Below are 72,089 nucleotides of genomic sequence, written 5' to 3' on the forward strand. Positions count from 1 at the left end.
CTGGTCAATTGGACTCCATTTGATTTTCCTTTTCTTCGAAACCCTAAAACAGGGTAAAAAACAGAAACTGGCACTGGGCTCTGGGTTAATAGGTTAGTCCCAAAAATGATATAAAAGTGTATAATAAAGCCCATAAACATTCAAAACAGTAGATAATATAGCATGGAGCAATCAAAAATTATAGATACGTTTGAGACGTATCAGATACCCATGGTGATAGTGGGGTGTTCTATTGATTCACTTGATGTATGTTTTGGCACTCAACTCGTGGATTCCCAGGTGACATTGGGGTAATATATGCATAGGGGTTGATGCACGTTTTCGTCCTTGTTTCTCTGGTAGGAATCTTGGGGCACTCTTTGTGGTTCTTTGTGTTGGATTGAATACTATGAATCTGAAGTTGTTTGATGCATATCGTATAATTGACCCACTGATACTTGTGGTGACATTCGAGTATCTAGGTGACATTAGGGTTGATTGATGTGTGTCATATGGTGTTATTTTACTACGAACTCTAGGGTTGTTTGTGACACTTATAGGAATAGCTCAATGGATTGATCAGAAAGAATAACTTTGAGGTGGTTTCGTACCCTACAAGCAATTTCATCTTATGTTCTCCGCGATAGGAACTTTGGAGTGACTTTTTCAGATTACAAAAACCTTTATCTACTATCACTTGTATCACCATCTCTTCGCCGAACTAGTGCACCTATACAATTTACCATTGTATTGGGTGTGTTGGGAACACAAGAGACTCTTTGTTATTTGGTTGCGGGGTTGTTTGAGAGAGACCATCTTCATCCTACGCCTCCCATGGATTGATAAACCTCAGGTCATCCACTTGAGGGAAATTTGCTACTATCCTACAAAACTCTGCGCTTGGAGGCCCAACACGAGTCTACAAGAAGAAGGTTGTGTAGTAGACATCATTGCTATCATCATCTTTCAGCTTAGCTTTTTCTAGGAACACATTAAAATTCAAGGGAACAGAAGCATGGGCCATTAATCTACAACATAGATTTGCGAAAACTATTAGGACTAAGTTCATGATAAATTTTAGTTCTATTAATCAAATTACTAATGAACTCCCACTTAAATCAACATCCCTCAAGTTGTCTAAGTGATACATGATCCAAATCAACTAACCCATGTCCGATCATCACGTGAGATGATTAGTTTTCAATGGTGAACATCTCTATGTTGATCATATCTACTATATGACTCATGTTCGACCTTTCGGTCTCTAGTGTTCCGAGAGCATGTCTGTACATGCTAGGCTCGTCATGTTTAACCCAAGTATTCTGCATGTGCAAGACTGGCTTACACCCATTGTATGTGAACGTAGAATCTATCACACCCAATTATCACGAGATGCTTCAAAACGATGAACTTTGGCAATGGTGCGTACTTGAAGAAAACACTTTAATCTTGAAATTAAGTGAAGGGATCATCTTATAATGTTAACGTCGTTCTAAGCAAAATAAGATGCATAAAGGATAAACATCACATGCAATAAGAAATGTGATATGATATGGCCATCATCGTCTTGTGCTTTTGATCTCCATCTCCAAAGTAACGACATGATTTCCATCGTCATCGGCACGACACCTTGATCTCCATCATTGCGCCGGGGTCACCTCGTCAACTATTGCTTCTACAACTATTGCTAATGCATAGTGATAAAGTAAAGCAATTACATGGTGCTAACTGATTGACACACAGGTCATACAATAATTAAAGACAACCCTAAGGCTCATGTCTGTTGTTGTACTCATCGACATGCAAGTCGTGAACTTATTACAAAACATGCTCATCTCATACATCAACATATATCATATCACGTCTTGACCATATCACATCACAACATGCTCTGCAAAAACAAGTTAGACATCCTCTACTCTGTTGTTGCAAATTTTACGTGGCTGCTACAGGCAACTAGCAAGAACCGTTATTACCTACCAAAACCACAAGGTGATTAACAAGTTGCTTTTTAACCTTTTGCAAGGACCGTCGTAGTCAAATAAGACTCAACTAAATTGGGAGAGACAAACACCGCTAGCTACCTTTATGCAAAATAAGTTGCATGTTAGTCGGTGGAACCGGTCTAATGTGTGTGGACATGTAAGGTTGGTCCGAGCCACTTCATCCCATAATATCGCTGAATCAAAATAAGACATTGGAGGTAAGCAATATGAACATCATCGCCCACAACTCCTTTGTGTTCTACTCATGCATATCGTCTATGCATATACCTGGCTCTCATACCACTGATGGGAAATGTTGCATGGAAAACAAAAAAATCTATGCACACTCAAGATCTATCCATGGAGATGCATAGCTACGAGAGGGGGAGAGCATCTACATACCCTTGTAGATCACTAAGCGGAAGCTTTTATCAACGCGGTTGATGCAGTCGTACACCTTCACGATCCGTTCCAATCAAGCACCAAATGCACGACACCTTCGCTTTTAGCACACGTTCAGCTTGATGATGTCCTCGCCTTCTCGATCCAGCAAGAGGGGAGAAGTATTATATGAATTCCGGCAGCACGACGGCGTGGTGACGGCGGTGGTGAAACTTTTCCGCAGGGCTTCGCTAAGCACAACGGATTTGGACGAAGGACGAACTAGAGGGAGAGGGGGCGCCGCACATGGCTTGGGGATCCGTGGTATGTGTTGCCCCTCCCCTCCTCTCATATATATATATATATAGGTGGAGGGAGAGGAGGCAGGCCTAGGTGTGCCCCCCCTTCCTTCCTTTAGGCGTGAAGGAGAAGGCAGGAGGGGGGCCGACAGCTGCCCTGCCTCAGGCGCACCCCCTTCCATATTTGGTGCATGGGGGAGGAAGGAAAGGGGGCGGCTGCCCTAGGGCGCACCCTCCTTCCTTCAGTGCATGGGCAGGGGAAATGGAGCGCGCCCAGTCCCTTGTTGGCTGGTGCGCCTCCCTCCTTTGGCCCATGAGGCCCACCAAGTAGGTATAACTTACCGGTGGCCTCCTGGAGCCCCTTCTGGCACTCCGATGATAATCCGGTGCTTTCTAAAACTCTTCCGGAGACCAAATACTATCATCCTATATATCAATCTTTACCTTCAGACCATTCTGGAGCTCCTAGTAATGTATGTGATCTTATCCGGGACTCCGAACAACATTCGGTTACCAACATACATAATTCACATAGTACTATATCGTCAATGAACATTAAGCGTGCGGACCATACGGGTTCGAGAATGATGTAGACATGACCGAGACGCTTCTCCGGTCTATAACCAATAGCCGGACCTGGATGCCCATATTAGTTCCTACATATTCTACGAAAATCTTTATCGGTCGAACCTTTATGACAACATATGTAGTTCCCTTTGTCCGTCAGTATGTTACTTGCCCGAGATTCGATCGTTGGTATCTCCATATCTAGTTCAATCTCGTTACCGGTAAGTCTCTTTACTCGTTCGATAATACATCATCTTGTAACTAACTCCTTAGTCACTTTGCTTGCAAGCTTCTTGTGATGATGTATTACCGAGAGGGCCCATAGATACCTCTCCGTCATATGGAGTGACAAATCCTAATCTCGATTCACGCCAACTCAACAAACACATTCGGAGATACCTGTAGAGCACCTTTATGATCACCCAGTTACGAAGTGATGTTTGATAGCACACAAGGTATTCCTCCGGAGTCCGGGAGTTGCATGATCTCATGGTCGAAGGAATGTGTATTTGACATTAAGAAAGCAGTAGCAATAAACTGAATGATCATATGCTAAGCTAACGGATGGGTCTTGTCCATCACATCATTCTCCTAATGATGTGATCTCTTTATCAAATGACAATTCATGTCTATGGTGAGGAAACCTTAACCATCTTTTGATCAATGAGCTAGTCTAGTAGATGCTTACTAGGGACTTGGTATTTGTTTATGTATTCACACATGTATTTAAGTTTCCAATCAATACAATTATAGCATGAATAATAAACCTTTATCATGATTAAGGAAATATAATAATAACCACTTTATTATTGCCTCTAAGGCATATTTCCAACAATAGGGCGCGCCCTGGGGGGTGGGCACGCCCCCTGAGCTTGTGGCTCTTGGGTGGCCCCTCTGGTATATTCTTTCGCCAATATTTTTTATATACTCCATAAAAATTCTCCATAAATTTTCAAGTCAATCCGAGAACTTTGATTTTTGCACAAAAATAACACCATGGCAATTCTGCTGAAAACAGCGTCAGTCCGGGTTAGTTCCATTCAAATCATGCAAATTAGAGTCCAAAACAAGAGCAAAAGTGTTTGAAAAAGTAGATACGATGGAGACATATCAGGGTCTGCTTCCTCCAAAGCAAGTCCCAAAGCATTTCCTCTTTGGTGAAAGAAGATCAAGACGGATCGGTGAGCCAGGGCGGATGTCATCGCCGAGCCCACCGGCGCATCAGGACGACTACTTTACCAGGTTGAGACCGCCTTTAGTCAGGATAAGCCTGGGCGCGTGTCCCCCTTTGAATTTCCACCCTATGGCCACCCTTTCCCATTGATATTCTCGGGAAAGAGGACCAAGGCACTACAAAAGGGGTAGGGCCACCTCCATGTAAGGGGATTGAGCCATTCTCCCCAACCTCTTGTCTACATCGAGCCACATGCTCTCCATTACAGAGCAATCCAACACAGGAAGGAGTAGGGTATTACACCAGCATAGTGGCCCTAACCTAGGTAGCTCGCGTGTCCCCTTCGTGTCCGGTGAGAGCCAGCGTGCCCGTCGTGATTCCGTCGTAGTTGTCGTTGTGTCGTAGGTCGCCAAGCAAAGCTACCCAGAGTTCGAACCCTAGTTATTGGAGAAGTTTCTTGGACGCAGATCCGAGACTCTGACACATACATAAGACAATATTCATGCAAAAGGAATACTTGCATGAATTGTAAATAAGAGGAAAGCACACACATGCAAAAGGCTATTTGGTTTAGTTCATGAATTTGAAAGAAGAACTTGCAGATTCGATTAAAATTCACATTTGATTATTTTTGAGGATTTGAGAAAGTTCACAAAATTGAAAAAAGTTCCTAAATTTGAAAACATCCACAAATTTGAAAGAAGTTTAGGGATTTGGAAATGTTCACAAAATTTAAAAAGGCTCATGAATTCTAGAATTCTTTGTGCTTTTTAAAGACTTAATGAATTTGAAAAACACAAGTTCATACAAAATTTAAATGAAAAGTATCATTCAGTTGCACAAGCTAGTAAAAGACCATCAAGGTATCCGTTCCGGAAAAGAATGAATTCCCATTTTGCACAGGTTCAAAACGTTAACGAATTCAAAAAAAAAGTATTTGTGAAGTCAAAATAGATCGCAATTTGAAGATAAATATTTTTGAGTAGGAAAAACTGTTAGTGAATCCAAAATTTATTTGTGAATTAAAAAATGTTTGCATATTTCAAAAAAGTTCATGAATTAGAAAACAACTCGTGGATTTTAAAAAAGTTATGAATTTTAAAAAAATGTGGATTTGAAAATGTTTGTAAATTTGGAAAATGTTGATGAACTCCAATTTTTTAACAAGTTTGAAAAACGCTCAAGGATTTGAAAATTTTCATGAACATGGAAATTGTTCATGTACTCGAAACAAGTTCATAAATTAAAAAAAATATCGTATTTTAGAAAAGTTGTAAATTGAAAAAATTCAGAAATTAGGAAAATGTTCATGGTTTGAAAAAATCAGGTATTTGGAAGAATTTCACAAAACTGAAAAGGTACCCAAATTTGAAAGTAGTATTGTGATTTGGTAAATGTTCATGAAATTGAAAAAGGCTCATGATTTTAAAACTGTTTGTAGTTTTTTAAAACACTTTACAAATTTAAAAAAAAGTTCATGGAAAATTAAAGGAAAAAGGGAAAGGCAAATAAAAGGAAAGGAAAAAAAGGAAAAATAAAAGAAGAAGAACAAGAAAAGCAGAAGAAAAGACCAGACAATAACCAAAAGAAAATACAGAGAAAAAACCACAAAAGCTAGAACAAAACTCAGGAAAAAAATTCCAAAGAAACGGAACCTGAGTAATCAACGAGAATCTACTAGAACAATCCCAAAACTAGTGAGGGGAAAAAGAGAAACATGGGTTGGCTCAATAGAACCGACAAAGAGTTATGTGTTAGCCTTGCATACGAAAACAGCTATAATTGGTGCTATAGGCGGCGAATAATATTTCACTTTGTCAAGAACTACTAACCAATGTTTATGGCGCCAGCAAACGTGTTGGCGTTCGCGTGTCTCTATGGCCGGCCGCAGCGTAAATAGCACTCTGGTCGGTCGCTCAGTGGTTGGTTGGTTTGATTGCCATTTTTTACAGCATCTCCATCCTTTAGTTCCACAAGCTAGTAAAAAGACCAGCAAGCTATTGGTTCAAAAAACAAATCCAAATTTTAGTTTTCTATAGATTACAAAGTAATAAATTAATTTTTCCACATGTTTTAAAAAATTACATGAATTTGAAAAACAAATGTTGATGAACAAACATAAATTGCAAGTTTGGGAAAATATATTTGTGAATAAAAAAAATATTCGTGAATTAGGAGAAATATTCGCAAACAACAAAAAATGTTCTCCAATCGAAAAATGGTTCGTAAATTTGAAAAATGTTCACCGGTTTTAAAAGTGCACATATTTACAAAATTGTTCACAAATTTCAATCTACGTCATGGATTACAAAAAGTTCACAAATTTGAAAAAGAAAATCCTCGATATGATAATTTGCATGATCTGGAAAACATTCATGAACTCCAATTTCTTAATGAATTTGAAAAACATTCAGGGATTTGAAAAGTTGTGAATTTTGGAAAAATGCTCATGAACTAAAAAGATCATAAATTAAAAAACATGGATTTGGTAGAAATACCCCAAATAAAAAAAAGTTCATGAATTCGGAAAAAGTTGATGACCTTATAAAATATTCACAATTTGGAAGAAGAATCGAGGATTTGAAAAAGTTTACAAAGTTATGAAAAGTTTCCAAATTTGAGAAACATGCACAAAGTTGAAAGACGTTCGACGATTAGGAAAATGTTTACAAAATTAAAGTTTATGATTTTGAAAACAATCATGAAAAATTAAAATGAAAAAGAGAAGAAGGAAATGAAAGAGGAAAATTATAAAAAAAAGAAATAAATAGAAAAAATCAGAGAATAACCGAAAGAAAATACAAGGAAAAAGGGAGCAAAACAGTCAAAAAAACCCAAAAAACTGAACCCGAATGACCACATAGAAACTTTGTTTCTTTGAGGGAAACCACAAAGAATCTTCTAGAACAAGAACAAAACCCCTGAAGAAAAAAAAACTAAAAGCTGGGCTGGTCCATTAGAACTAACGAAGAGTCGTGTGTGGATGTTCAGAGAGCAACTAGTTGAGGAGCGCTCCTTCGGGAGCCTCCCAACGAGGGGGTGGACTGAGAGCATGCCACTTGGTGCGCTCTCAACCGCCGTCACATGTCGCATTCTGTGCGCTCTTTTCGAATTTTTCCTGCACGCGTTTTCGGCTATTTAGACGGGTTTTTTTGGTTTTTTTGGCATTTTGGTTTTCCACCGGTCTCTCATAGCTTTTGTACCAAAGAAATTCCTTTTTTTATATTTTTACGTGAAAAAACATGGTTTTGTTTTTTTCTTTCGTGAGAGGCGTGAAAAGAAACAAGTTTTCTTTTTTTTTTTTCCTTCTGCCAGAGGCACAATTTTGCTTTCGCGAGAGGCACGACCGTGCCTCTTGGAAACAAAAGAAAACATGTTTTCTCTTTTTTTCTTCTTCTATGAGTGGCACGATTCTGCTTCCGAGAGAGGCACTGTTGTGCCTCTCAGAAACGGAAAAAATGTGTGTTTTTTTGCTATCGTGAGAGGCATGACCGTGTCTTTCGGAAACGGAAAAAAGACGTGTTTTTTTTGTGAGAGGCACGGTTTTGCTTCCGCGAGAGGCACGGTTGTGCTTCTGCGCCGTGCCACTCGGAAACGAAAAAAGACGTCCTTTTTTCCTTTCGTGAGAAGCATGGTTTTGGTTCCGCGAGAGGCACGATCGTGCCTCTTGAAAATGAAAAAAAACATATTTTATGTTTTTTACCTTCCGTGAGAGGCGCGGCCGTGCCTATCGGAAAAAAACGTGTTCTTATTTTTTTCTTTCGTGAGAGGCATGGTTTTTTTGGAAAAAAAGTTCATCAAATCCAATCAACATGGCATCTAATTTTGAAGATCTCGGTACGGTTTGAGATTTGGACGCACGGTTTAGAAGACAAAACATTTTGAATAAACGGATCTACGGAAAAAGTTAAAATTCCCAAGTTGCGACAAGCAACATGCAGCATAACACTTGTCACAACATGAGAAAAATGAAAATGATTTTTGAAATGAGTACTTTTTAATTAGCGATTTCGGTACAAAAATGGCTATAACTGATGCTTTAAGCGGCAAATGATTTGCCATCTACCCAACAAAGCCTAAGGAGAAATGCCTTTAATGGGCTATAAACTTTCCAGTGTGTTTTTTTAAGCAAGAACCCGGGCTAGTAGGGCTTTGAATGGGTATTCTGATACGGGCCAAGGAACCAAGACGTGCTAACGGGCCATTTACCATATACTTCTCTTGTTTGTCTAAAAAAAACTGTTTCTCTTGTCTAAAAAAATGGTTTCTCAGTCGTGTCTGTTTCCCTAATAAAAAAATAAAAAAATCGCAGCGTGCTTCGTTCCCCAGTGCGTCTCGTTCATACCTCTCCTGTCGGCCCGTGCCTATCCATGTAGTACTTTATAGTAATCTAAATGCTTTTATATTTGTTTAAGAAGGGAATACATGAAAATGAACTGCGCGAGTGCACGTGATAGATATATGTCATCATCTTCATCACTGGTGACGTGAAATATACGTGTACGTACAGCATGTCAAAAAAGAAGATATGTGTACATGTAACGCGGCCGGTTCAGGGGTGCTGCAAAGGAAGACCCGGCGACGCACGCCACACGACCAACGCACGACAAGACGTTCACACTTGTGTTGTGTGACACCAAAGTTGGGAACGTAAAAAGAAAAGACACCAAAGCTGGGAGCGTTCAACACTGGCTCGAAGCCGAGTGGGCTAGTGTGGTGCATCGCAAGTGCGCGCGTCAGCGCGTGTGTGCACGCAGATCTGAACGAGGCGGCGGTTGCGCCCGCAGCTCCTCCCGAGTCGGTGCAGCGCTCAGCTCAGCCGATATGACCACGGGAGTACGCCGCGCGACGTACGCAACGACGGCGCCGCCGGCGACCCGGCTCTCTAACTCTCTCTCCGGCTCGCCAATCGCAACGTGCTCCGGCGTCCGGCCTGCGTGACAGCCACGGCCGGTAACATGTATGTGACGCGCTCGACGTGCGTGCGTGCGTCTGGCTGTCGCCCTCCCATCCATCCAGCCCCGCCGCGGGTGGGTGGATCGGTCAAGATGCTGGCTGGCTGGTGGTTGCGTTGCTTGCCGGGACGGTGCGCTCCCCTGGCGCCGTGCTGTGCCCGCACGGTTCTCCTCGCCTCGCCTCGCCTCGGCGCGCGACGTTGCGCGCCCACGCACCATGCATGCGTGCGCTCGGCGGGATCTTCTTCTCCGTACGTCTCGCGCCCGGACCCGGCCAAATACTCACCCCGTCTCACGGGCGGCATCCATGTCAGCGTCGCACTGTCGCGCCCGCGATCGCGCGCTTCACTTCCGCGATCTCCGAGATCCGCATAGGTCCCTTCAGTGACATCAGTGCTGCACAGGATCGAGTACCGCCGGCCGGTCGCTTTCGGAGCATGTCTCCTCGGACGCATGGAGAACAGTCAGTGCGGCACGTCTTGACCCCGGGCAACCGTCGCAGCGCTGTCCGGGGCCGCGTCGAGCCACTGTCGGCCGGCTCGCTGACGCCGACTCGCGCGCACCCAAACCCCTGCCGGCCGGTCAGCGGCGACGTGGTTGGCCGATCCACACCTCGACGGCCGGAAAAGCGAGCAGACTACTCTCGCGCTTTTGCGTCCGCCTCCTGTCACCGGCTCGCCATTGCCATCTGCCTATCTTGATCTCTCCCGGTGAGTGGACTGGTCCAAGGACTAGTTTGAAACGGCCACTATTGCTTGCTCCATTGGCCGGGTCGGTTGCAATGAGAGATCCTTTTCTCCCATTGGCGGTGCATGCATGGTCTAGCTTGTGGGACTCGGTCACCTACTATGTCCATGGATCGACCACCGTTCCCTCTTGCTCTCACCTTTCTGCATTCGGCTTTGACCAACCTCTTAGACCATAAGAGAACGTAAAGTGCATTGTGCAAAACATATCGCGACCGATGATTCCCGATGGAATGTAGGTGCGGTGCTCGTCTGCTCGACGTCTGACGACCGGTCAAATACCTGGAGCATGCTCAATAGGTTCGAGCTCTAGATCTGTCCGGTGTTTGTTACTATCCGATGATGACGAGTGTGCAATATTGACCATGCACATGCAGATCACAATGCCCGTTAGTTTTTGAACATTCACGGCACATCTAGTCGTGCAATACTGGTAAAGCTCCTTTTCACGCCATGCATGCGTGATTTACCAAAGTACATCCCTTGCTGAAGATTTCTTTCTGAGAAAACCCACACGTACGGGACACTAATCAATTTCCAAGCTAGTACTAGGCCCCAAACCAAATAGTATAGTACATCTATCTATTAGGCTATTGTACAGACAGGTCTCGGGCGGATCTGACTCAGACTCAACTTTGATCCATTCAGGAACTGGAACGAGTATATATATTAAGTCATGAGGTGCACAAAGAATCTTTATTGACACGCATAATACTTTACTTGCATTAGAAAAGTAGAGTATGATTAACAACACGCATAACAACTCAAAATCGATTGTTACATGCTGGGAAGCTTCAAAAAACTCATAATTAAACTGATCCTATAATCTTTTTTGCCCTGATAGCTTTGGGAACTTGAACCAACTTTGTTGCATGAATCTTATCGTGGCGACCGACTGTATCGTTGTGCCTCAGTCTTTCCCTCACTCCCACACGACAGGATATCATATTATTAAGGGTGCAATGATGGATTAGTACAAGATCTAGCTAGGCGCCCTACAATGCAGGTCCTTTAAGCTGTACTTTGCCCTAACAAAAAATGCACTACGTCAGATAATAAACACAAAAATTCTTCAAAGTAGGCTATTTCACTTTGTGTGTTACAATTTTCTGCACAGAAAATGGTGGGCGTGTCGCTCACTCATTACACAGGCAAGCATTTTCTTTTTTAGAAAAGGAGGCATAAACCCCAGCCTCTGCATCACATTGATGCACACAGCCATTTTATTAAAAATCAAAGAGGTCCAAAAGTCTCCTCAAGCATTATCAAAATATCATAAAGAAACCAATGTCACACGCGGCCAAAACAAAAAAGCCACAACCGGCTAAAATAGCTTAAGCTGCCTACACACCTAACCTATTACTGGACCGCCATCCATATCGGTTGTAAGTATCCCATGCAACCGTTTCCCATCGGTTGCACCCAATAGCCATGTGCGCCCTGTGGTCCGTATGGCTCAGCAAGGACCACGTACGGATCCATGTAGACGCTCTGAAGATGACCTGCAAAAAATTAGTACTACCTCCGTTTCAGTTTACAAGTCCTGCGCGTATATCCAGGTTGCCAATTTTATCACCCTAATATAAACTATATAACACAAAAATTATATCTTTTGAAAGTAGAAACTCCGAAGTTTATGTTGGTATATTTTTTGTAATATATGACTTGTATTAGGTTGGTCAAATTGACGATCTAGGAGTACGCGCACGCCCTGTAAACTGAGAGAGAGGTAGTAATGTGTTGTCTGTTAAAAGCCATGTCATTCCGACAATTCCATACTCCCTCCTTTCTGGTTTATAAGGCTCAATTCAAAATTCTCACCAACCAAGGTAGATGGTGAGTGGTGGAATACTTTTTATAGTTTGCAAAAGCACCCAATTAATGCTCTTGTTTTCCTCAAAAGAGTATGTTTACCAATGCATTAATTGCAATGCATGCATGCATAAATTACATGCATTGGTCAATTTTCTCTTGGTACTCCACTTGCATGCAATGATTTAATGCACCGTGGAATTTGAACATGTGATGGAAAACAATCAAATTGAGCCTTATGAAATGGAAAAACTAAAATTTTGAGATAAGCCCTATAAACCGGAAAGGAGGGAGTATAGCCCAAAGCAATGCACATGCTCTGACTCTGATTTGTGCTGTTGTCTGAGGTCTCACCCCGTTCAGCCAGTTATGAAAGAATTGTGATATTGAAGTTGGCGGATTGACATTAAAAGCCACATGAATAGTTCTCCAGAGTAACCTAGCAAGCGGACATTTGATAAACAAATGTTCAATTGTTTCGTTTTGATCACAAAAGCAACAACGGGAACTCCCTACCCAATTACGTTTGGCTAGGTTATCTTTGGTTAAAATGACACCTTTGTGAACAAACCACATAAACACTTTTATTTTCAACGGCACTTTAATCCTCCAAATATGGCCCGACCTTGGGATGTCTTCGGTATTGATTAAATCCGTATACATAGTTTTAACCGTGAAGACTCCTGACACCGTTAACTTCCAAACTATCGTGTCATTGGCATCCGACAGATTAATATCCATTAATCCACGCACGAGATGCAACCATGTATCCCAACGTGGACCTACAAGTGCTCATCTAAAATGAATATTGAGCGGACTGGACTATAACACTGAAGCAACCAAAACATCTTTCCGTTGTGCAATGTTATATAAACTTGGATACTGCAACGCTAATGGAGTGTCCCCTAACCAGGTATCCTCCCAGAATCTAGTTCATTGCCCATTCCCTACTCTAAATTTCACTCTGTTAAAGAAAGCAACTTTCGTCCTCATAAGTCCTTTCTAAAACGGTGAGTTGGTGGGTTGTGCCGTTACATGAGCCAAAGACTTCGCATATAAGTATTTGTTACGCAATAACTGCAGCCACACACCCTCTGTCTCTACTGAAAGACGATATAACCATTTGCTCAGCAAGCATCTGTTTTTTACCTCTAAATTCTCAACACCCAAGCAACCCTGGTCCTTCGGTCTACAAATTATATCCCACCTGGCAAGCCTATATTTAGCCTTGTTCTCATCAGCATGTTAGGGTTAAAATCTACTATCCCCTGTGCTTTTGTGTTTCAAAACTACTTCACAAACGATACAGGCTGGACGATTCAGGCACGTTAGTTAATCAACCGGCTTCGTTGCGCCAAGTCCAGCGTATGAATGGTCTGATTTGCACTATCGTCCAACAACTGTCCAACATGTATCGTGTACATAGCAGCACTCTTTGTGTTTCTTCCTCTTGCTTCTGAGTTCGGACAAGTGTTGGCTAGCTAGCTATTGTACCTGTCACCGTGTGTCGACAACATAAGATAATATGATCCGACCTTCACGTATGCACATTATAAGTTTGTAAGCATCCACTAAACTCTCACCCACTGTACGTCCGGGGGCTACATGCTAGACTTTCTCAGTGCCGTTACGAAATTTTCGATCTTTTCCATCATGGATCCCTTGGAACTCGAGGGTTTCCATTTAGGACAAAGCAACCGAAAGCTGGTGGATGCACACATGTTAAACAAAGCACGGACAGCCCAAAGAGCAAAGGCATCATCAACCTCCCAGCTCCTAGCACCCGATCACCAACAACTAGTACACGTCACTACCCCAGTTGCCAAAAACGGCAAAAAGTCCGGCGCATCGATGCCCTACACGACCAGCTCGAGCTTAGCTTAGCTTATCCCAATCACGGCACTGTTGGTCGGTCTGCTAGCTTAGCCGCGCCGGCCGGACTCGATCGCAAACTCCAAAGCGATCAAAAGCGAAGCTTAGAAAAATGGCGAAAGGAGCTACATGTCGCATGCAACGTTCCACCGTCCTTTTTATCCAAGCAACGGATATGTTTTTTCTGCACCGTTTTTCGGTGCCGCCACACGGACGGGTTGCCCGGATTCGTCAATGCATGGGTCCGGTCCGTCGCCCGCGCGTGCAAAACCCTTTTCCTCTTTGTTGAAACGCTGCGCCGCGTGCGACACTTGTCGGGATGATGGAGTGGGTTGTTGGGCACGTAGATCCTTTGTCCATATTGGTTGGAGCATTGGAGTCCATGAAAATGACCTGCATGCGTGTGTAGTGAGGGGCAGTGTTGTTGGTGTGTGAATCTGTGTCGACGACGAACCAGGCATGCGTGCATATCCAACAAAGTTTCAACTTCGAAATGGTCACGTGTAGTCGTGGCAAGAAATTAAAAGAAATGGTATCGTGCTCTGTTGTGCGACTCCGACGTGTCCAGTGCAGTGTGTTGCACGAGCGCCCAAGCATCTAGGAGCCAGAATAGCCGGGGCTTTTTCGGGACTTGACACACGTGCATGCATGAAATAACAAACATGCACGACACGGGAGTCTCCTGTCGAGCTGCATGGATGGAACAAGTAAGAGAGAGTCATGCTTATAAACTTTGTTTTTTGAGGTGCATGTTTGTAAACTTGAATGAAAGAATACCCGTAGTAATTTGTACATGATTTTGCAGGAAGTAGTAAGACATTTGAACCAATGGCGGAGGCAGGAATCGTAAGTTTATAATTTTGGGAGGGGCCCGATTAAGAAAACATAACAAAAAAAATACTGTTCAGGCCCAAAATACAAAGAAGTGACTAATGTTGGGGAAGGTCGGGGCCCCTGCCCCCCCCCCCCCCCCCCCCCCCCCCCCCCCCCCGGCCTCCGCCACTGATTTGAACACGAACAAATGGTAGTTAACAGAGGTGGGCTGTGAGCCCTATTGCCAGATGGAGCCCACTGGCCTCAAGGACTTGCATAACTGGTTTGGTTAGATGCATGCATGGAGCTGTGCAAAGTTTGTACTAACTGGCTAGCTAGCTCCCTAGCCTCTTGGAAAAAAGTGGGTTTATGTTTTTATGATTGGGCACTACTCAAGTGCAAAGAACATTTTGTGAAGGCCGCCTTCTCGTTACTGTGACTTTGTCACTAAGCTCACGAACACATGTAGTGCAGTGACGACCTGATCAAAGCCGTAGACCAACCCCTACGCACCACCCCTTCTCAACAAGGAACCAAACCAAAATTCCCTTGAATCTTGACCTAATGGGACACTGACCATCTTTTTCAAAATAAATAATGGATAATATGGGCATTGTTTGAGCTTTGATGTGCGTGCGTGCGTGCGTGTGTGTTGGGGGGTGGTGGTGGTGGGGGGGGGGGTGGAGATAAGGGGCAATCAGTAGCCTACCTAAAGCGCCAAGACATGACATTTGGTACAGAAGCGAGTTGAGATAAATGTTGTGTGCAACGCTCTTACTAGCAGCTACCCACAATACAACATTTGGTCAGGCCACTTTCTTCCCTGCTAGTGTTACCTTTGATTATCATAGTGCTATGATCATGTCCACTGGTCGAGCATTACATTTTTACAGTTTCTTTCCGTCCCTCCTTTGCCCCGACAAGCCCTGCTACGCCATCCTCTCTCACCAATGACAGCCCAGGGTTTTCCATCTGAAAGGGCTATTTTATTTGTCCCCTAAAAGGCAGGGGGTACTTTATAAACTTAATGCATGGTTGGTGCAGTGTCACACGTGGCGTTACCGTTGTCGTCCAAGGTATATATTATCATCTAATTATTTTATGGTCCTTTTCGAAAAAAGAAACTTTTATGGCTGTCTTAGTAAAAGTTCACATGTAGAGAGATAATTTAGCATGCTAGTTTTATGCATGAGCATGGCCGCCATGCAATGATGATGATCATGATACTTTCTATCACCTCGTTCGGTCATCCTACTCATCTTTTCAGCCACATGCTTTGTATTATTGCTGAATTAAGCTATGTACTCCCCGCAAGAAAATAAAATATAAAAGAATTAAGCTATGCACTGGCTTTGTTAACAGGATACCCAAGCTATGTGAGTGATATAGAAAACTATACCAGTGACTCGTAAACCTTACGGTCCCAAATAACACACTAATTCATGATGGTGCTTAAAGTGTCCTCCAGGATTAATAAAGGAACTGCCGCTCAGTGGTGTGGTCCTAATGGCATCGCACACATCTTGATGACATGGAAAGTTAATCTGCATTGTAATAGTCATGTTTACTTTTTATTTTTTATTTTTTTGCGAGAAAACTTCGGATATACTCATTAACTGTTAAGGTAGTACAAAGAAAACTAGAAGAAAAAATTACATCCAGGTCCGTAGACTACCTAGAAACGACTACAAGCACTAAAGCGAGACGAAGGCGTGCTGCCGTCATCGCCCCTCCCTCGTCGGAACCGGGCAAACATTGTTGTAGTAGACAGTTGGGAAGTTGTCGTGCTAAGGCCCCATAGGACCAGCACACCAGAACAGCAACCACAGCCGTTAAAGAGAAACATAGATCAGAAGGATCCAACTTGTAGACGCACAGACGGAGACGAGTGAAGACCAGATCCAGTCGGATCAACCGAAGACAAACATCGACCGGATCCCACAAGATCCGTCGGAGACAAATCTCCACACGCCTTCCGATGACGCTTGAAACATCACCGGGACGGGGGCTAGGCGGGAAGGACCTTATTCCATCTCTAAGAAGCCGCCACCACCTCGTCTTCTTGACGATGGCACAAATCCTAACAAAACTCAAAAAATCACATGAAAGCGGAGCCCTCTCGCTAGCAAGGGCCAGGATCCACCGCGCCTTCATGGTCCAAGGACCATAGGAGACGAGGCGGACCGGCGGCGCGGCGGCCAGAGACAAGGAAACCCTAGATGAGAGTTCCTAGGAGGGCATGTTTACTTATTAACTTCGAATAGTACTTATTGTACTACTTTGATAACCTAATATGTTTAGGGCGAGTGCTAGGCACCGGCTGTTTGGCCCAAGTCTCGGCCGGTAGGCCAGCAGCCATTCGATTCGACCACGCAGAACCGTCTGAACGTCACTTCTTCTTCAACCTCACCTATAAAGGGGAATCCCTCCTCGTCTCTGTGGCGCACTACTCCGCCTCCCCGTGTGCTGCTCTGGTGAGGGTAGAGGCCGGCCGCTCGCACAACGACGCTTCGCAATGCCGCCCCTCCATTACTCATCGAAAAACCTTTCGCCACTCGTCAATTCCGGTTGAAGATCCACCGCTAACAAGTTGCAAACTCCCGTCGTCGACTAGTTGCAACTCCAACCGTCAAAGCTCCATGGTTCCGGCACTCGATGCACCACCGCCGCCTTGGCCGTCAATGCTTGCTGCACGGGATTGCATGAACGGCGGCACCAGTCAGCGCCTTTGAATTGGTGTAGTGAAAAATCTTCGCTAGTTGTAGCAAAAACGATGACAGTTGTAGCAAAAGCAACAGTTTGTACCAACCCTAAATAAGGGCTGCATCTCTATATAACATGGATGTAGCTTCGCACATGTACAGTTGTATCATTTACACCTACCGTTTGCAGCTTCCTGGTCATAGGTTGAAGCCGCCTGCCGTCGCTGATCACAAGTTCACCATCGTTGGATGCAACATGTCAGTCCACCCGCCTAAGCATTTTTGTTGCCAGTCATAGCTTTTCCACAACGCGGTTGCAGCTTCCTGATCTCTCCAGCTGCATCCATTTGTCATCGCCGGCCATAAAACTGCACATCGGCCGATTGTAGCAAAAAAGCAATACAGTTGTAGAAAAAAGCATTTGTAGTTCCAGCTCGCTTATTGGTTGAAGCCAAAACCAATTGTGGTTCCATCTTTGGCTTCGGTAAGTTGCAGCAAAAAAGAATGCTGGTTCCAGCTTCGTCCTCCGCTCGTCGGGGTTGCAACCACTGTCTTTGTCATCCATGGAGGCTCGTCAGATAACCCTTGGTATGGAGGCACGGCGCGGTCCCAACACCTCCGTCGCGGGATCTCGTGACACACCAAAAAATGGAGGAAGACAACTCATGGTGCGCACGGGAATGGCAGCTCGGGAGAACGCCGATGAGGCTGGATGTGCACGGTGGGAGAGAAGCTAAAACATGACAAGGCTTTGTGATTGGGCCCCACCACGCCCACGTGTCGCGACTTGGCTTGTTGTAGCGCGCACGTGGATGCGAACGGCCGAAGCTTCGGCCAGTCGGTCGGCGGGAAACATTTCCCTATATTTAATTACCTAGAACCATCATATGATTTGTTTTTTAATGGAGAGACATGCAACTTTAAATTAATGAAACTCAAACAACCTATAGGGATAAAAGGTGATGATAAATCATCTTACAAGGGAAAGAACTAGAAAAGGAAAACAAAACTAATATAAACTAGACACACCACTTAAAATTGCTCTTATGCCTCTTCAATCATAACGACTGCCGACAAAAGGTGACTCAAAAAAATTGAGCGCTGAAGACAGTAGGAGAGGCTCCTACTAACATTAGTTAACTTTTTAGAATGGTTACAAGGTTTCCATCCTCACATCCTATCCGGCTAAACAGGGTTAGGCACCAACTTGGGGGGCCACCCTTTTAGGGAGGGGTATGTGAGGAGGTATTACAAGAGAGGGGAATTAATCTAAACTATTACACATATCTAGTTAATTGAAGCAATGAACCTACTCACAAACCCTCTCAAGGCAGGTTTGACTCTGTGGATCAGGAGGGCAAAGTAATTCTTGAATCTTTCGCTCCATGCGCTTATGGAGTGTGGTATCCCTCTGAAAATTTTATTGTTACGTTCCATCCTTATACTTCACGCTCCTGTCATAAAAACCTCCATGTACATTGGCTGCGTCTGGCAGCTTCGCCCTGAATAAGTGGCCCTAAGGCGATGGGAGTCGACCGTACAGGTAAGGTGTATGGAGGACCAACATTGCACACTGAAGGGGCATCCGAAAAAAGATGCTTAACTGTTTCTTCGACTTCTCAATGACAAAGAGCACAATTGATGTTCTCTCCAACGTTTAGTGCCTTCTACGCAACATATTTATTGTGTTTATCCTATCCATCGCAAGGAGCCACGCCAAGACCTTGATTCTCATGGTGCATCTAGATTTCCAAATCCACCGAAATGTATCATCAGCCTCTACATCCAGGAAATAATTTGCATAGAATTTGCTCGACAAACATGCATCACCCTACCAACACATCCAAGCACCAGGGCCAACACAAGGCACCACAGGTACCGCGAGGATCTGCATTTCCTACACTTCCAACCCGGCCCGTGTCATGAGCGGTGTATAGACTCCTTCATTCACAGTCTCGATGGACAAGAATTCCGCTATCGATGCATCTTTAACTCTGGTGAATGAGAATGCTCTTAGATGAGAGACCTCCAGGGTTTGATCTAGCCATTGTTCTTTCCAGAGTAGCGCACTGGTGTCATCTCCTACATTCACATGGGTTATCCCATGATAAATGTCGATGAAACTCATGATGTCTCGCCACCAGAAGGATTCACATGGTTCAAATGTGTGCGGGATCACCCCATCATAATAGGTAGGCCATACCAGGTTGCACCAGGGGACGTACTTTTTGTTATAGAAGGAGTGTAGTAATTTCAACAATAGAGCCACGCTTTGGATTTTGATATCCAACATTCTGAGCCCTCCATGCTTTTTGGGCCGACACACCAGGTCCCAAGCCCCAAGAGAGTTACTGGTTTTGCTAGCTTCAGGTTTCTTGCACCACACGCATCTCCTCCTGAGTTTGTCCAGGTGTTCAATCAGTTTTGGCGGGAGCTTGAGTTGCACATGGGGTATATCATGAGGGACGTGATGAGGGAATTCAGGAGTGTCAGTTTGTTCCCTTGATTCATGAGGCACGGGGAAGAGGACAACTTGCGTTCAACTTTCTCCACCATCGACATCAGGTCCGTTACTGATACGTCTCCAATGTATCTATAATTTTTATTGTTCCATGCTGTTATATTATCATTCTTGGATGTTTTATATTCATTTTATAGTAACTTTATATCATTTTTTGGGACTAACCTATTGATATAGTGTCCAATGCCAGTTGTTGTTTTTGCTTGTTTTTCACTTCGTAGAATATCCATATCAAACGGAATCAAAACAAAGTGAAACTTTTTGGAGATTTTTTTCTTCCCAGAAGACAACTTGGGAGCCAAGGAAGTGCCAAAGGGGAGGCTCATGGGGCCCACTACCCACCTGGGCGCGCCAGAGGCCCCTGGCGCGCCCTGATGGGTAGTGGAGCCCACGGAGGTCCTTTCCACCGCCTCTCAGCTCAATAAATACCCAAATATTCTAGAAAACCCAGGAGAGTCGACGAAACACAATTCTAGCTGCCACAAGTTCCAGAATCATGAGATCCAATCTAGAGCCCTATTCCGACACCTTGCCGAAGGGGAACACGATCACTGAGGGGTTCATCGTCCTCATTGGTGCTCCTTCGACGATGCGTGAGTAGTTTACCACAGACCTACGAGTCCGTAGATAGTAGCTAGATGGCTTCTTCTCTCTTTTTGATTCTCAATACAATGTTCTCCTCGATGTTCTTGAAGATCTATTTGATCTAATGACTTTTCGCGGTGTGTTTGTTGGGATTCGATGAATTGCGAGTTTATGATTAGTTCTATGTATGAATATTATTTTAGTGTTCTTTGATCTCTTATATACATGATTATTATAGCTTCGTATTTTTTCTCTGAAACTTTGGTTTGGTTTGGCCAACTAGATTGATTTTTCTTGCAAGGGGAAGAGGTGCTTTGTGATGGGTTCGATCTTGCGGTGCTCAATCTCAGTGACAGAAGGAGAAGTGACACGCATGTATCATCGCCATTAAGGATAAAAAGACGTGGTCTATTCCTACATGAATAGATCTTTTCTACATCATGTCATCATTCTTATTGCATTAGTCAGTTTCTCCATGAACTTAATACACTAGATGCATGCTGGATAGCGGTCGATGTGTGGAGTAATAGTAGTAGATGCATAATCGTTTCGGTCTACTAATCTTGGAATGATGCCTATATACATGATCATTGCCTTGGATATCGTCATAATTATTTGCTCTTCTATCAATTACCCAATAGTAATTTGTTTATCCACCGTATGCTATTTTCTCGAGAGAAGCCACTAGTGAAATCTATGTCCCCCTGGTCTATCTTTTATCATATTGTTTTCAGATCTATTATTCTAAAACCCCAAAATAACTTGTTGCACTTATTCTTTATTTATTTTATTTTGTGCTTTTGTCAAATCTATTTATTCAATCTCATACAATTTAATATATCTCAATGCCGAGGAGGGATTGACAACCCTCTTACGCTTTGGGTTGCAAGTATTTGTTATTTGTGTGCAGGTACTGTTTACATAGTGTTGCTTGGTTCTCCTACTGGATTGATAACCTTGGTTTCATAACTGAGGGAAATACTTACCATTGCTGTGCTGCATCATCCTCTCCTCTGTGGGGAAATACCAACGCAGATACAAGATATCAGGAAGAATTTCTGGCGCCGTTGCCAGGGAGACATCATTAACATCTACCAGGTACACAATCACAAATCTCATCTCCTTGTAATTTACATTATTTTCCATTTGCCTCTCGTTTTCATCTCCCCCACTTCTAAAACATTTTGGCGAAAAGCACAAAAAATTGCCTTCTTTTCATTTGCCTTTTTCTCGTTCGATCTTTTGTTTGCGTGTGATCTTGCTTGCATAGTCACGATGTCTCAAAAAAATACCAAATTGTGTGATTTTTCCAATACTAATAATACTAATTTTATTAGTACTCCGATTGCTCCTCCTGCCACTAGTACGGAGTCTTATGATATTAATGTCGCTTTGTTGAATCTTGTTATGAAAGAGCAATTTTTTGGTACTCCTAATGAGGAAGCCGCATCCCATCTAAACACTTTTGTACAATTGTGGGATAAGCAAAAGAAAAAAGATGCGGATAATGATATTGTGAAGTTGAAATTATTTCCTTTCTCTTTGAGGGATCGTGCAAAAATTTGGTTTTCTTCTTTGCCTCGTAATAGTATTGATTCTTGGGATAAGTGCAAAGATGCTTTTATTATTAAGTATTTTCCGCCCACAAAAATTATTTTCCTTAAAATCAAATAATTAATTTTAAGCAACCTGAACATGAACATGTTGCACAATCTTGGGAAAGAATGAAATTGATGCTAAGAAATGTTTGGGAATGTAGTAATTTCAAAAAAATTCCTATGCACACGCAAGATCATGGTGATGCATAGCAACAAGAGGGGAGAGTGTTGTCCACGTACCCTCGTAGACCGAAAGCGGAAGCGTTAGCACAACGCGGTTGATGTAGTCGTACGTCTTCACGATCCGACCGATCAAGTACCGAACGTACGACACCTCCGAGTTCAGCACACGTTCAGCCTGATGACGTCCCTCGAACTCCGATCCAGCCGAGTGTTGAGGGAGAGTTTCGTCAGCACAACGGTATGGTGACGATGTTGATGTTCTACCGACACAGGGCTTCGCCTAAGCACCACTACAGTATTATCGAGGTGGACTATGGTGGAGGGGGGCACCGCACACGTCTAAGAGATCAATGATCAATTGTTGTGTCTATGGGGTGCCCCTGCCCCCGTATATAAAGGAGCAAGGGGGGGGGTGCAGCCGGCCATAGGAGGAGGCGCGCAGGAGGAGTCCTACTCCCATCAGGAGTAGGACTCCCCTCCTTTTTCCTAGTTGGATTGGGGGGGGGGGGGGGGGGGGGGGGGGGAGGGGGGGGGGGGGGGGGGGCGCCGCCCCCCTCTCCTTGTCCTATTCGGACTAGGGGGGAGGGGCGCGCGGCCATCCCTTGCCTCCTCTCCTCTCTTCCACCTAGGCCCACTAAGGCCCATTTGATTCCCGGGGGGTTCTGGTAACCTCCGGGTACTCCGGTAAAATCCCGATTTTACCCGGAACACTTCCGATATCCAAACATAGGCTTCCAATATATCAATCTTCATGTCTTGACCATTTCGAGACTCCTCGTCATGTCCGTGGTCACATCCGGGACTCCGAACAACCTTTGGTACATCAAAACATATAAACTCATAATATAACTGTCATCGTAACGGTAAGCCTGCGGACCCTACGGGTTCGGGAACTATGTAGACATGACCGAGACACGTCTCCGGTCAATAACCAATAGCAGAACCTGGATGCTCATATTGGCTCCTACATATTCTACGAAGATCTTTATCGGTCAGACCGCATAACATCATACGTTGTTCCCTTTGTCATCGGTATGTTACTTGCCCGAGATTCGGTCGTCGGTATCTCAATACCTAGTTCAATCTCGTTACTAGCAAGTCTCTTTACTCGTTCTGTAATACATCATCCCGCAACTAACTCATTAGTTGCAATGCTTGCAACGCTTAAGTGATGTGCATTACCGATAGGGCCCAGAGATACCTCTCCGATAATCGGAGTGACAAATCCTAATCTCGAAATACGCCAACCCAACAAGTACCTTCGGAGACACCTGTAGAGCACCTTTATAATCACCCAGTTACGTTGTGACGTTTGGTAGCACACAAAGTGTTCCTCCGGTAAACGGGAGTTGCATAATCTCATAGTCATAGGAACATGTATAAGTCATGAAGAAAGCAATAGCAACATACTAAACGATCGTGTGCTAAGCTAACAGAATGGGTCATGTCAATCACATCATTCTCCTAATGATGTGATCCCGTTAACCAAATAACAACTCATGTCTATGGTTCGGACACTTAACCATCTTTGATCAACGAGGTAGTCAAGTAGAGGCATACTAGTGACACTCTGTTTGTCTATGTATTCACACATGTATTATGTTTCCGGTTAATACAATTCTAGCATGAATAATAAACATTTATCATGATATAAGGAAATAAATAATAACTTTATTATTGCCTCTAGGGCATATTTCCTTCAGTCTCCCACTTGCACTAGAGTCAATAATCTAGAGTCTGTATGGAGCCTTCATACAGACTCCTTCATTTGCTGCTTCTGAAGCAGCTATGTACTCTGCTTCACATGTAGATCCTGCCACGACGCTTTGTTTATAACTGCACCAACTGACAGCTCCTCCGTTCAATGTAAACACGTATCCGGTTTGCGATTTAGAATTGTCCGGATCAGTGTCAAAGCTTGCATCAACGTAACCATTTACGATGAGCTCTTTTTCACCTCCATAAACGAGAAACATATCCTTAGTCCTTTTTAGGTACTTCAGGATGTTCTTGACCGCTGTCCAGTGATTCACTCTTGGATTACTTTGGTACCTCCCTGCTAGACTTATAGCAAGGCACACATCAGGTCTGGTACACAGCATTGCATACAGGATAGAGCCTATGGCTGAAGCATAGGGAACATCTTCCATTTTCTCTCTATCTTCTGCAGTGGTCGGGCATTGAGTCTTACTCAACTTCACACCTTGTAACACAGGCAAGAACCCTTTCTTTGCTTGATCCATTTTGAACATCTTCAAAACTTTGTCAAGGTATGTGCTTTGTGAAAGTCCAATTAAGCGTCTTGATCTATCTCTATAGATCTTGATGCCCAATATGTAAGCAGCTTCACCGAGGTCTTTCATTGAAAAACTCTTATTCAAGTATCCCTTTATGCTATCCAGAAATTCTATATCATTTCCAATCAGCAATATGCCATCCACATATAATATCAGAAATGCTACAGAGCTCCCACTCACTTTCTTGTAAATACAGGCTTCTCCAAAAGTCTGTATAAAACCAAATGCTTTGATCACACTATCAAAGCGTTTATTCCAACTCTGAGAGGCTTGCACCAGTCCATAAATGGATCGCTGGAGCTTGCACACTTTGTTAGCTCCCTTTGGATCGACAAAACCTTCCGGTTGCATCATATACATCTCTTCTTCTAGAAATCCATTCAGAAATGCAGTTTTGACATCCATCTGCCATATTTCATAATCATAAAACGCGGCAATTGCTAACATGATTCGGACAGACTTAAGCATCGCTACGGGTGAGAAGGTCTCATCGTAGTCAATCCCTTGAACTTGTTGAAAACCTTTCGCAACAAGTCGAGCTTTGTAGACAGTAACATTACCGTCAGCGTTAGTCTTCTTCTTGAAGATCCATTTATTCTCAATTGCTTGCCGATCAACGGGCAAGTCAACCAAAGTCCACGCTTTGTTCTCATACATGGATCCCATCTCAGATTTCATGGCTTCAAGCCATTTTGCGGAATCTGGGCTCACCATCGCTTCTTCATAGTTCGTAGGTTCATCATGATCTAGTAGCATGACTTCCAGAACAGGATTACCGTACCACTCTGGTGCGGATCTTACTCTAGTTGATCTACGAAGATCAGTATCAACTTGATCTGAAGTTCCATGATCATCATCATTAACTTCCTCACTAGTTGGTGTAGGTGTCATAGAAACCGATTTCTGTGATGTACTACTTTCCAATAAGGGAGCAGGTACAATTACCTCATCAAGTTCTACTTTCCTCCCACTCACTTCTTTCGAGAGAAACTCCTTCTCTAGAAAGGATCCATTCTTAGCAACGAATGTCTTGCCTTCAGATCTGTGATAGAAGGTGTACCCAACAGTCTCCTTTGGGTATCCTATGAAGACATATTTCTCCGATTTGGGTTCGATCTTATCAGGTTGAAGTTTTTTCACATAAGCATCGCAGCCCCAAACTTTCAGAAACAACAACTTTGGTTTCTTGCCAAACCACAGTTCGTAAGGCGTCGTCTCAACGGATTTCGATGGTGCCCTATTTAACGTGAATGCGGCCGTCTCTAAAGCATAACCCCAAAACGATAGCGGTAAATCTGTAAGAGACATCATAGATCGCACCATATCTAGTAAATTACGATTACGATGTTCTGACACACCATTAAGCTGTGGTGTTCCGGGTGGCGTGAGTTGCGAAACTATTCCACATTGTTTCAAATGTAGACCAAACTCGTAACTCAAATATTCTCCTCCACGATCAGATCGTAGAAACTTTATTTTCTTGTTACGATGATTTTCAACTTCACTCTGAAATTCTTTGAACTTTTCAAATATTTCAGACTTATGCTTCATTAAGTAGATATACCCATATCTGCTTAAATCATCTGTGAAGGTGAGAAAATAACGATATCCGCCACGAGCCTCAACATTCATCGGACCACATACATCTGTATGGATGATTTCCAACAAATCTGTTGCTCTCTCCATAGTACCGGAGAACGACGTTTTAGTCATCTTGCCCATGAGGCACGGTTCGCAAGTACCAAGTGATTCATAATCAAGTGGTTCCAAAAGTCCATCAGTATGGAGTTTCTTCATGCGCTTTACACCGATATGACCTAAACGGCAGTGCCACAAATAAGTTGCACTATCATTATCAACTTTGCATCTTTTGGTTTCAACATTATGAATATGTGTATCACTACTATCGAGATTCATCAAAAATAGACCACTCTTCAAGGGTGCATGACCATAAAAGATATTACTCATATAAATAGAACAACCATTATTGTCTGATTTAAATGAATAACCGTCTCGCCTCAAACAAGATCTAGATATAATGTGCATGCTCAACACTGGCACCAAATAACAATTATTTAGGTCTAATACTAATCCCGAAGGTAGATGTAGAGGTAGCGTGCCGACCGCGATCACATCGACTTTGGAATCGTTTCCCATGCGCATCATCACCTCGTCCTTTGCCAGTGTTCGCTTAATCTGTAGTCCCTGTTTCGAGTTGCAAATATTAGCAACATAACCAGTATCAAATACCCAGGTGCTACTGCGAGCTTTAGTAAGGTACACATCAATAACATGTATATCACATATACCTTTGTTCACGTTGCCATCCTTCTTATCCGCCAAATACTTGGGGCAGTTCCGCTTCTAGTGACCAGTCTGCTTGCAGTAGAAGCACTCAATTTCAGGCTTAGGTCCAGACTTGGGTTTCTTCTCCTGGGCAGCAACTTGCTTGCTGTTCTTCTTGAAGTTCCCCTTCTTCTTCCCTTTACCCTTTTTCTTGAAACTAGTGGTCTTGTTGACCATCAACACTTGATGCTCCTTCTTGATTTCTACCTCCACAGCCTTTAGCATTGCGAAGAGCTCGGGAATTGTCTTATTCATCCCTTGCATACTATAGTTCATCACGAAGCTCTTGTAGCTTGGTGGCAGTGATTGAAGAACTCTGTCAATGACACTATCAACCGGAAGATTAACTCCCAGCTGAGTCAAGTGATTATGGTACCCAGACATTCTGAGTATATGTTCACTGACAGAACTATTCTCCTCCATCTTGCAGCTGTAGAACTTATTGGAGACTTCATATCTCTCAATCCGGGAATTTGCTTGAAATATTAACTTCAACTCCTGGAACATCTCATATGCTCCATGACGTTCAAAACTTCGTTGAAGTCCCGGTTCTAAGCCGTAAAGCATGGCACACTGAACTATCGAGTAGTCATCAACACGCAACTGCCAGGCATTCACAATGTCTGCAGTTGCTGGCGCAAGAGGTACACCTAGCGGTGCTTCCAGGACGTAACTCTTCTGTGCAGCAATGAGGATAATCCTCAGGTTACGGACCCAGTCCGTGTAATTGCTACCATCATCTTTCAACTTTGCTTTCTCAAGGAACGCATTAAAATTCAACGGAACAACAGCACGTGCCATCTATCTACAATCAAACATAGACAAGCAAGATACTATCAGGTACTAAGTTCATGATAAATTTAAGTTCAATTAATCATATTACATAAGAACTCCCACTTAGAAAGACATCTCTCTAATCCTATAAGTGATCACGTGATCCAAATCAACTAAACCATAACCGATCATCACGTGAAATGGAGTAGCTTTCAATGGTGAACATCACTATGTTGATCATATCTACTATATGATTCACGCTCGACCTTTCGGTCTCAGTGTTCCGAGGCCATATCTGCATATGCTAGGCTCGTCAAGTTTAACCTGAGTATTCTGCGTGTGCAAAACTAGCTTGCACCCGTTGTAGATGGACGTAGAGCTTATCACACCCGATCATCACGTGGTGTCTGGGCACGACGAACTTTGGCAATGGTGGATACTCAGGGAGAACACTTTTATCTTGAAATTTAGTGAGAGATCATCTTATAATGCTACCGTCAATCAAAGCAAGATAAGATGCATAAAAGATAAACATCACATGCAATCAATATAAGTGATATGATATGGACATCATCATCTTGTGCTTGTGATCTCCATCTCCGAAGCACCATCATGATCACCATCGTCACCGGCGCGACACCTTGATCTCTATCGTAGCATCATTTTCATCTCGCCAATCTTATGCTTCCACGACTATCGTTATCGCTTAGTGATAAAGTAAAGCATTACAGGGCGATTGCATTGCATACAATAAAGCGACAACCATATGGCTCCTGCTAGTTGCCGATTTCTCGGTTACAAAACATGATCATCTCATACAATAAAATTTAGCATCATGTCTTGACCATATCACATCACAACATGCCCTGCAAAAACAAGTTCGACGTCCTCTACTTTGTTGTTGCAAGTTTTACGTGGCTGCTACGGGCTTAGCAAGAACCGTTCTTACCTACGCATCAAAACCACAATGATAGTTTGTCAAGTTGGTGCTGTTTTAACCTTCGCAAGGACCAGACGTAGCCACACTCGGTTCAACTAAAGTTGGAGAAACTGACACCCGCCAGCCACCTGTGTGCAAAGCACGTCGGTAGAACCAGTCTCGCGTAAGCGTACGCGTAATGTCGGTCCGGGCCACTTCATCCAACAATACCGCCGAACCAAAGTATGACATGCTGGTAAGCAGTATGAATTATATCGCCCACAACTCACTTGTGTTCTACTCGTGCATATAACATTAACGCATAAAACCTGGCTCGGATGCCACTGTTGGGGAACGTAGTAATTTCAAAAAATTTCCTACGCACACACAAGATCATGGTGATGCATAGCAACGAGAGGGGAGAGTGTTGTCCACATACCCTTGTAGAACGAAAGCGGAAGCGTTAGCACAACACGGTTGATGTAGTAGTACGTCTTCATGATCCGACCAATCAAGTACGGAACGTATGACACCTCCGAGTTCAGCACATGTTCAGCCCAATGACGTCCCTTGAACTTCGATCCAGCCGAGTGTTGAGGGAGAGTTTCGTCAGCACAACGGCGTGGTGACGATGTTGATGTTCTACCGACGCAGGGCTTCGCCTAAGCACCGCTACAGTATTATCGAGGTGGACTATGGTGGAGGGGGGCACCGCACACGGCTAAGAGATCAATGATCAATTGTTGTGTCTATGGGGTGCCCCTGCCCCCGTAAATAAAGGATCAAGGGGGGTGCGGCCGGCCATAGGAGGAGGCGCGCAGGAGGAGTCCTACTCCCACCGGGAGTAGGACTCCCCTCCTTTTTCCTAGTTGGACTAGGACTTGGGGGGAAGGAGTGGAGGAGAAGGAAGGAAGGAGGGGGGGGGGGCGCCGCCCCCTCTCCTTGTCCCATTCGGACTAGGGGGGAGGAGCGCGCGGCCAGCCCTTGCCTCCTCTCCTCTCTTCCACCTAGGCCTACTAAGGCCCATTTGATTCCCGGGGGGTTCCGGTAACCTCCCGGTACTCCGGTAAAATCCCGATTTTACCCGGAACACTTCCGATATCCAAACATAGGCTTCCAATATATCAATCTTCATGTCTCGACCATTTTGAGACTCCTCGTCATGTCCGTGGTCACATCCGGGACTCCGAACAACCTTTGGTACATCAAAACATATAAACTCATAATATAACTGTCATCGTAACGTTAAGCGTGCAGACCCTACGGGTTCAAGAACTATGTAGACATGACTGAGACACGTCTCCGGTCAATAACCAATAGTGGAACCTGGATGCTCATATTGGCTCCTACATATTCTACGAAGATCTTTATCGGTCAGACCGCATAACAACATACGTTGTTCCCTTTGTCATCGGTATGTTACTTGCCCGAGATTCGATCGTCGGTATCTCAATACCTAGTTCAATCTCGTTACTAGAAAGTCTCTTTACTCGTTCCGTAATACATAATCCCACAACTAACTCATTAGTTTCAATGCTTGCAAGGCTTAAGTGATGTGCATTACCGAGAGGGCCCAGAGATACCTCTCCGACAATCGGAGTGACAAATCCTAATCTCGAAATACGCCAACCCAACAAGTACCTTCGGAGACACCTGTAGAGCACCTTTATAATCACCCAGTTACATTGTGACGTTTGGTAGCACACAAAGTGTTCCTCCGGTAAACGGGAGTTGCATAATCTCATAGTCACAGGAACATGTATAAGTCATGAAGAAAGCAATAGCAACATACTAAACGATCGTGTGCTAAGCTAACGGAATGGGTCATGTCAATCACATCATTCTCCTAATGATGTGATCCCGTTAATCAAATGACAACTCATGTCTATGGTTAGGAAACTTAACCATCTTTGATCAACGAGCTAGTCAAGTAGAGGCATACTAGTGACACTCTATTTGTCTATGTATTCACACATGTATTATGTTTCCAGTTAATACAATTCTAGCATGAATAATAAACATTTATCATGATATAAGGAAATAAATAATAACTTTATTATTGCCTCTAGGGCATATTTCCTTCAAGAAATTGTCCTACTCATGGTTTAAATATATGGATGATTATACAAAACTTTTATGCGGGGTTGAATTTTGTTTCTAGAAATCTTTTGGATTCTGCCGCTAGAGGCACTTTTATGGAGATTAATTTGGGTGAAGCTAGTAAATTTCTATATAATATCATTGTAAATTATTCACAATGGCATATCAAAAGAGCGCCTACTAGTAAAAAGATCAATTTCGTTGAAGAAATTAGCACTTTGATTGAAAAGGTCGACGCTCTTATGAAATTGGTTGCTAGTAAAAATGCTCCTATTGATATTAATGATGTGCCTTTGTCCACTTTTATTGAGCAAAATAGTGATCCCATAGATGTGAATTTTGTCTCGCGAAAGAATTTTAATAACAATGCTTATAGAGGTAATTTTAATCCTAGACCTTTGCGTGGAAATTCCTCTAATAATTATGGAAATTCATATGTTAATCCTTCTTAAATAATAATAGGAATCCCTCTGAGCTTGATAATAATATTAAAGAATTTATCAATGCTCAAAAAGTTTCAATACTACGATAGAAGAAAAAATGAGTAAACTTGATGATATGTCTAGAAACATTGATAGAATTTCGCATGATGTAGAAAACCTCAAGATTACAATCTTTCCACCCAAGGTTGACATTAATAAATCAATTAAAGCTTTATATATTTCTATGGATGAAAGTAAGAAGCGTGCCACTATTCTTAGATCTAAAAGAGAATTTTTAGAAAGAGCGTTTTCTGCCGATTGTTTCCATAGTAATGATGAAGATCTTAAAATGATTGGTGTTTCTTCTATTGATTCTTTGTTTAGTAAAATTAAACTTGATGAAAAGAGTATTGAATAAGAGTCAAATTTAGCTAGGGGGTGTCCTCATAATTCTGAGGGTGAAAATCGTGTTGAAAAAATTGATAAAGTGGGTTTGGAGAGGTCAAAACTTTAACTAGTGATGTGCACACTTTATCAATTAACTAGTGATGAACAGAATAAAGCTTTTACTAAAGATATTGTAGAAGAGATGATGAAAACTTTAGAAGAAAAGTTGGAATTAGAGATTTCAATTCCTAGAAAATTATATGACGAATTGGAACCTACCATTAAATTCAAGATAAAAAATTATGAGTGCTTTGATTTATGTGATTTAGGTGCTAGTGTTTCCACAATTCCGAAATCTCTATGTGATGTGCTAGGTTTTACCAAGTTAGAAGAATGTTCTTTTAATTTACACTTGGTGGATTGTACTATTAAAAAACCTTTAGAAAGGATTAATGATGTTCTTATTCTTGCAAATAGGAACTATGTGCCCATAGATTTTATTGTTTTTGATATTGATTGCCATCCGTCTTGTCCTATAATACTTGGTAGACCGTTTTTACGAACTATAGGTGCTGCGATTGATATGAAAGAAGGGAATATCTAATTTCAGTTTCCACTAAGAAAAGGTATGAAACACTTCCCTAGAACAAGAATTAAGCCACCATATGAATCAATCATGAGGGTAACCTATGGGTCAAAAACTAAAGATGACAAAACTTGAATCTATGCATTATGCCTAGCTAGGGGCAAAAAATGACATCACTTGTTGGGAGGCAACCCAATGAATATATTTTTCTCATTTTCTTTCTGTTTTTGTGTGTTCACACAATTATGATACTGTTATCACTGTGTTTTTCTATTTTGGTTAGTGTTTGTGCCAAGTAAGCCTTTAGGATCATGTTTGGTGATAGTTGATTTGATCTTGTTGAAAAACAAAAAATTTTGTGTCGAGTATAAGAATTTTCAAAACGAACAGAAATGGCTAAAAATTCTGATTTTTTACAAAAGATTGATATGCAAATTTCCTATGTTGTCCTAATTTTTCAGAATTTTTGGAGTTATGGAAGTATGGACAAAGTCCATATTACTACAGACTGCTCTCTTTTTTGTCAAATTCTGTTTTCATTGCATTGTGTGCTTATTTTGATGAATCTATGGATTATATCGGGGGGCATAAGCCATGGTAAAGTTAGAATACAATACGTAAAATGCAATAATAAAATAGGAATGGGTTTGCAATAGTACTTAAAGTGGTGATTTGCTTTATTATACTAACGAATCTCACGAAGGTTTTGTTGAGTTTTGTGTGATTGAGGTTTTGCTTGGAGCATCATGTATTATATGAGTATTTTCTTGTTTTGCTTTTTAGTTTTTCACAATCATCCTTGCTTGACACACCTATTTGAGAGAGCCATAATGATGCTATGATTTTTTGGAATTGCTCTATGTGCTTCACTTAAATTTTTTGGGCTATGGAATTGCTCTACTGCTTCACTTATATCTTTTGAGCATGATGGCGCTTTAATTTTTGAAGAAATACTCTCATGATTCACTTAGATCAATCTAAGAGTTAGTAATTTTTGAAGAAATTCTCTCATGCTTCACCTATATTATTTTGAGAGATGATGAAAAATTATTTATGCTCATGTTCTTCACTTAAATTTGTTTGAGAGCTTGACATAAGCAACGGTAATATACAGAATCAGTCCCAAAGTGATAAATATCCAAGGGTGATATAATAAAAACTTTCATGAAGATCATTGGATATTATGAACTTGATTCTTTGTAATAGTTTTGAGATATGATAGTAATATGTGAGTCATGTTGGTGAGTAATTATGATTTAGTAAGAATATTGGTGTTAAGTTTTGTGATTCCCTATGCAAGCATGAAAGTCAATAGTTATGCATTGAAATTACATCCTACTTGTGGTGCATTATTCGGTGTTAGTTATGCTTAATGCATTTATGGAAATTTTTGTTTCTTTGTTGGTTGCTTCTCAATCTATTTGCTAGCCTTTCCTTGCACTTAGTGGGAATACTACTTGTGCATCCAAAATCCTTAAACCAAGTTGTGCCATATGAATCCACCATATCTACCTATATGTGGTATTTTCATGCCGTTCCAAGTAAATTTGTATGTGCTAACTCTAATTTTCAAAATGAATTTCCTTTTTGTGTGCCCGTATCGCTCATGAAGCGGCAGGGTGATACGTCTCCAATGTATCTATAATTTTTTATGTTCCATGCTATTATATTATCTATTTTGGATGTTTTATATGAATTAATATGCTATTCTATATTATTTTTAGGACTAACTTATTAACACTGAGCTCAGTGCAAGTTTCTGTTTTTTCCTTGTTTTTGAGTTTTACAGAAAAGGAATATCAAACGGAGTCCAAACAGAGTAAAACTTTATGATGATTTTTCTTGGACCAGAAGACACATGTAGGACTTGAGGAGGAAGTCAGAAGAGTCCCGAGGACTCCATAAGACCTCAGGGCGTTCCCTGGGGGGGCCTGGTTTGTGGGAAGCATCCACCAGAATACTTTTCCGCCGCCGTAACCTTCTCTACCCGTGAGATCCCATTGTCGGTGTCAAAACCGGCGGATCTCGGGTAGGGGTTCCCAAACTATGCGTCTAAGGCGGATGGTAACAGGAGGCAGGGGACACGATGTTTTACCCAGCTTCGGTCCCTCTTGATGGAGGTAAAACCCTACGTCCTACTTGATTATTCTTGATAATATGAGTAGTACAAGAGTTGATCTACCACGAGATCGGAGAGGCTAAACCATAGAAGCTAGCCTATGGTATGATTGTATGTTGTCCTACGGACTAAAACCCTCCGGTTTATATAGACACCGGAGGAGGTTAGGATTACACAAGGTCGGTTACAAAGGAGGAGATATACATATCTGTATTGCCTAGCTTGCCATCCACGCCAAGTAGAGACCCATCGGACACGGGACGAAGTCTTCAATCTCGTATATTCATAGTCCAACAGTCCGGCCAAAGGATATAGTCCGGCTGTCTAGAGACCCCCTAATCCAGGACTCCCTCAGTAGCCCCTGAACCAGGCTTCAATGACGATGAGTCCGGCGCGCAGTGTTGTCTTCGGCATTGCAAGGCGGGTTCCTCCTCTGAATACACCACAGAAGAGTTTGAATACAAGGATAGTGTCTGACCCTGCAAAATAAGTTCCACATACCACCATAGAGAGAATAATATTTCCACAAATCTAATCTGCTGACACATTTTGGTAGCATGACATCATGCCATGGCCCGGTAATTATTCGAACCATTTTTCTTTAACCAGCCACGCACATAACGCGAGGCGGTTTCTTGACATGTCTTGTCAAAGCAGAGATCGTGTTCCCTTTATCACGGGATTCTCATCAATACAAACGTGGGTAACCCAACCGTGCTTGTTGGTATGACTCCTAGATTTTAGGTAAGTCTAGAACGGCCACGAGGAGGACGCCTGATATTCATCCCCTTTATAAAGGGACAAGGCTTTTTCTTTTTTCCCTCCCGTGCTCAATCGAATCCTTACCCCACCTCGAGTTCTAACACCCAAAGCCCAGGTCAGGCGCTTCGGACCTTCAATCATGTCCGGATCCAGCCTTCAAGGCCGGTGGATGCCTTCCTCCGTCATGGAAGAGGACATCAAGAAGTTGAGGGAGGCCAGACATTTGACTGCCGAAACTTCGCACAGGCTGCTCGCCCGAGGGCAGGTCGTCCCTACTCCTGAACCCAACGAGAGCGTTGTGTTCGTCTCCCACTTCCTCCGAGGACTAGGCCTCGCTCTGGATCCCTTTGTTAGGGGTCTCATGTTCTATTATGGGATGGATCTTCACGATCTGGTCCCGGATTCCCTTCTTCACATCTCATCATTTATTGTCGTTTGTGAGGCCTTCCTCCGCATTACCCCTCACTTCGGCCTGTGGCTCAAGACCTTCGATGTGAAGTCGAAGATGGTCGAGGGGCAGTACGCAGCGTGCGGAGGTGCTCTAGTAAGCAAAATTGCTGATGCTCCATGGCCAAAGGGTTCCTTTCCAGAGGTGTCCGGACCGTGGCAACGGGAGTTGTTTTACGTCACAGCTCCCCAAAGTGCCAAGTGGGTAGCTGCCCCCACCTTTCGCTCGGGCCCTCCACCACAACTGATGTCATGGATCAGCAGGGGGCTGAGCTGGGGTCCAGCCAAGGACGTGCCAATACTGCAGAGCCGTATCCGAGATCTCTTTGAGGGAGATTTCAGTCTGGTTATGGTAATGCAATTTATGCTAGTTCGTCGAGTCCAACCTTGCAAACGCTGCCCCCCCCCGCATGTGGGAATTTAACCCGGAAGGACCGCATACTATTTAGAATTTCCTCGGCATGACGCACGAGGACATGTACGAATCGTTCTTTGGACCCAAAATAGAGTGTCCGGACACTACCGAGGACGTGGGCCTGAGCTGCAACCGCCCCGCTCACCAAGTAAGTAATCCCATGGCCGAACACATTGTACTTTTATTTATCATGACATCATTCTGAGGAATCGCTCATTGACCAGGACTGGATAACAAAGGCGAAGATGATCCGGTGTTCGGCCCCCCTTCCTGAAGGCTTGGACAATCCGGTGCTGGAAAAGATGCTCGAGCCAGCACCTTGTCTAGTGTCCTCAAAGGAAGATGAAGGGGGGAATAAAGAGGGCGAAAGCGGGCCTCCATCGCTACCTATTCCAATCGAGGGAATGAGCGCCTCCGCCAGGGAGGATAACCAAGGGGAAGAATCTGACATTCTCTCTCCCCGGGGAAGGAAGAGGTCTACCTCTGAAGATCCAGAAACTAAGGTTTCCAAACGGGAGAAGAAATCTCCGCCAGAGGGACCTGCCTCGGAGGCCACTCTTGGCGCACAATATCCGCGCGGGGATCAGCCCTCTACCGAGCTGTAAGTAAAAGGGTATTCAATAACGAAAATATCTTACTCTATTTCTCAGGAAAATAATCGAAGCATTTATCTTGCAGTTCGGATCTTAGCCGTTCTCAGTAGAGCTCGTCTTCGGGGGATCTTCATCCGGAGATGATGGAGAGCGAAGCGCCTCCCCCTGCCACACCGCCCTATGAAGCAGGCGACCCCGAGGTGTCGACGCGGAGGGCTTATCCTGATCCGGCAAGGCCCGAAGGTAATCCTATGGCCACCCGAAGTCCTCAGTATCCGGCTCTCGAAGAGAGCAATCAAAAGAGTCCGACACCGTCTGGTGTGCGTTCGGACGTATGGAGGGATCTGCTGGAGAAAGCGGCTATATCAGAAGAGCACCGCACATTGATGGGTACGGTGATTGAAAGGATTTCGTCCGCCGAAAGCGGGCTGCATGAAGCCTTTATGAGTCTATTGACGGGTTTTGAGGTACGTGAAATGATGTACATTTTTGAAATTACCGCACATTTTTAGATGTGCCCTGTGTAGATAGTAGCCCCTGAGACTCTGGTTGTCGTCAAAAACGGCGGCAAACAGAGGATTATAGTCCCAGGTAATAACCAGACTGCCTTTATGTGCAGGTGGTGGAGGCTCCGGTGGCTAGCCAGACTGATGGGTATGCCGAACTAAAGTGGCAGCTAGATGCGGCAGATGCCGACATCGTGCTTGTCAACAAGCGGCTTGACGAGGCGCATGGTCAGTGATTTTTCTGGCAATTGTCACATAATAAGAGCAGCCTGATGCCAGTATCTTTAATATGTTGTGACTGCAGATGGAGCAGCCGTCGTGGAGACCCTTCGGGCGGAGCTTGCTCGAGCCAAGGAGCAAGCAAGGAGTAGCAATGCGGCCGCTTTACAGGCGGCTGAAGAGTTAAGGGACAAACAGGCCGCACATTGCGAGAGCAAAGAAAAAAATGCCAAGATGGCCGTGGAGTTAAAAGATGCTGCTGACAGTTACCGGCTTCTTGAAGAGGAAAACCGGGCGAAAGCGACGGACCTGGAGAAGGCCCGGGTGGCTGCCAAGGAAGCCCGCTCCAAAATTAGAGCTACAATGGAGGAGCTAAATCAAGCTGCAGATATCGTGTCTGGGAAGCCCTTCTTGTTGCCGACTAAGTTCGGAGATTCGAAGTATGCTCCTCTGGACCGGCTATGGAGTTCTGCGGATGCGTACATGGATTTGGCTGACAGCGCTGCTGATACCGCTGAGTACTTCAAGGATCAGAAAGGTCCCGAAGTGGAGAAGCTGTTCTGGTCATAGTTTCATGCTCCAGTCCGTCCGCTGCTGCTCAATGAGCGATTGACCGGTTGGGCCGAGCTCCATAGGTTGTCTGGACTTGCCATGAGGTCCGTTGTGGATCACCTGTGGCCGGGAGGGCCAAGGCCGAGTAGCTACTTTAGCTTAGTGCAACAATTCCTTGAAGCTATGCCACACATCATTGTTGTAAAGAGATCAGCGTGCATAGAAGGTGCGCGGATGGCCCTTTCCCGTGTCAAAACATACTGGGCGGAGATGGAGGCCACCACTGTTGCGGCACATGGTTCGGCAATAGGCCGAGTGGCTGCCGAGCACTACTTTGAAGAAGTCCTTGAAGGTGCTCGCTCGATAGAGGCGCAGTGCTCGAAGAATATTATTTTCCAGTGACATGTAGTCCCAATGTACAAACAATGTTTTATTGAATTTATCAAGGCTGTATTTATACTTTTGCCCGAAAGTGCTATGATGCCTCCTATGCGGCCGTTTATGTATATATGTATATAACCTGAAAGATGGCAGTCGTCGGCTTCAGCCCCACGCATATAATGCGGGGGTGTTCGCAGAAGACGCATGTTCACACTTGATCCAACGTCTTGGTCCATTAAGGAGGTGATAGCGCAACGAACTAGGTAACCGGACTATAACGCTTTAACACTTTCACTTAGCCAGAGGAGTTTGACAGTGGGGCTACTATATAGCCCCTGGTGGCTCCGCGCTCATCCGGATTCGGGGCGCGTACATGCCTGGCTGGGAAACGGCCCTTCGTTAAGGCGGAGGAATCCCGAAGATTCCGCTAGGTCATCGAGTGGTTGACCAGTCTCACGCTATATCATGACAGTCAGTTTTCGGCTTTCTCTACTGAGGTGCTCGTCCGGATGAATCAGGGCACAATCGTAGTAGTTCTCCTGGTGCCGCCTTAGCCGATAGAGCGGAACGTAAGGCAGCAAAACATAGGAGCCGGGCAAACCCAACATTTGACCAAAGACATGATTCAGAGCTGATGGATATAAGGCCAAACTCGCGACGCCGAACACTCCCTAAGGTATTCGGTCTTTATGATGTAAACTGGGCCTAAACAGTGCCCTTTGTAATAAGCCCCTGGTGTCCAGGTACGTGCAATATTCTGACGTGGCCACATGCCAATACGTCAGCATCCTTCTCAATTGTACTAAGAATCCGAGGGATGTGTATCAACAAGAGACAGTAAAAAAAGGTTTATGCAGGGTCTTAATCTAAAAAGAATCCTTGGAACGGGTCCCTGCTGCACGTCTGCGCCTGTGTCTCCGTTGCGTCGTATTCTGGACGGGTGTAGCACGATGGTCATCTGAAAAAGAGAGGAACTTAATTGAAAAGTTGCCGTGCAAAAGGTAAGTTATACTAAATAAACAATATATAGTTCAAAATGAGTAAAGTTGAGCCTAATTGCCACTTGTGCGCGCGCGTTGAGCCCCTTGTATTGTAATAGGGGTGTAGCCATCAAACCTGTATCAATTACATATAGCTGCACCGGACTCGTCCAACCGTGTTCGTGGTCTTAACGACCTGTCATATGCTTTAGTTGGTGAGTTCGTTTAGTGTGCGGCTGCCAAGGCAGCCGCGCGGTCTTCCGCGCACAAGGAGCGCTCAATATTTCCATTTACTGTAATGATGCCAGATGGACCGGGCATTTTAAGCATGAGGGAAGCATAATGCGGTATTGCGTTAAAGCGAGCGAAAGCTTCGTGTCCGAGTAGTGCTTGATAGCCACTTTGGAACGGAGCGGTGTGGAAGGTTAAATTTTCGCTGCGGAAGTTATCGGGGAAGCCGAATATAACCTCTAGTAGTAGGGAGCCCGTGCAATGGGATTCTGGGCCTGGCGTTACTCCTTTAAAGGTAGTATTGCTATCGCTAATTTTTGTTGGGTCTATCCCCATTTTGCAGACTGTGTCCTGATATATCAGGTTTAAACTACTACCGCCGTCCATCATGACTCGTGTGAAGTGGTATCTGTCAATTATCGGGTCTAACACCAAGGCAGCCCATCCTGCATGCCGGATACTTGCCGAGTAATCCCGATGGTCGAAGGTGATCGGTTGGGACGACCAGTGGTAGAACTCCGCTGTGATAGGCCCTGGGACATGTGTCTCTAGGAGTGCGGCTTTGTTTCTCCCCTTTGTCACGTGTAACACGTTTACTGTTTTGACTTCTGGTGGGAATTTCTTTTGTTCCCCAGTGCTTTTCTTGCGAGGCCCGTCCTCGTCTTCGCTTGGTGTATCCTGCCCCTTGTGTTCGGCGTTGAGCTTGCCGAAATGCTTGAAGACCCAACATTCTCTATGGGTATGATTTGCAGGTTTATCAGGGGTGCTGTGGATCTGATATATTTTGTCCAGAATCTTGTTTAGGTTGGACAGTTCGTCTCTGTTGCCTTTGGAGGGCAGCTTTGCTGACATGGCCGAGAGCTTCTGAATCCGGCGTTTACCGCCATGCTCTTCGGGCTGTCTTCTTTATTCCGGCGCTTGTTCTTGCTGCGTCGTGGTTTCCCGTTTTCGTCCCTGACTTCGGATGTACTTGGGTCACTGGTGTTGCACCAGGCTAACTAGCTGTCCTCGCCCGCGCAAAAGCGGGTCATGAGTCTTGTTAATGCTGCCATTGTTCTCGGCTTTTCTTGGCCGAGGTGTCTGGCGAGCCATTCGTCTCGAACGCTTTGCTTGAAAGCTGCTAAGGCTTCGGCGTCCGGACAGTCAACTATTTGGTTCTATTTAGTGAGAAACATGTTCCAAAGCTTTCGGGCTGACTCTCTGGGCTGTTGAGTTATATGACTTAAATCGTCTGCATTCGGTGGTCGGACATAGGCCCCTTGAAAATTTGCCCGAAAAGAGTCTTCGAGATCTTCCCAGCTTCCAATGGAGTTTTCGGGGAGGCTTTTAAGCCAGTGCCGAGCTGGCCCTTTGAGCTTGAGGGGTAAGTACTTGATGGTGTGGAGATCGTCTCCTCGAGCCATGTGGATATGGAGGATGTAGTCCTCAATCCAGACCCCAGGGTCTGTCGTTCCGTCATACGCCTCTATGTTTACAGGTTTGAATCCCTCTAGAAATTCATGGTCCAGCACCTCATCGGTGAAACATAGGGGGTGTGCGGCACCCATGTATTTGGGTGTACCATGATGTTCGGATGTGTGTTGTGTTGCATTGCATACTGGAGCGCGCTTGCGTGGCCCGTATATGGATATGGTTGCGCCGTCCTTTTGATGTGAGCCCTCGCGTGGATCGCGTACTGGCTTATGTGCGGCGTCGTTTGCCGCTCTATGTTGGCCACGAGGTCGTCTATCCGACCGGATGGCCGTTTTGTTTTTTTTATTGCGGGGGATCTAAGGCCTCCTCATCGAATTCAGGTAGCAGCTTTCGCTTCGGGTAGCTCTTGGTATGGCGATTACCGCCGTACTTCACTGCAGTGTTGAGTACTTCACTCCATCTGATTCTGAGTGTGTCTTGTGCAGTCCTGAGCCTTTGCTTCTGCTTTTTCAGACTCTTCGTAGTGGCAACAAGCCTTTTGTGGGTATTCTGTTGCTCCGGGTGCCTGTTCGGTGTGATGTTATCCGAACTGTTATCTTCGACGTAGCTGGGTTGTTCGGTTTGATCCTCCATGTTGCCGTGGTCGGACGACGGTTCAATGCCGTGTTTGTCGTCTGCTGGCTCGCCTTGCTCTATCGCTGGGTTTATATGATCGCTGCTTCTGTCGAGGCGGGATTTGGAGCGGCGCTTACGCCGCCGCTTTGACTTCTTCTCGAGGGAACAACCCTTTGCCACGTCCTTCCGTTCCTCGTCGTCGTTTTCTTTGGGTGTGTCCACCATGTATACATCATATGATGAAGTGGGCATCCAGTGTCCTGTGGGAAGTGGTTCCTGTTCGTCTCCTGCATCGTCGTCCATACCATTGATGTCTTTGGAGTCGAAGTCGAGCATGTCGGTCAAATCATCGACAGTGGCTATTAAGTGGGCGGTGGGTGGGCGGCGAATTTCTTCGTCCTCCGCATCCCAATCCTGTCGAACATAGTTCGGCCAGGGCTCTCCTGACAGGGAGAGAGACCTTAATGAGTTCAGCATGTCGCCGAAGGGCGAGGGCCGAAAGATATCCGCGGAGGTGAACTCCATGATCGGCGCCCAGTTGGATTCGATAGGCACGGGAGCAGGCGGTTCGGAGTCCGTGGCCGGGGGAGAATCCGACAATTCGGCATCACGACTGTCGCGAAGGGTAAGGTCGATACTCGGCTCGATCGCCGATGAGAGTGCGGCCTCCGTGGCGGGGTCTATCCACCCGTCCATGGATGGCGCAATTGGCTCCGAATTGAGGGTTGGAGCGGTTACCGGTGCGGTCTCCTAAACACTGTCCGATGGTAGAGCTAAATCATGCTCATCGTGACCGTGCGGCGCACTCGGCAGGGGCTCGAATCCGTCAAAGATCAAGTCTCTGCGGATGTCGGCCATGTAGTTTAAGCTTCCAAACCTGACATGGTGGCCAGGGGCGTAACTCTCGATCTGCTCCAGATGGCCAAGCGAGTAGGCCCGCAGTGCGAAGCCGCCGAATACAAAGATCTGTCCGGGGGAAAATGTCTCACCCTGGACCGCACCGCTATCGATGGTCGAATGAGCCATCAAGCCTAACGGTGACGACACAGAGGAACTCTCAACGAAAGCACCAATGTCGGTGTCAAGACCGGCTGATCTCGGGTAGGGGGTCCCGAACTGTGCGTCTAAGGCGGATGGTAACAGGAGGCAGGGGACACGATGTTTTACCTAGGTTGGGCCCTCTTGATGGAGGTAAAACCCTACGTCCTGCTTGATTATTCTTGATAATATGAGTAGTACAAGAGTTGATCTACCACGAGATCGGAGAGGCCAAACCCTAGAAGCTAGCCTATGGTATGATTGTATGTTGTCCTACGGACTAAAACCCTCTGGTTTATATAGACACCGGAGGAGGTTAGGGTTACACAAGGTCGGTTACAAAGGAGGAGATATACATATCCGTATTGCCTAGCTTGCCTTCCACGCCAAGTAGAGTCCCATTTGGACACGGGACGAAGTCTTCAATCTCGTATCTTCATAGTCCAACAGTCCGGCCAAAGGATATAGTCCGGCTGTCCGGAGACCCCCTAATCCAGGACTCCCTCACCCATCTTGGGACCTTTTCCGGCACCCTGTCGGAGGGGGATTCTTTCACGGAGGGCTTCTACATCAACTGTATTGCCCTTCCGATGAAACGTGAGTAGTTTACCACAGACCTACGAGTCCATAGCAAGTAGCTAGATGTCTTCTTCTCTCTCTTTGATCCTCAATACCATGTTCTCCTCGATGTTCTCGGAGATCTATCCGATGTAGTGTGTTTGTCGAGATCCGATGAATTGTGGATTTATGATAAGATTATCTATGAATATTATATGAATCTTCCCTGAATTCTTATATGCATGATTTGTATCTTTGTATTTCTCTTCGAATTATCGGTTTGGTTTGGCCAACTAGATTGGTTCTTCCTGCAATGGGAGAGTGCTACCTCTTGAGCACTGCGTTGGTTTTCCCTTGAAGAGGAAAGCGTGATGCAGTAAAGTAGCGTAAGTATTTCCCTCAGTTTTTGATAACCAAGGTATCAATCCAGTAGGAGATCACACTCGAGTCCCACGCACGTACACAAACAAATAAGAACCTCACAACCAACGCGATAAAGGGGTTGTCAATCCCTTCACCGTCACTTATGAGAGTGAGATCTGATAGATATGATAAGATAATATTTTTGGTATTTTTATGATAAAGAGAAATAAAGATGCAAAGTAAAATAAACGCCAAAGGAAATAACTAAGTATTGGAAGATTAATATGATGGAAGATAGACCCGGGGGCCATAGGTTTCACTAGTGGCTTCTCTCAAGAGCATAAGTATTACGGTGGGTAAACGAATTACTATCGAGCAATTGATAGAATTGAGCATAGTTATGAGAATATCTAGGTATGATCATGTATATAGGCATCACGTCCGAGACAAGTAGACCGAAACAATTCTGCATCTACTACAATTACTCCACACATCGACCGCTATCCAGCATGCATCTAGAGTATTAAGTTCATAAGAACAGAGTAATGCTTTAAGGAAGATGACATGATGTAGAGGGATAAACTCATGCAATATGATATAAACCCCATCCTTTTATCCTCGATGGCAACAATACAATACGTGTCGGTTCCCTTTCTGTCACTGGGATCGAAGACCGCAAGATTGAACCCAAAGCTAAGCACTTCTCCCATTGCAAGAAAGATCAATCTAGTAGGTCAAACCAAACTGATAATTCGAAGAGACTTGCAAAGATAAACCAATCATACATAAAATAATTTAGAGGAGAATCAAATATTGTTCATAGATAATCTGGATCATAAACCCACAATCCATCGGATCTCGACAAACACACGCAAAAGAAGATTACATCAAATAGATCTCCAAGAAGATCGAGGAGAACTTTGTATTGAGATCCAAAGGGAGAGAAGAAGCCATCTAGCTACTAGCTATGGACCCAAAGGTCTGAAGTAAACTACTCACACATCACCGGAGAGGCCATGGAGTTGATGTAGAGGCCCTCTGTGATCAATGCCCCCTCCGGTGGAGCTCCGGAAAAGGCCCCAAGATGGGATCTCTCGGGTACAGAAGGTTGCGGCGGTGGAATTAGGTTTTCGTGGTGCTCCTGGATGTTTGGGGGGTACGTGGACTTATATAGGAGGAAGAAGTACGTCGATGGAGCAACGGGGGGGCCATGAGGGTGGAGGGCGTGCCCCCTGCCTCGTGGCCTCCTTCGTTGTTTCTTGACGCCCACTCCAAGTCTCCTGGATCACGTTTGTTGAGAAAATCACGTTCTCAAAGGTTTCATTCCGTTTAGACTCCGTTTGATATTCCTTTTCTTCGAAACCCTAAAATAGGCAAACAAAACAGCAATTCGGGTCAGGCCTCCGATTAGTAGGTTAGTCCCAAAAATGATATAAAAGTGTAAAATAAAGCCCATTAACATCCAAAATATATAATATAATAGCATGGAGCAATCAAACATTATAGATACGTTGGAGACGTATCAGAGAGGTGCTTAGTTTTGGGTTCAATCTTGCGGTGTCCTCACCCAGTGACAAAGTAGGGGCAACGAGGCACATATTTGTATTGTTGCCATCAAGGGTAAAAAGATGGGGTTTTCATCATATTGCTTGAGTTTATCCCTCTACATCATGTCAACTTACTTAAGGCGTTACTCCGTTCTTATGAACTTAATACTCTAGATGCATGCTGGATAGCACTCGATGTGTGGAGTAATAGTAGTAGATGCAGAATCGTTTCGGTCTACTTGACACACACGTGATGCCTATATGCATAATCATTGCCTTGGATATCGTCATAACTTTGCGCTTTTCTATCAATTTCTCGACAATAATTTTTTCACCCACTGTATTATTTGCCTTCAAGAGAGAAGCCTGTAGTGAAACCTATGGCCCCGGGTCTATTTTCCATCATATATTTTCAGATCTATAAATGAAAAATACCAAAAATATCTTGCTGCAATTTATTTACCTTTATTTTGTTTTACGTTTTAGTAATCTTTTATATCCATCTCTATTAGATCTCACCTTTGCAAGTGATCGTGAAGGGATTGACAACCCCTTTTTCGCATTGGGTGCAAGTGTTTGATTGTTTGTGTAGGTGCATATATTGGAGACTTTCTTGTATCTCCTATTGGATTGATACCTTGATTCTTAACTAATGGAAATACTTATCTCTACTTTGCTGCATCACCCTTTCCTCTTCAAGGGAAAAACCAACACAAGCTCAAGAAGTAGCAGGAAGAATTTCTGGCGCCATTGTCGGGGGGATCTATATCAAGCCTACCAAGTACCCATCATAAACTCTCATCTCTTGCATTATATTATTTGCCATTTGACTCTCGTTTTCCTCTCCCCCACTTCTAAAACGATTTCAGAAAAATACAAAAAGATTTGCCCTTTTTATTCGCCCTTCTTCCGTCCGATCTGTTGTTCGCTTGAACTCATCATCACGAGTGACTTTGGCATGGCAGAAACTGAGGATGGCCTGACTCCTAAAATTGGGCATTCAGGAAATCTGGACGTTAAAACTTTCATCTTGGGACAAGGGAATTTTATGGGAAAAGAACATATACAAGAATTTTTCAACTGTGTAGGCAATTTGCCTCTTGATGATATTCCCATACTTAAAAGAACTAAACTTATGCGGAAGCTATTTCAGCACTATTTCTAAAATTTGAACATAGATTTATCCGTACTCATCCTACCTTCCAAAGATTGTTTTATGATCTACCCGTTATAAAAGATCCTAAGGCTAAAGAGATAGCTGCCGAAGTTCTTAAGAACGAATTTGATCACATAGTACGGGAAGCTAGGGGATTTTTTGATCATTACGGTATGATGCATGAAAAATTGGTGATAGATGAGATTCTTTACAATAGGGACTATACCTTGAGACATTTTTTGGGGAATAATCAAATTTTTGACGATAATCTCAAAAAGAAAATCCCCATTTTAGATATGATCCAACAAGTTCTCAATGATGTTAATCAACAGTATTCTTGGATTGTAGCCGGAAATCAAAATAGATACATAGATGGGCAGCTTAATGATGCCAAAATTTCTATGGATAATGTGTTCCAAGTTGTCTTTGCAAAACCTTCTGATGAGAGCAAATCTATGGAAAAGCGTACCAAAGATGACAATACCTAGATCTATGTTTTTTTACCTAGCTAGGGTCATTAAACAATAACGCTTGTTGGGAGGCAACCCAATTTTATTTTTTGTTTCTATCTTTTTGTTCTTGTTTTGCAATAAATTTATTATCTTGCCTCTGGTTAGATGTGTTTTGGTGTTTTAATTAGTGTTTGTGCCAAGTAAGACCTTTGGGATGGCTTACGGTGATAGTTGATTTGATCTTGCTGAAAAACAAAAACTTTTGCGCCCAGTAAAATAATTTTCATTATTCACAGAAGTGCGATAAAATACTGATTATTTTTTCACAATATTTATATACAAATTTCCCCTGTTGTCCTAACTTTTCAGAAATTTTGGAGTTAGAGAAGTATTTGAAGTTTATAGGTTGCTATAGATTGTTCTGTTTTTACAGATTCTGCTTTCTATGTGTTATTTGCTTATTTTGATGAATCTACGGGTAGTATCGGGGGGTATGAACCATGGAGAAGTTGGAATACAGTAGATATTACACCAATATAAATAATGAATGAGTACACAACAGTACCAAAAGTGGTGATTTATTTTCTTATACTAATGGATCTCATGAGTTTTCTGTTGAGTTTTGTGTTGTGAAGTTTTCAAGTTTTGGGTAAAGATTTGATGGACTATGGAATAAGGAGTGGAAAGAGCCTAAGCTTGGCGATGCCCAAGGCACCCCAAGGTAATATTCAAGGACAACCAAGCATCTAAGCTCCAGGGCATCCCCTCTTTCGTCTTCGTCTATCGGTAAATTTACTTGAGGCTATATTTTTATTCACCACATGATATGTGTTTTGCTTGGAGCATCTTGTATGATATGAGTCTTTGCTTTTTAGTTTGCCACAATCATACTTGTTGTACACATCTTTTGAGAGGGTCACACATGAATCTTGATTTATTAGAATACTCTATGTGCTTCACTTATATCTTTTGAGCTAGGCAATTTTGCTCTAGTGCTTCACTTATATCTTTTTAGAGAACGACAGTAGTTTTATTTTATAGAAATTGTTGAACTCTAATGCTTCACTTATATTATTTTGAGAGTCTCTATAAAAAGAATGGTAATTTGCTTTGGTTATGAATTTAGTCCTAATATGATGGGCATCCAAGAGGGATATAATAAGAACTTTCATATAAAGTGCATTGAATACTATGAGAAGTTTGATTCCTTATGATTGTTTTGAGATATAAAGATGGTGATGTTAGAGTCAAGATAGTGAGTAATTGTGGATTGGTAAAAATACTTGTGTTAAAGTTTGTGATTCCCGTAGCATGCACGTATGGTGAATCGTTATGTGATGAAGTCAGAGCATGATTTATTTATCAATTGTCTTCCTTATGAGTGGCGGTCAGGGACCAGCGATGGTATTTTCCTACCAATATATCCCCTAGGAGCATGTGTCTATTACTTTGTTTTGATAACTAATAATTTTTTGCAATAAGTATGCAAGTTCTTTACGAATAATGTTGAGTCCATGGATTATACACACTCTCACCCTTCCATCATTGCTAGCCTCTCTAGTACCGCGCAACTTTTGCTGGTGCATTACACCCACCATTTACCCTTCCTCAAAATAGCCACCATACCTACCTATTATGGCATTTCCATAGACATTCCGAGATATATTGACATGCAACTTCCACCATTCCGTTTATTATGACACACACCATCATTGTTGCTACCTCTTGAGCACTGCGTTGAATTTCCCCGAAGAGGAAAGGATAATGCAGCAAAGTAGCATAAGTATTTCCTTCAGTTTTTGAGAACCAAGGTATCAATCCAGTAGGAGGTTGCGCGCGCATCCCCTAGTACCTGTACAACTCAAATAACTCCTCGCAACCAACGCGATAAGGGGTTGTCAATCCCTTCATGGTCACTTACGAGAGTGAGATCTGATAGATATGATAAGATAATTTTTTTGGTATTTTTGTGATAAAGATGCAAACTAAAATAAAGACAAAGTAAAAGCAAAGGAAATAACTAAGTATTGGAAGATTAATATGATGAAGATAGACCCAGGGGCCATAGGTTTCACTAGTGGCTTATCTCAAGAGCATAAGTATTTTAAGGTGGGTGAACGAATTACTGTTGAGCAATTGACAGAATTGAGCATAGTTATGAGAATATCTAGGTATGATCATGTATATAGGCATCATGTCCGAGACATGTAGACCGACTCCTGCCTGCATCTACTACTATTACTCCACTCATCGACCGCTATCCAGCATGCATCTAGAGTATTAAGTTCATGAAAACAGAGTAACGCCTTAAGCAAGATGACATGATGTAGAGGGATAAATTCATGCGATATGATAAAAACCCCATCTTGTTATCCTCGATGGCAAAAATACAATACGTGTCTTGCTGCCCCTACTGTCACTGGGAAAGGACACCGCAAGATTGAACCCAAAGCTAAGCACTTCTCCCATTGCAAGAAAGATCAATCTAGTAGGCCAAACCAAACTGATAATTCGAAGAGACTTGCAAAGATAACCAATCATACATAAAAGAATTCAGAGAATATTCAAATATTGTTCATAGATAGACTTGATCATAAACCCACAATTCATCGGTCTCAACAAACACACCGCAAAAAGAAGATCACATCGAATAGATCTCCACAAGAGAGGGGGAGAACATTGTATTGAGATCCAAAAAGACAGAAGAAGCCATCTAGCTAATAACAATGGACCCAAAGGTCTGAGGTAAACTACTCACACTTCATCGGAGAGGCTATGGTGTTGATATAGAAGCCCTCCGTGATGGATACCCCCTCCGGTGGAGCTCCGGAACAGGCCCCAAGATGGGATCTCGTGGATACAGGAAGTTACGGTGGTGGAATTAGGGTTTTTGCTCCGTATCTGATCGTTTGGGGGTACGTAGGTATATATAGGAGGAAGGAGTACGTCGGTGGAGCAACAGGGGGCCCACAAGGGTGGAGGGTGTGCCTAGGGGGGGTAGGTGCGCCCCCTACCTCGTGGCCTCCTCCTTTGTTTCTTGACGTAGGGTCCAAGTCTCCTGGATCATGTTCGGTGAGAAAATCACGTTCCCGAAGGTTTCATTCCGTTTGGACTCCGTTTCATATTCCTTTTCTTCGAAACCCTAAAATAGGCAAAAAAACAGCAATTCTGGGCTGGGCCTCCGGTTAATAGGTTAGTCCCAAAAATAATATAAAAGTGGATAATAAAGCCCAATAATGTCCAAAACAGTAGATAATATAGCATGGAGCAACCAAAAATTATAGATACATTGGAGACGTATCAAGCATCCCCAAGCTTAATTCCTGCTCGTCATCGAGTAGGTAAATGATAAAAACAGAATTTTTGATGCGGAGTGCTACTAGGCATAATTTCAATGTAATTCTTCTTAATTGTGGCATGAATATTCAGATCCAAAAGATTCAAGATAAAAGTTCATATTGACATAAAAATGATAATACTTCAAGCATACTAACTAAGCAATTATGTCTTCTCAAAATAACATGGCCAAAGCAAGTTCATCCCTACAAAATCATATAGTTTAGTCATGCTCCATTTTCGTCACACAAGAATGCTCTCATCATGCACAACCCCGATGACAAGCCAAGCAATTGTTTCATACTTTAGCAATCTCAAACCTATAAACTTTCACGCAATATATGAGCGGGAGCCATGGACATAGCACTATGGGTGGAATAGAATATGATGATGGGGGTTATGTGGAGAAGACAAAAAAGGAGAAAGTCTCACATCAACGAGGCTAATCAATGGGCTATGGAGATTCCCATCGATTGATGTTAATGCAAGGAGTAGGGATTTCCATGCAATGGATGCACTAGAGCTATAAATGTATGAAAGCTCAACAAAAGAAACTAAGTGGGTGTGCATCCAACTTGCTTGCTCACGAAGACCTAGGGCACTTGAGGAGGGCCATTGTTGGAAAATACAAGCCAAGTTCTAAAATGAAAATTCCCACTAGTATATGAAAGTGACAAAACAAAAGACTCTCTATCATGAAGATTATGGTGCTACTTTGAAGCACAAGTGTGGCAAAGGATAGTAGCATTGTCCCTTCTCTCTTTTTCTCTCATTTTTTTATTTGGGCCTTTTTTTATTCCTCACTTGGGACAATGCTCTAGAAAATGATGATCATCACACTTCTATTTATTTACAACTGAATGATTACAACTCGATACTAGAACAAAAGATGACTCTATATGAATGCCTCCCACGGTGTACCAGGATATGCAATGAATCAAGAGTGACATGTATGAAAATTATGAACGGTGGCTTTGCCACAAATACTATGTCAACTACATGATCATGCTAAGCAATATGACAATGATGAATGTGTCATGATAAAAGGAATGGTGGAAAGTTGCATGGCAATATATCTCAGAATGGCTATGGAAATGCCATAATAGGTAGGTATGGTGGCTGTTTTGAGGAAGATATAAGGAGGTTTATGTGTGAAAGAGTGTATCATATCACGGGGTTTGGATGCACCGGCGAAGTTTGCACCAACTCTTAAGGTGAGAAAGGGCAATGCACGGTACCGAAGAGGCTAGCAATGATGGAAGGGTGAGAGTGCGTATAATGCATGGAATCAACATTAGTCATAAAGAACTCACATACTTATAGCAAAAATCTACAAGTCATCAAAAACCAAAGCACTACGCGCATGCTCCTAGGGGGATATATTGGTAGGAAAAGACCATCGCTCGTCTCCGACCGCCACTCATAAGGAAGACAATCAAAGAACACCTCATGTTCCAAATTTGTTACATAACGTTTACCATACGTGCATGCTACAGGACTTGCAAACTTCAACACAAGCACTTCTCAAATTCACAACTACTCAACTAGCACGACTTTGATATTATTACCTCCATATCTCAAAACAATCATCAAGCATCAAACTTCTCCTAGTATTCAAAATACTCATAGGATTTTTTTACTAATCTTGAATACCTAGCATATTAGGATTATTTAAGAAAATTACCATGCTATTTAAGACTCTCAAAATAATCTAAGTGAAGCATGAGAGATCAATAGTTTCTATAAAACAAATCCACCACCGTGCTCTAAAAGATATAACTGAAGTACTAGAGCAAAACTAAATAACTCAAAAGATATAAGTGAAGCACATAGAGTATTCTAACAAATTCCAAATCATGTCTGGATCTCTCAAAATTTGTGTACAACAAGGATGATTGTGGTAAACTAAAAAGAAAAGAATCAAATCATACAAGACGCTCCAAGCAAAACACATATCATGTGGTGAATAAAAATATAGCTCCAAGTAATGTTACCGATAGAAGTAGACAAAAGAGGGGATGCCTTCCGGGGCATCCCCAAGATTTGGCTTTTAGGTGTCCTTAGATTATCTTGGGGTGCCATGTGCATCCACAAGCTTAGGCTCTTGCAACTCCTTGTTCCATAATCCATCAAATCTTTACCCAAAACTTCAAAACTTCACAACACAAAACTCAAAGTAGAAAATCTCGTGAGCTCCGTTAGCGAAAGAAAACAAAGACCACTTCAAGGTACTGTAATGAACTCATTATTTATTTATATTGGTGTTAAACCTACTGTATTCCAACTTCTCTATGGTTTATAAACTATTTTACTAGCCATAGATTCATCAAAATAAGCAAACAACACACGAAAAACAGAATCTGTCAAAAACAGAACAGTCTGTAGTAATCTGTAGATAGAGCAAGATATGGAACCTCAAAAATTCTAAAATAAATTTATGGAGGTGAGGAATTTATCTATTAATCGTCTGCAAAAAGAATTAACTAAATATCGCTTTCCAAATAAAAATGGCAGCAGTTCTCGTGAGTGCTAAAGTTTCTGTTTTTTACAACAAGATATTAAGACTTTCCCCAAGTCTTCCCAACGGTTCTACTTGGCACAAACACTAATTAAACACAAAAAACAACCAAAACAGAGACTAGATAAATTATTTATTACTAAACAGGAGCAAAAAGCAAGGAATAAAAATAAAATTGGGTTGCCTCCCAACAAGCGCTATCGTTTAACGCCCTAGCCAGGCATAAAAAGCAAGGATAGATCTAGGTATTGCCATCTATGGTAGGCAATCCATAAGTGCCTCTCATAATAGATTCATAAGGTAATTTAATTTTATTTCTAGGAAAGTGTTCCATGCCTTTCCTTAACGGAAATCGGAATCTAATATTTCCTTCCTTCATATCAATAATTGCACCAATCGTTCTAAGGAAAGGTCTACCAAGAATAATAGGACATGAAGGATTGCAATCTATGTCAGGAACAATAAAATCTACGGGCACATAATTCCTATTTGCGACAATAAGAACATCATTAATTCTTCCCATAGGTTTATTAATAGTGGAATCCGCAAGGTGCAAGTTTAGAGAGCAACCATCAAAATCACAGAAACCTAACAAATCACACAAAGTCTTTGGAATCGTGGAAACACTAGCACCCAAATCACATAAAGCATAGAACTCATGATCTTTAATTTTAATTTTAATAGTTGGTTCCCACTCATCATAAAGTTTTCTAGGGATAGAAACTTCCAATTCAAGTTTTTCTTCATAAGATTGCATCAATGCATCAACGATATGTTTACTAAACGCTTTATTTTGACTATAAGCATGAGGAGAATTTAGCACGGATTGCAACAAGGAAATACAATCAGTCAAAAAGCAATTTTCATAATTAAATTCCTTGAAATCCAAAATAGTGGGTTTAGCAACATCTAGGGTTTTAATTTCTTCGATCCCACTTTCATCAAATTTAGCATCAAGATCTAAAAACTCCGAATTTTTGGAATGCCTTCTAGGTAAAGGTGGATCATATTCAATACCATCATTATCAAGATTCATATTGCAAAACAAATATTTAATAGGGGACATATCAATAACTTTTAGATCTTCATCTTTATTTTCATAGGAACTAGAAGGACACGCTCTTATAAAGGCATCTTTCTTAGCACGCATCCTAGCGGTTCTTTCTTTGCACTCATCAATGGAAATTCTCATGGCTTTGAGAGACTCATTGATATCATGCTTAGGTGGAATAGATCTAAGTTTCAAAGAATCAACATCATGGGAAATTCTATCCACGTTCCTAGCCAAATCATAAATCTTAAGCAATTTTTCTTCAATCAAAGCATTGAAATTCTTTTGCGAAGTAATAAATTCTTTAATATTAGATTCAAAATCAGAGGGCATCTTATTAAAATTTCCATAAGAATTTGCCTAGGATTAAAATTTCCTCTATACGCGTTGTTACCAAAATTATTCCTACCAACAAAATTCACATCCATAGATTCATTATTATTCTCAATCAAAGTAGACAAGGGCATATCATTAGGATCAGAAGAAACACTCTTACTAGCAAATAATTTAATAAGTTCATCCATCTTCCCACTCAAAACATTAATTTCTTCTATCACATGCACCTTTTTATTAGTAGATCTTTCAGTATGCCATTGAGAATAATTAACCATAATATTATCTAGGAGTTTAGTAGCTTCTCCTAAAGTGATTTCCATAAAAGTGCCTCCCGCGGCCGAATCTAAAAGATTTCAAGAAGCAAAATTCAATCCGACATAAATTTTTTGTATAATCATCCACAAATTCAAACCATGAGTAGGGCAATTATGTATCATTAATTTCATCCTCTCCCAAGCTTATGCAACATGTTCATGATCAAGTTGCTTAAAATTCATAATATCGTTTCTAAGGGAGATGATCTTAGCAGGAGGAAAATACTTAGAGATAAAAGCATCTTTGCACTTGCTACCTCTTGAGCACTACGTTGGATTTCCCCGAAGAGGAGAGGATGATGTAGCAAAGTAGCGTAAGTATTTCCCTCAGTTTTTGAGAACCAAGGTATCAGTCCAGTAGGAGGTTACATGCGTGTCCCCTAGTACCTTCACAAAGCAAATAACTCCTTGCAACCAACGCGATAAGGGGTTGTCAATCCCTTCACGGTCACTTACGAGAGTGAGATATGATAGATATGATAAGATAATATTTTTGGTATTTTGGTGATAAAGATGCAAAGTAAAATAAAGCCAAAGTAAAAGCAAAGGAAATAACTAAGTATTGGAAGATTAATATGATGAAGATAGACCCAGGGGCCATAGGTTTCACTAGTGGCTTCTCTCAAGAGCATAAGTATTTTAAGGTGGGTGAACGAATTACTGTTGAGCAATTGACAGAATTGAGCATAGTTATGAGAATATCTAGGTATGATCATGTATATAGGCATCATGTCCGAGACATGTAGACCGACTCCTGCCTGCATCTACTACTATTACTCCACTCATCGACCGCTATCCAGCATGCATCTAGAGTATTAAGTTCATGAAAACAGAGTAACGCCTTAAGCAAGATGACATGATGTAGAGGGATAAATTCATGCAATATGATAAAAACCCCATCTTGTTATCCTCGATGGCAACAATACAATACGTGCCTTGCTGCCCCTACTGTCACTGGGAAAGGACACCGTAAGATTGAACCCAAAGCTAAGCACTTCTCCCATTGCAAGAAAGATCAATCTAGTAGGCCAAACCAAACTGATAATTCGAAGAGACTTGCAAAGATAACCAATCATACATAAAAGAATTCAGAGAAGATTCAAATATTGTTCATAGATAAACTTGACCATAAACCCGCAATTCATCGGTCTCAACAAACACACTGCAAAAAGAAGATTACATCGAATAGATCTCCACAAGAGAGGGGGAGAACATTGTATTGAGATACAAAAAGAGAGAAGAAGCCATCTAGCTAATAACTATGGACCCAAAGGTCTAAGGTAAACTACTCACACTTCATCAGAGAGGCTATGGTGTTGATGTAGAAGCCCTCAGTGATGGATACCCCCTCCGGCGAAGCTCCGGAACAGGCCCCAAGATGGGATCTCGTGGATACAGGAAGGTACAGCGGTGGAATTAGGGTTTTGGCTCCGTATCTGATCGTTTGGGGGCACGTAGGTATATATAGGAGGAAGGAGTATGTCGGTGGAGCAACAGGGGGCCCATGAGGGTGGAGGGCGCGCCTGGTGGGGGGGGGGGTAGGCGCGCCCCCTACCTCGTGGCCTCCTCCTTTGTTTCTTGACGTAGGGTCCAAGTCTCCTAGATCATGTTCGGTGAGAAAATCATGTTCCCGAAGGTTTCATTCCGTTTGGACTCCGTTTGATATTCCTTTTCTTCGAAACCCTAAAATAGGCAAAAAATAGCAATTCTGGGCTGGGCCTCCGGTTAATAGGTTAGTCCCAAAAATAATATAAAAGTGGATAATAAAGCCTAATAATGTCCAAAACAGTAGATAATATAGCATGGAGCAATCAAAAATTATAGATACATTGGAGACGTATCAATTGTCATATTGCTTTGCATGATCACAAGATAGCTAGCATGATGTTTTCATGGCTTGTCTGTTTTTTTGATGTCATTTGCTATGCTGGATCATTGCACATCCTGGTACACCGCCGGAGGCATTCATATAGAGTCATATTTTGTTCTAAGTATCGAGTTGTAACTCTTGAGTTGGAAGTAAATAAAAGTGTGATGATCATCATTATTAGAGCATTGTCCCATGTGAGGAAAGGATGAAGGAAGTGATGATTCCCTCACAAGTTGGGACGAGTCTCCGGAATTTACAAAAAATAAAAGAGGCCAAAGAAGCCCACCAAAAAAAGAGAGAAAAGAGAGAAGGGGCAATGCTTCTATCCTTTTTCCACACTTGTGCTTCAAAGTAGCACCATGACCTTCATGATAGAGAGTCTCCTATGTTGTCACTTTCATATACCAGTGGGAATTTTTCATTATAGAACTTGGCTTGTATATTTCAATGATGGGCTTCCTCAAATTTCCCTAGGTCTTCGTGAGCAAGCGAGTTGGATGCACACCCACTTAGTTTCCTTTTGAGCTTTCATAAACTTATAGCTCTAGTGCATCCGTTGCATGGCAATCCCTACTCACTCACATTGATATCTATTGATGGGCATCTCCATAGCTCGTTGATAAGCCTAGTTGATGTGAGACTATCTCATTCTTTTTTGTCTTCTCCACAACCACCATATTCTATTCCACCCATAGTGCTATATCCATGGCTCACTCTCATGTATTGCGTGACAGTTGAAAAGGTTTGAGAACATCAAAGGTATGAAACAATTGCTTGGCTTGTCATCGGGGTTGTGCATGATTTAATACTTTGTGTGATGAAGATGGAGCATTGCCAGGCTATATGATTTTGTAGGGATAACTTTCCTTGGCCATGTTATTTTGAGAAGACGCGATTATTTTATTAGTATGCTTGAATTATTATTGTTTTTATGTCAATATTAAACTTTTCTTTTGAATCTTATGGATCTGAATATTTATGCCACAATAAAGAAAATTACATGGATAAATATGTTAGGTAGCATTCCACATAAAAAAATTCTGTTTTTATCATTTACCCACTCGAGGACGAGCAGGAATTAAGCTTGGGGATGCTTGATACGTCTCCAATGTATCTATAATTTTTGATTGTTACTTGCTATTATATTATCTGTTTTGGATGTTTTATATGCATTAATATGCTATTTTATATTATTTTTGGGACTAACTTATTAATATGCTATTTTTTGGGACTAATTTATGCTTGAGTTGCCATTGAAAGGTAGGGCCTACACTTGGTCTAACATGCAGGAGCAGCCTCTCATGGAACAATTAGATTGGTTCTTTATAACTGCAGACTGGATAACTGCATATCCAAATACAGTGGTGTTACCACTGGCCAAAACATCCTTTGACCTTGTGCCTTGTGTTGTCTCAATTGATACCACCATTCCAAAATCAAAATTCTTCTATTTTGAGAATTTTTTGGTTGAAATGCCAGGATTTTTCGATTGTGTGAGGAACTCGTGGGAAGCACCCGTTGCTGCTAGTCTATCTGCTCCTGCCACCCTATCTGTGAAATTCAAAAGGTTGAGATTTGCCCTCAAACGGTGGAGCACTAATATCTCCTCTCTTAGGAGGCTTGCTCTCAAATGCTCTGAGGTGGTGTTGTATTTTGATTCTTTGGAAGAGATCAGACCACTAACCAGACCTGAGTTTAACTTTCGAAAAATTGTCAAGCTATAGTATGAGAACTGCTGAAACTTCATCACATCTATTGGAAGCAGAGATGCACTATTAGATATATCTTGGTTGGGGATGAGAATTCCAAGTTCTTCCATGCTATGGCCTTTGAGAGGCTCTGACGTAATTCTATCTCTTGCTTGCAGAGAGAGGATGGTTCTTCAGTTAGTGAGCATGATCAAATGGCAGGTATCCTATGGAATTCCTCCAATTCTAGAATGGGCCAGGCATAGGGCATCTCCATGGGTTTTGACCTTCGATCTCTTATTCAACCAATTCAAGGGCTTGAGGAGTTGGTTGCTCCTTTCTCTGATGAGGAAATATCTGTTGTGCTCAAGGATTTGCCCACGGATCGGGCACCTAGCCCGGATGGTTTTAATGGCATGTTTGTCAAATGATGTTGGACGATTATTGAGAAGGATTTCAGACAGTTAATCATGGAGTTTTATGAAGGGAATATTAGTCCACAGAACATCAATTCTTCCTTCATTACGCTCATTCCCAAAATGTTGGCGCCCCAGTGCCCAAATGATTTTTGACCAATCTCCCTAACCAATACCTGTCTCAAATTCCTCACAAAGCTGTTGGCTAATAGATTGCATAAGGCAATCCTCAAATGCATCCACAAAAACCAGTATGGTTTTCTCAAGCATCGTTCAATCCAGGATTGTTTGGCATGGGCATTTCGGTATATACACCAATGTAAGCAATCCAAGAAGCCAATCATCATTTTAAAGTTGGATTTTGCAAAAGCCTTTGATATAGTGGAGCATGAGGCTATTTTAGCTCTTCTTCATGTCAAAGGTTTCCCTCCCAAATGGATTGGTGGGGTCAAGGAAATTCTGTCTTCTGGTGAATCTCAGGTGCTTCTTAATGGTCTTCCTGGAAATCATTTCAAATGTAGGCGTGGGGTTAGGCAAGGGGATCCCTTCTCCCCATTGTTTTTTGACTTGGCAATGGACCTCTTATAGTCTGTAGTTAAAAGATGTTGCATGATGGCCAACCGACACTCCCAGTTGAGTGTCATGATCCTGACTTTCCCATCATTCCGTATGCAGATGATACAATCTTGATCCTACCTGCCGAAGAGGCTCAATTAGTTGCGCTGAGAGATATTGTTACATGTTTTTGCTGCATCCACATGACTTCGAGTTAATTTTGCAAAATCTATGATGGTTCCTATAAATGTCCCAGAGGCTGAAGCGGTCAGGCTTGCTCAGGTTTTTCAATGTGTGCTTGGAACTCTGCCATTCACATATCTTGGTTTACCTTTGGGCACTACTAAACCCACAATCGAGGATTTAATGCCATTCAGTTGAGAGATGTGGTAAGCTAGTTCTTCCATGCCGAATCAAGGTTGTAGGCTTCAGTTTCTGCGATCTGTTCTTTCCTCCATGCCCATATATTTTCTATGTACGTTGTCTATCCCACCTGGCATTATCAAGCAGCTGGAAAGAATTATGACGCAATGTCTTTGGAGAGGTAATTCTGATACTCCTAGGCAATCACTTGCTACGTGGGATTTGGTTTGTAGACCTTGCATCTCCAGAATCAAGGGCTTCTCATTAAACACTTACATAAATTCTATAATAAGAAAGACATACCTTGGGTATCCTTGTTGTGGAGTTCATACTATGATGGAGTAGTTCCTCAAGACACTGTCCTCAGCGGATCCTTTTGGTGGAAGGATATTTTTAAGCTATCTGATAACTATAGAGCTATCGCCTCTGCTTTGGTAAACAAGGGGGGATTTGTTGGAGATATGCCCTAGAGGCAATCATGTATGATGATATTTCCTATGTGTTTATGAATAAAGATAGTCCTTGGACATTATCAATGATGTGTATCAGCAAGTACGTGACTTGTTTGTGGGACTATGCATTGTATGATGACTGTCCTAAAAGGTCCCTAGTCGAAAGGGCTGTGTGGACGCGCAGCCGACTAGACTAGCATATGACACGGTCGATGGCTTGGTCTCACTAGCCATGAGCATTGGATGCTAACCGGATAATATGGACTCGGAAGGATCTGGTCGGATTCGACGTAGTCGGATCCGAGTTGAGATAAGGTCCGAGTCGGACAGACCCAACTATGAGACGCAGCGATATGTCATCTGTGAGTCTCTAGTACAACATACGTTCTATGTCCTAAGACCTGAGCTGGCGCATGTACTCGGGATGGTGACAGACTTGCTTTGGGCCAACCAAACGCTACTCCATGACTGGGTAGTTACAAAGGTAGGTTTCGGGCTTGTCCAGACCCATGCTGCGAGACATGGTCGAGCAAGATGGGATTTGCCCCTCCGATCAGGAGAGATATACTCTGGGCCCCTCGTGTGATCCGACCAGGATAAGCATGGCCATGCGACAAGGATTATGAGATAATCCGGTTTGTGGTCGACATCACTGGAACGAGAAAGAGTTCATGCTAGCACAAGGATGACAGACTCGCCTTGAGCCCGACAACATATATCGTGTGGCAAAAGGAATGAAAGTGTGATGTACAGGTTCGCCTAACCAGCTTCATTGTCTGCTTGGTGGTCAACACGCCTTGCTAGAGGCCACTACCAGCCATGTAGTCCAGAGGTGATCCGAACTACGACCAAGCCGGCTTGAACCTAAGGGGTCGCGCGCTTAAGGGAAGGAACCTATGAGTTCGGATCTGAGGACACTGGTCGGATGTGATCCGAGCTGTGTTCGGATTCTAGCTGAGTAGACTTATGGGCTTTAGGGTCCGTGCGAGGCCCAAGTATTGAGCCCGCGACGGACGCCTATATAAAGTGGGGGTGCCGCACACTCAAGTATAGGATCGCTTCGGTGCTGCGAATAGACACCTCCACTCGCCGTCGGTTGTGTGATCGGACCTAGCAGTCCGCTGCACGACATTCCTCCTACACGCGCGGATACCATTAGAGGCGGTGCACTTGCGCTGCTCCGGCGAATCTGTACGTGGGAACCGACGACCGACTGTTCGAGGGAGATCAAACGAGAAGGACATAATCCACACAGACGCGCTACCCCAACTCTTCTTCCGCGGCACGGCACTGCGCGTCTAGTGGTAACGATCTGTGACCCATCTCCAGTAGCATGTTCTTGGTTGTTTTGCGCATAGGAAAATTTTAATTTGCAGTCGATGTACCCTACCTAGAACCCAACAGTGGTATCAGAGCCTCTGCTATAGGATTTTAATTCGGATCATATGCATATTAGATATGTGGAGGCGGCAAATGAGATCTATTGTCGTTGATGAGATCGGTTGTGTGCACGGTTGATGAGATCAACCTGCACATGGGGATCGATGTGGCTATGTTTTCTGATAATCAGAGTCGATGAGGTCGTGACACAACCTACCCCTATCGGTCGGTATCCGCCATCGGGGTTAAAAGTGAGATGTAAATCCGATCGGGCTTGCGATGATCGATAAGATTGGTCATATCGGAAGATTCGGCGTGATCGGAGTTCAGATGTGATCTGTGATTTCTGAAAACATCGGGCGCTGCCCGCACCCGCGAGGGGCGCTGCCCCTTCGAACCCCGCCTGTTAAACGGCTAGCGGGTCCGCCGTGTGCGTAGCGCCTTGTATTTCATACACGATCACTCAAACCAGTAGAATGCGATTCTATGCATAACTTTATTTTGCAGGGTTTGATGTGAATAGTATGGATCATGTGTATGTGATGCATGTGTGTAAATTATACATGGCCTGCGTGTCATGTTTGTCAGTCGACAGGAGCCAAAGTGCTGTCATTATATTGTATAACGACCTGCGTGTCGACTTGTGACTCTATGTCAAATTCATTACTAGTTGTAGTGGTTGGATAATAGAGATCAGGTTGGTGGCTTGGTGTCCCAGCGTGACAAACAAGATGGAGTTCCTAGATGGTCATCGGAGTCAGAGCCGACCTGGAAGAACATCCATGAAGGAGCCATACTATTTCACAATATATGTTTTATTTGTGATTCTTATGCTTCTTGTTTTCTATGCATGACTAGAATGATAGAAAGATCCCTCGTTAATATCAAGAAATTTTCCATTCCCGATGTTGCACCTTCGCACGTCAAGTATGTCTAGTAGTGGGCTCATAAAATTGGGGTGATGCTAGGTGTCCTTGAACTGAAGGGTTCGTGTCGGACATGGACATGTGAAAGTGCAACTATCCCTAGGTGGTTTTGGTAATTCATAACAACATATAGCTCATTGAGCTAATGCTATTCCAAGATGATTATTTCAGGAAAGCTCAATGATTGGCATGGCATGGATGGTGAAAGTGGAACCCTCAAAATGCTAAGGACAAAGGATTGGCTCAAGCTCAAAAGCTCAAGACTCTTCATTTTATATTTTAGTGATCCAAGATCACATTGAGTCTTTAGGAAAAGCCAATACTATTAAGGAGGGATGAGGTGTTGCTTAATGAGCCTCTTGCTTCATGTGCTTAGTGATATGCTCCAAAACCCTCAACAACTTTCCCATATCCACATATGACCTAAACCCTAAGCCAAACTCAGTCATACTGATTCTTTCTATCCGGCGCCACCGAGTTTCACTTGTCATAAGCCACTGCCAAACCCTAGCAATTCGGTTCTACCGATAGGGATCTCGGTCTCACCGAGATGGGATTGCAAACTCTCTGTTTCCCTTTCGTAACTTTTTGGTCTCACCGAAAGAGCGAATCGGTCCCACCGAGATTGCAATGTAAATTCAGTGTTTCCCTTTTGTAACTTTTCGATCTCACCGAAAGAGCAAATCGGTCCCATCGAGTTTGCCTGACCAACTCTCTAGTTAGCTAATTACCAAAATCGGTCTCACCGAGTTTGTGTAATCGGTCTCACCGAGATTACGTTATGCCCAAACCCTAACCATATCGGTCCTACCGAGTTGCATGTCAGTCCCACCGAAAATCTCTAACGGTCACTAGGTTTACCTTTTCGGTCCGACCGAGTTTGTTGATTCGGTCCCACCGAGATTGGAAAACTGTGTGTAACGGTTGGATTTTGTGTGGAGGCTATATATACCCCTCCACCTCCTCTTCATTCGTGGAGAGAGCCATCAGAACACATACACAATTCCAACTCATATGTTCTGAGAGAGAACCACCTACTCATGTGTTGAGACCAAGATATTCCATTCCTACCATATGAATCTTGATCTCTAGCCTTCCCCAAGTTGCTTTCCACTCAAATCTTCTTTCCACAAAATCCAAATCCTATGAGAGAGTTTTGAGTGTTGGGGAGACTATCATTTGAAGCACAAGAGCAAGGAGTTCATTACCTACACACCATTTGTTACTTCTTGGAGAGTGGTGTCTCCTAGATTGGCTAGGTGTCACTTGGGAGCCTCCGACAAGATTGTGGAGTTGAACCAAGGAGTTTGTAAGGGCAAGGAGATCGCCTACTTCGTGAAGATCTACCGCTAGTGAGGCAAGTCCTTCATGGGCGATGGCCATGGTGGGATAGACAAGGTTGCTACTTCGTGGACCCTTTGTGGGTGGTTGCTTCTTCGTGGACCCTTCGTGGGTGGAGCCCTCCATGGACTCGCGCAACCGTTACCCTTCGTGGGTGGAGCCCTCCGTGGACTCGCGCAACCGTTACCCTTCGTGGGTGGAGCCCTCCGTGGACTTGCGCAACCGTTACCCTTCGTTGGTTGAAGTCTCCATCAACGTGGATGTAGGATAGCACCACCTATCCGAACCATGGGAAAAACATCCATGTCTCCAATTGCGTTTGAATTCTCCAAACCCTTCCCTTTACATTCTTGCAAGTTGCATGCTTTACTTTCCGCTGCCAATATACTCTTTGCATGCTTGCTTGAATTGTGTGATGATTGCTTGACTTGTCCTACAATAGCTAAAATCTGCCAAGAACTAAAATTGGGAAAAGGTTAAGTTTTTATTTGGTCAAGTAGTCTAATCACCCCCCCTCTAGACATACTTTCGATCCTACAAGTGGTATCAGAGCTTTGGTCTCCATTTGCTTTGATCTCCATAGCTTTTGGTGGTCATAGCCTTGTTTCACAACCTAGGAGAGTATGGCGTCTAGCGAGGGAAATTATCACCGTAGAGGTGCTTACTTTGATGGTACTAATTTTGCTAGTTGGAAGCATAAAATGAAAATGCATATTCTTGGACATAACCCCGCCGTTTGGGCTATTGTGTGTGTTGGTTTGCAAGGTGACTTCTTTGATGGGAAAGAACCAAACCGTGAAGCTACCGCGGATGAGTTGAAGATGTTGCAATACAATGCTCAAGCTTGTGATATTCTCTTCAACGGATTGTGCCCCGAAGAATTCAACAAAATCAGCCGTCTTGAGAATGCAAAGGAAATTTGGGACACTTTGATTGATATGCACGAAGGTACCGACTCCGTCAAGGAATCCAAGTTGGATGTGCTTCAAAGCCAACTTGACAAGTTTAAGATGAAGGATGGTGAAGGTGTCGCTGAAATGTACTCTAGGCTTGCTCTCATCACAAATGAGATTGCCGGCTTAGGAAGTGAAGAGATGACCGATAGATTCATCATCAAGAAGATTCTAAGAGCCTTGGATGGAAAATATGATACCGTGTGCACATTGATCCAAATGATGCCCAATTACAAAGATCTCAAGCCAACGGAGGTGATTGGAAGAATTGTTGCTCATGAGATGTCACTTAAGGATAAAGAGGAACTTCACAACAAATCAAGTGGTGCCTACAAAGCCTCATGTGAAGCCCCTACATCATCAAGTGAGAAACAAAACTTCAATGAAGAATTGAGCTTAATGGTGAAGAACTTCAACAAGTTCTACAAGAGTAGAAGCAAAGATAGAAGCTTCAAGTCAAGGTCCTACAATGACAAAAGATCTTCTAGTCGAGAGCGAAACTGCTACAGTTGTGGAAGACCCGGACACTATTCCAATGAGTGTACGACTCCCTACAAGAGAAGAGAAGATTCTCCAAAAAGAAGAAGCAAAGAATCACCACCAAGAGAGAGAAGGAGTAGAGATGATTGTTATGAACGAAGATACTCACGGAGAAGCAAGGATTCGGAAAGGAAGGAAAAATCATCAAGGAGCTACACAAAACGAAGACATCAAGCTCATGTTGGTGAATGGGTATCCGGCTCCGACTCCGATAGCCACTCCGAGAGAAGTTATCACTCCGACTCCGAAGATACTCAAGATGAAGGTGTTGCCGGTCTAGCACTTGTGTCAACCAACTCCTACGACATATTTGACTCACCAAATGAAGGAATTGGAAGATGCTTCATGGCCAAAGGTCCTAAGGTAACACACCCCGAGTATGTTGATTTCAGTAGTGATGAAGATGACTTGTTAGGTGATGATTTGCTTGTTGACAACCCTAGTGATGAATACTATGATGAAACATCAATTAATCATGCTAATCAAGATAAAACGAATGACAATTATAAGGAGAAGATTGAGGCTCTAACTAAAGAACTAAACACTCTTAAGTTAGCTCATGAAACTATCTTCGAAGATCATCGAGAACTTTTAAGAGCTCATGAGAAATTACGCTTTGAAAAGCTCAAACTTGATCAAGAGCATGAGTTCTTAAAAGCAATCAATAATGATCTCCGCAAGAAAAGTTCTTCTTACATTGCCAAGCGTTTACTCTTATCCACTTACATGCCTCAAGTTAAGTCTAGTAACAAGAACAAGAAAGATTCTTCCTCTAGCAGTAACAATGATCATGCTAAATCCAATATTGTTGCTTCTAGTAGTTATCTTGATTCCACTAATGATTCTCTTAGCCAAGTTACACTTGAGCAAGGAAATAGCTTATTGAAGGGAATTATAGAGAAAGGAGTGTACAAAAGCCTTGCCGGGAGTAAGCAATTCGAGGAAATTGTGCGCAAGCAAGGAATGCACCGGAAGAATCAAGGTGTTGGTCTTGAACGAAAGTTCAATGCCAATGGAGTTGAGTGGGAAGAAGATCAATACCCCAAGACAAAGTTTGTTCCTCAACAAGAGAAGTATGATACTTCTTTCAAGGGGACACAAGCTCAAGATGATCTTCCACCACAAGACTACAAACAAAAAGGCAAGGACAAGCTTCAAGAGGAAATTGATGCATTTGAAGAAGCTCCTAAGACCTTAGTCAAGTGGATTCCCAAGACTACTTCAAGTTCCACTTCATCAAGTACGACTACAACTCCAAGGATTCCCATCAAGATGGTGTGGATCCAAAAGAAGAAGAACTAGAGAGTTCTTGAGGGTGACTCCGCCAACATACTTCACTCTTATCATTTTGGCAAGAACAAGTGCAATCAACTTCCACATCTTGCACTAGTTCAAGGAGTCGCAAACCCTCTTGTTGGTAAGACAAGGGACAAGGTAACCTAAAAGTTTTCATGGACATCATCTTGTGTGTGCATCACTCTATGTCTATGGATATCCTTGTTTGTTCCTTGTGGGACTAACCCATGTAGGTATTGAAAGTGCAATTCACTCAAATGGATAGCTCCAAGTGATCTACATCAACATTGAGCATCCACATCTTCAACATCTACATGAAGTCATCATCGACAAAACCCGAGGTTAGTTCATCCCTCTAAGGGGGGATATCACATCTAGGGGGAGCTTTACTCTAAGACTTGAGCTAAAGCAACTCTAAAGATGTGAACACAACAATGCTTTATGTAAAAGTGGTAACCCCACTTGAGCTTAAACGATGAGTATGACCTATGATCAAGTGTTCTCACTTGACTCCTAAGTCAATATACTCATATATAGATGACCTTGTCATCGCAAATTGCTTGATAGATGCTAGAATTGGTTGTGCATGCCTTGTCACATATTTCATTTGCCATCTTATTGCGTGAGCATGCTGGTTGCATATTTTACTCATTCGAGGACATCCACTTGTTGTTTTGATTGTTCGGTTTTATTTCCTTTTGCCAAGTGGATGGACAAGAATGCCTAAGAACCTCCTCTAGCTATCTATGCTTTTCTCGTCTCAAACTCTATTCATGCTACACCACAAAATTTGATCAAGTCAGATTCGAACCACTCTGTGTGAGGAGCGCTTGGAGTCCCCGATTCGTCATAGACTTAAACTTCCAAAACCTCTTTATGATTCTCGGTGTGACCGATACCCCACTTTCGGTCCTACCGAGATCATTAAGTTGATCTAGGTTTTCGATCTCGGTGCAACCGATTTGAACCTTTCGGTCACATCGAGTTTCAGTAACTGCTTGCAGTTATGAATCTCGGTGCCACCGAGTTGTTCCACTCGGTCACACCAACAGGGTCGGGCTATATATAGTCACGGGCAAAATTTTGGAAATTTCTCCGAACCCCTTCGCCCGCGCGATAGCCTGCTCTGCCAACGTGGTCTCCGGATCGTCTCCTCGCCGCCAGCCGCCTCCAGTCGCTGGTATCCATCGCCGTCAACGGAATTCAACCCCGCCGTTGCCGCCGTAGCGAGTCTCCGCCGAACTAGGGTATGGACTCGATCACAGTGCTATTCCCTGTCCGATTCCTAGCACATTGTGTTCTTAATGATTCTTGCCACAATTGAAACACTCCTATCCAGTCAATGCGCTCGTAGATTAGGTTTGATTCGAAAATTTTAGGGTTAGGTTTCCGCCGAAACCATCTCGGACCCACCGAGTTGAAAAACTCGGTCCCACCGATTTGGCTTATGCCATTGCACAAGTGAGACTCGGTCTGACCGAGAATTACTTATCGGTGTGACCGATTTTGGAACTCTGTGAAACCCTAGCAGTCCCGGTGCCACCGAACTGTGACTCGGTCTGACCGAGTTCACTAGTTTAGGTGCCCAAACTGCTTCGGTATCACCGAGTTTAAAAATCGGTAGATCCGAGATGATTTCAGTGGGAAACTAAACTAAGTTTTTGGATCATTATTTTGCAAAAATCTCTGCATTTTGTGATGCTCATCCACTCTATCTCATCTATAACCTATTCACAGGGTCAGCATTCAGAGTTTGCAACATGTCTGATCAGAGTGACAGCCAGAACATGTCAGAGCAGCAAGTGCACATGAGTGAGGGCACTAGTCCCTCCAGCTCTTCAGATGATGGCAGCAGGAGTACCCAAGCAATTTGCCAAAAGATGCCACCAGACAAAGGAAGAAGAGAACTTCAGATTCTGAGGATGAAGATTATGTGGTAGAAGAGGAAGCAACTTCCAAGAGAGTTGAGCCAGCACAAGGCACAAAGCCAGGCTTAAAGATCAAAAGGCCAGCAGGTAGGCAGCCTATGCCAAAGGCCAGAGTTTCAACTCAGATTCCTGAAAAGCCTGCACCCAAAGAGCCAGTTGCTGCTAAAGGAATGAAAAGGAAGGAAAGGGTGAAGAAAACTGTAGACAGAGTGCTTGGAAAGGCTTCCATCATTGAAGAAGAGGAAGAATAAGAGGTTGCTGCACCAGCACCTAAGGCACCCAAGCTAATGGGTGATGCTATCAAATCAGGGGCTACTGCATCTAAGCCCAAGGAAGCACCCAAGGCTGCATCAAAGGTCAAGACAGCACCAAAGAGGAATACAAGAAGCATCCCAGCTGCTGAGAAGAACAAGGCCCCAGTGCCTGAGACTGTTGTTGAAGAAGATGATGAAGAGCATGTTCTGAGAAAGCTCAAGCCCAAGATCCCAGACCACAATGATGCTCATCCTGTGGCTGAGGACATGAAGCTCAGAAGAGACTCAGGGCTGAGGAAGTGGAGAGAAGCAGACCCGTATGCTTCAAGGAGAAGAACTGCTGTTGACTACAGATTTCACACCAAGGAACAGCAGGACTTCTATGAGACAGTGCTGCTTGATAAGAAGCCAATAGTCTATGATATGAGATGGGTTGATTGGGAGTACATCAAGGACAATGAAGAGCACTATCCTGGAGTGCTAGACAGCTTCAATGCTTGTGGAGTAGCAGACTTTGTTGGGCAGAAGCTCACAAAGTGGAATGAGGAGCTTATCATGCAGTTCTACTCCACAGCATATTTTTATCCAGATGGTAGGATAATTTGGATGTCAGAAGGTATGAGGTACCAGTCTACAGTTACTGAATGGGCTCGGCTCATTAATGCCCCAGAGGAGCAAGCAGATGACTTGGATGTATATGCCAAGAAGAAGATGGATCATAACTCAATGTCAAACATGTACAAGGAGATCCCAAATGAAGCACTTGATACTTTCAAGTTTGGCTCAGTGCATTATCTTCTGTCAGGGCTGCCAACTATTAATTGGATTTTGAGGCACACTCTCTTGCCCAAGTCAGGTGATCACAAGATGATCAGAGGCCATGCAATCAATTTGCTTCATGTATTCGATGTACCTCAGAAATTCAAGGTCATGAGCCTCATAGTAGAAACTATCAAGAGGACTGCAGCAGATCAGAAGAGGAGTTGTGGTTATGCCCCTCGGATTCATGAGTTGATCAACTCTAAGATGGACACAGGCATATACTTATTGGACAAGGAACACCTGCCCATCCGTCCAGATTTTGAAGATAATCAAGTTGTTATGACTGAGAATGAGCCATCGTCTGCGCAAGCACAAGCAAAGAAGGAGAAGGCAAGGAAGGAGAAAGCTGCCAAGATGCCAACTCAAGAGGAGGCATCTGAGTATTTCCTGAAAACCAAACAAGAGCAGCTTAGTTACCTGATTGCATCCACCCTGCGGATTGAGAAAGGACTAGCCACCCTAACTCAGAACCAGGCAAGCCTAGAGAGAATCATGGAACAAAAGTTCTATGACTTGGATGTCAAGGTGACAGAGATTCAGACTGCAGTGGAGCAGCTCCAGGATGACATGCAGGAGAGGAGAGGCAGGACTACAACTGATGCCTTTGCCAGAGTGACACAAGGTCCGAGGTCGTCTGCAGTGCCAGTTGCTGACCCCAGAGCCACCACGTCTGCACCAGCTACAGCCTCAGTTCCACCAGCTCCAGCATCTACTTCAGCCTCGACTCCGACCACGTCTACAGAAGGCTTCGTCCTTGGAGTGCTCCGGACTCCACCACCACCAGAAGATCAAGCCTGAGCGTCGATCTAGCACTATGCATTTTCTAGGAACTTTTTGGTAACTTGTTGCCAAAGGGGGAGAAAAATGTATAGATCATAGGCTTCGAGAGAGAGTGTGTTGCTTTTTTCTCTCTTGCTTTATTTGGTGGTTTTTCGAACTTTGTTTGCTTTTGAGTGCTTGAGATACTATGTCATTGCTTGTGAGACATTGATGATCATGTGTTTGATCATAAGCTACACTTAATGCTTGGTGAATGCTATTATCTTATCTATCTTATGTGATCATTCACTATTCTTGGTGATGAGTGCATGTATTTCATTCTTATCATTTTAAGCGCTCCACCAAGATGTATGTGACATGGAAGAGTAACCCATGACTCTAACTCTTTGTGCATTTGCAGTCCAAAGAAAATTTTAAATATGCACAAATTTAGGGGGAGCTCTTACTTGTCACATACTTCTCAAAGCGACGATATATTTCATGCTTATTATCATTTGTCGAAGCTTTGATCTATATGTTGTCATCAATTACCAAAAAGGGGGAGATTGAAAGTGCAACTATCCCTAGGTGGTTTTGGTAATTCATAACAACATATAGCTCATTGAGCTAATGCTATTCCAAGATGATTATTTCAGGAACGCTCAATGATTGGCATGGCATGGATGGTGAAAGTGGAACCCTCAAAATGCTAAGGACAAAGGATTGGCTCAAGCTCAAAAGCTCAAGACTCTTCATTTTATATTTTAGTGATCCAAGATCACATTGAGTCTTTAGGAAAAGACAATACTATCAAGGAGGGATGAGGTGTTGCTTAATGAGCCTCTTGCTTCATGTGCTTAGTGATATGCTCCAAAACCCTCAACAACTTTCCCATATCCACATATGACCTAAACCCTAAGCCAAACTCGGTCATACCGATTCTTTCTATCCGGCGCCACCGAGTTTCACTTGTCATAAGCCACTGCCAAACCCTAGCAATTCGGTTCTACCGATAGGGATCTCGGTCTCACCGAGATGGGATTGCAAACTCTCTGTTTCCCTTTCGTAACTTTTCGGTCTCACCGAAAGAGCGAATCGGTCCCACCGAGATTGCAATGTAAATTCAGTGTTTCCCTTTTGTAACTTTTCGGTCTCACCGAAAGAGCAAATCGGTCCCACCGAGTTTGCCTGACCAACTCTCTGGTTAGCTAATTACCAAAATCCGTCTCACCGAGTTTGTGTAATCGGTCTCACCGAGATTACGTTATGCCCAAACCCTAACCATATCGGTCCTACCGAGTTGCATGTCAGTCCCACCAAAAATCTCTAACGGTCACTAGGTTTACCTTTTCGGTCCGACCGAGTTTGTTGATTCGGTCCCACCGAGATTGGAAAACTATGTGTAACGGTTGGATTTTGTGTGGAGGCTATATATACCCCTCCACCTCCTCTTCATTCGTGGAGAGAGCCATCAGAACACATACACAATTCCAACTCATATGTTCTGAGAGAGAACCACCTACTCATGTGTTGAGACCAAGATATTCCATTCCTACCATACGAATCTTGATCTCTAGCCTTCCCCAAGTTGCTTTCCACTCAAATCTTCTTTCCACAAAATCCAAATCCTATGAGAGAGAGTTGAGTGTTGGGGAGACTATCATTTGAAGCACAAGAGCAAGGAGTTCATTACCTACACACCATTTGTTACTTCTTGGAGAGTGGTGTCTCCTAGATTGGCTAGGTGTCACTTGGGAGCCTCCGACAAGATTGTGGAATTGAACCAAGGAGTTTGTAAGGGAAAGGAGATCGCCTACTTCGTGAAGATCTACCGCTAGTGAGGCAAGTCCTTCGTGGGCTATGGCCATGGTGGGATAGACAAGGTTGCTACTTCGTGGACCCTTTGTGGGTGGTTGCTTCTTCGTGGACCCTTCGTGGGTGGAGCCCTCCGTGGACTCGCACAACCGTTACCCTTCGTGGGTGGAGCCCTCCGTGGACTCGCGCAACCGTTACCCTTCATGGGTTGAAGTCTCCATCAACGTGGATGTAGGATATCACCACCTATCCGAACCACGGGAAAAACATCCGTGTCTCCAATTGCGTTTGAATTCTCCAAACCCTTCCCTTTACATTCTTGCAAGTTGCATGCTTTACTTTCCGCTGCCAATATACTCTTTGCATGCTTGCTTGAATTGTGTGATGATTTCTTGACTTGTCCTACAATAGCTAAAATCTGCCAAGAACTAAAATTGGGAAAAGGTTAAGTTTTTATTTGGTCAAGTAGTCTAATCACCCCCCTCTAGACATACTTTCGATCCTACAACATGCACTGCATTAGGTTATCTTAACAAGGCTATCAAAACGGTTTTGGGCCTTGTGGCAAAGAAGGTTGGGGGCCGGGGTATGAGATACCTTCCCGACCGACAGGAGTCGTATAGAGATACGATTAGCAAGGAGTTGCTTACCGGATAGGCATGTTGTCTAGCAGTGATGCTAAAGCTCACTAGTCGCATGTGCTAGTCGGATCCTGAATCACTGAGAGTTTGCGGAGGGATGTCAACTTCAGTGGGAGTATTTATATTTAAGGCTTGAATTACTCTACATAAACACATTTCTTAGTGATTGCATATTTTCTGTTGTA

Source organism: Triticum urartu, chromosome 4 (genome assembly GCF_003073215.2).
Source record: "Triticum urartu cultivar G1812 chromosome 4, Tu2.1, whole genome shotgun sequence".
NCBI lineage: Eukaryota > Viridiplantae > Streptophyta > Magnoliopsida > Poales > Poaceae > Triticum > Triticum urartu.